Source organism: Muscardinus avellanarius (assembly GCF_963383645.1).
Source record: "Muscardinus avellanarius genome assembly, chromosome: 11".
NCBI lineage: Eukaryota > Metazoa > Chordata > Mammalia > Rodentia > Gliridae > Muscardinus > Muscardinus avellanarius.
Genome location: NC_137797.1, coordinates 9,900,254 through 9,969,843, shown reverse-complemented (window position 1 = coordinate 9,969,843; position 69,590 = coordinate 9,900,254). Strand labels below are relative to the sequence as shown.

The 69,590-nt window shown below is 53.7% G+C and overlaps 2 protein-coding genes across 3 annotated transcripts; one reads left to right on the top strand and one right to left on the bottom strand.

The window, feature by feature from the left end:
• Positions 1–14,977: 14,977 nt before the first annotated feature.
• On the bottom strand, positions 14,978–21,268 carry RPL3 (ribosomal protein L3). Its single transcript, XM_080705483.1, has 10 exons — positions 21,261–21,268; positions 19,913–20,105; positions 19,240–19,408; positions 18,538–18,673; positions 17,029–17,215; positions 16,391–16,551; positions 15,803–15,904; positions 15,389–15,484; positions 15,155–15,274; positions 14,978–15,076 (listed from the first exon to the last, which is right to left on the bottom strand). The coding sequence occupies exons 1-10, from the start codon at positions 21,261–21,263 to the stop codon at positions 15,032–15,034; spliced, it is 1,212 nt and encodes a 403-aa protein (XP_080561609.1). The 5' UTR covers positions 21,264–21,268; the 3' UTR covers positions 14,978–15,031.
• Positions 21,269–39,988: 18,720 nt separating this feature from the next.
• SYNGR1 (synaptogyrin 1) lies at positions 39,989–66,060 on the top strand (the record flags this gene model as incomplete). 2 transcript variants are annotated; one of them, XM_080705897.1, is made up of 4 exons in its annotated part: positions 39,989–40,087; positions 58,111–58,348; positions 59,675–59,820; positions 65,839–66,060. In XM_080705897.1, 4 exons carry the CDS (start codon positions 39,989–39,991, stop codon positions 66,058–66,060), a joined length of 705 nt encoding a protein of 234 aa, XP_080562023.1. The 2 variants fall into 2 exon arrangements, with proteins under 2 accessions (XP_080562023.1, XP_080562024.1); XM_080705898.1 differs by lacking the exon at positions 65,839–66,060 and adding an exon at positions 62,741–62,833.
• Positions 66,061–69,590: the final 3,530 nt, after the last annotated feature.

The window sequence follows — 69,590 nt, the reverse complement described above, 5'->3', positions numbered from 1 at the left end:
ATTTTATTTTATTTTGTTAGTGTGTGTGTGTGTGTGTGTGTGTGTGTGTGTGTATGTGTGTCTAGTGCTGAGGATTGAACCCAGGGGCATTCTACCTCTGAGCTACACCCCCAAACCAATTTTTTATTCTGTATTTTGAAACAGGATCTCACTAAGTTGCAGAGGGCCTCGCTAAGGCTGGCCGTTAACCTGTGATCCTCCTGTCTTAGCCTCCCAAGTACTGGAGTAATACTCCCAAGTATTACAAGTGTGTGCCACCATGCCCGGCTCCCTATTTTATTTTATTTATTTATTTTTCCAGTGCTGAGGATTGAACCCAGGGACATTCTACCTCCAAGCTCCACCCCCAGCCCTATTTTTTATTCTTTATTTTGAAATAGGGTCTCACTGAGTTGCAAAGGGCCTAAGTAGCTGAGAATGCCCGCAAACCGCGATGATTCTCCTGTGATCCTCCTGTCTCAGCCTCCCAAGTACTGGGATTACAACTGTGCGCCACCACGCCAGACTCCCTATTTTATTTTTATTTGGAAACTAGGTCTTGCTAGGTTAATGTGAATCTCACTTGCTGAAACTGTCCTTGAACCTGTGATCCTCCTGTCTCAGCCTCCTAAGTATGGGAATTACAGACGTGCCAGGGGCAATTAGAGAGAAGAGTAACCCACGGGGACTCCCTGGAGGAAGCAGGCCTGGTGCTGGGCCCCAGCAGCCCGGAGCAGGGTAACCCCCACCTGAAGTCACCGTCTCCCCCCAGCGGTGACATCATGAGCACAGCAGAGGGCCCCAGGGCACAGCACAGCTGGAGGACCAGGCAAGCCGAGGCAGGGCCGGGTGGGTGTTAGAAACGCATTGCTAGAGGAAAGAAAGAGAGAGAAATTCATCAGAGGCCTTGGGGCCAACCCCACCCGCGCCAAAGTGCCTATAGGTCTTAGAAAGCGGAGCGAGAGGCCAGCAGGGTGAGCAAGGCGCCTCCTCCTACAGACAGGGAAACCAAGGCCTGTGGAGGGCGGCCGACCTTTCCCAGCAAGAGAGGGGCTGATGCAGGAGGAGGTCAGCAGGTGTCCCGCACAGCCCTCTGCCCCCAGCGAGGGCAGCCCCGCACCCCACTGGGTCGGGAGGGTGGGGAGGCAGGCATGGAGGTCAAGGAGAGCAGAAGCTGTGGTCGGTGAAGGGGTGGTCAATAACCCAGGAGCTCAGCGGGGTGGAGGGGAGCACCGCATGGAACCTTCCTCCCAAGCTGCTCCTCCCAACACCTTTAATCCTAAGCGTTCAGGGATCTTGCAAACCAGCTTTTAAACACAGCCATTATTTTTATTTTTATTTGTTTTACTTTATTTATTTATTTATTTATTTATTTGCGGTACTGGGGATGGAATCCAGGGGCATTCTACTTCTGAGCTACACTCCCAGCCCTATTTTGAAACAGGGTCTCATTGAGTTGCAAAGGGCCTCACTAAGTAGCTGAGGCTGGCCAAGAACCTCAGTCCTCCTGTCTCAGCCTCCCAAATGCTGGGATTACAAGGGTGCACCATCATGCTCAGCTAAACACAGCCATTATTAAACATGCAAGCACTTATTTATGTATTTATTATTTTGTGGAACCAGGGTTTGAACTCAGGGGCATTTTACCCCTGAGGTATATCCCCAACCCCATTTTTTATTTTCTTATTTTGAAACAGGGTCTCACTAAGCGGTCGAGGGCCTCCCTGAGTTGCCGGGGCTGGCTTCAAACCCGTCATCATCCTGTCTCAGCCTCCCGAGTCCTGGGATGACAGGCGTGCAGCACCACATCCAGCTGAATGTGCAAGTATTTAAACTTACACTTCACAGATAGTTCACCACACGCCCGTTACCTGTGCTCTCCTGAGGTTACCTCAGCATCAGGACGTAGAAACGCCACTGAACTCTGTGCTTCTGTGCAGCTCCGAGCTGGGGCTTCACCTCAGGGGCTCAAAACTGATCGTGGAGGGCGACTTACCAGTAAAACCCACAAATGCTGCAGACACCGGATCCCTACCCCCCATTGTTAAACATTCACCAGCACGGCTCTGTCTGCGAATCCTCTGGGCTCTGCCCTGCTCGTCCCAGCCCGTGTCCTTTCTCAGCTGGAGCCTTGGCCTCCCTGGCTCCCCACGCCTCACTTGCCAGGCCGAAGCACAACAGCCCCGCAAGCCAGGCGTGGTGCCCGCTTGCAATCCGGCATTCGGGAGGCTGAGATCATGGTTCACGGCCAGCCTCAGCTACTTTGTGAGGCCCTTTGCAACTCATGAGACCTTCTTTCTTCCTTCTTTCCTTCTTTCCTTCTTTCCTTCCCTACTTCCTTCCTTCCTTCCATCCTTTCTTTCTTAGCCGAGGCTGTCCATGCACCGCGATCCTTCTATCTCAGTCTCCCAAATGCTGGGATTACAAGTGTGCGCCACCATGCCCAGCTTGAGACCCTGTTTCAAAATAAAGAATAAAAAATAGGTCTGGGGGTGTAGCTCGGAGGTAGAATGCCCCTGGGTTCCATCCCTAGGACCGCAAAAAAAAAAAAAAAAAGGAAAAAAGAAAGGAAAGAAAGAAAGAAGCAGTCCTGCAAATTCAGAGGATGGGTGGTGCCCTGACCCCCTCCCCACCCCAACCCAGCTTCAGGGTCTCCCTGCTCATCTGCGCCTCCTCCAGGCCAGTCCTGGCCTCGCGCCGGCTCCTGGCCTCTCCTCAGCCCTGCCTCCTCCAAGAGGCTCCAGGATCCCGCTGGACTCTGGCATGCAGGCTCTAGGCCCCAGAACCCTCTGACTACCAAGCACTCCCTGCCATTCCCTCTCCCGTGTCTGTCCCACACTGGAATGCGGCTCCTGCAGGCAGGGTTTCTCCCTGTCCCACCCATGCAGAATCCCAGCACCTAGTGCAATGCCTGAAACATAATAGGTCCTCAAGAAATACATGGAAGTCAGTCAATGGAGGCGCAGAGGGCACAGGAGGGCGCCTGAGACGATGGATTGGCCGTCCCCCACTCTGCTCCTTCCACGGCTCCCCCTCCAGCCAGTGCTCTGGCTCTTCCCCGGGGCTGGTGGGGAGCAAGAAGGAGGAATTCCTGGCCCCGAGTCAGAGGAGGTGCCCCGGCAGGCAGGCAGGCAGGAGGCGACTGCTCCAAATTCCAGCTCCCACGGCTGTGGGGAGCCCGCCAAGTGGGGCCCGGAGGGGCGGGTCGCCCCATCACCCCCATAGACGCCAGCGGGGCAGAGGCCTGGGAAGAGGCCAGGCAGGCGGCAGAGTGAGAGACTGGCAGCAAACGACCCCACTGCCCAGGTGGGCGGGTGAGGCCTCCCGGGGCCCAGGCAGCCCCGGACGCCCAGGAGCAATGTGGGGGCAAGACCAGGAGGGACCTCGGTCTGTGGCCAGAGGTCAACATCCAGGGAAAAGGGGTCAAGGGGCTGCTTAGTAACTGGGAGACCCCGGGAGCCCTGGGGGTGGGATGGCCAGGAAAGGAGCGCTCACTGCCCAAGGTGGGTTAGCAGGCTCGGCCCCTGCGAGGTCAGTGAGCTGGAGGGAGCTCCCGGGCCTGGCTTCCATCCACTCCTGTCCCCATGCCCTCTGCCCTAGGGCAAGGCCAGTGTGATGGGCGCCAGTGGTGGCCCCTGCCCAGCTATCAGCACCTGAGCTACTGCCCACTCGCACCCCAGCGCACCTGGCCTGCCTTCACCTCCGCCACCACCACCCTCCCCAGCGCCTCCTAGGGCCCCTTAGTGTGGCCTTGGAAAGGCACGGTGGCGGGACACACTTGTAATCCCAGTACTTGGGAGGCGGAGACAGGAGGATCGCGCAGGTTCGAAGCCACGCTGGCTTAAGAGACCCTGTTTCCAAAAATAAAAAAAGTATAAAATAGGTCTGCGAGTGTAGCCTGGAACTTCCAGGAGGAAGCTCCGGGCTTCCAGAAGGGCTTCCAGGAACCCCAGTACCACCAAAAAAAAGAAAAAAGAATAAAAAATAGGGCAGGGGGTGTAGCTCAAAGGTAGAAAGCCCCTGAGTTCCATCCCCAGTACTGCGAAAGAAAGAAAGAAAGAAAGAAAGAAAGAAAGAAAGAAAGAAAGAAGAAGAACCAGGCTTCCAGAACGCAGTGCCCTTGAGCTAGAACATTCTAGAACCACACGTTCCAGGACCATCAAATACTGGTGCTGGGAACAAATCCCAGGGGCATTCTGCCTCCAAGCTACAGCTCCAGCCTGATTTTATTTTATTTTTTTTAATCTTGAAACAGGGTCTCACTAAGTCACTGAGAGCCTAAGTTGCCGAGGCTGGCTATGAACCTGCGATCCTCCTGTCTCAGCCTTCCAAGTACTGAGATTACAAGTGTGCGCCACCACACCTAGTTAAATACTGAAACATTTTAAATTCTGGCCCCAAGAACTTCTAGGACCAAATAATTTTCTGGAATGCAGCATGTTGCAAACAAGGATCAGAACTATGGAAACTGGAATTTAGAGCCTTTCAAGTGCAGGGGCTCACAGGACCAGAAAATCGTGTGTGTGTGTATGTGTGTGTGTGTGTGTGTGTGTGTGTGTGTGTGTGTGTGTGTGTGTTATTAGTTGGGACTCCCAGAGTTGCTTTACCACTGAGCTACACCCCAGCCCTTTCTTATATTTTGTTTGGAAACAGGATCTAGCTAAGTTCCTTTGTCAAACCTGAGACCCTCCTGCCTCAGCCTCATGAGAACTCACAGGTGTGCGCCACACACCAGCAAGATCAGAACCCCGGGGCTTTCTGCTCTGAGCTAGACCTCCAGCCCTATGTTATTCTTTATTTTGAGACAGGGTCTCACTAAGCCGTGGAGGGCCTCACTAACTTGCTGAGGCTGGCCGAGAACCTCTGATCCTCCTGTCTCAGCCTCCCAAGTACTGGGATTCCAAGTGTGCACCACCATGCCTGGCTAAAAAATTCTTCTATGACAATAATCGTTGCAGAGGAGAGGAGCCCCCTGGCCTTCCCACCACCCAGTCTAACAGACACCCAGCGGGAGAAAAGCCAGGTGCTGGCCGGGACATCCGGACCATTTACTTAGATCCTGAGCCTCCGATGAAGAGATGGGGAGGGAGAGGCGACACCTGGCAGCGGGGAGCTGCGGGCCGCCGCGGGCCCTGGTGCTCCTTCACCTTGGCAGAGAGAGAGAAGCAGAAGAGAAAGAGGTTTGGAGCCAAGGGCTGGGCTGCGGGTGTGTGGTCACCGGGGGTGGCAGCTCTCTCCTTCCCGGGCTGCAGGAGCTTGGAATTTTCTCCTGGCAGGAAGGGCCCACCCTCCTAGGAATGGAAAACAATCCTTGGCGGCTGCCCCTGAGGCCTGCAAGGTCTCTGACAGTCAGTCATTGTTATCCTCTCTGCTCCACCCTAACCATGCAGAGGGGAAACCGAGGCAGGTGGGGGTCTCGGGCTAGATCAAGAATGGGAATAATGCCGGGCGGGGTGCCACACACTTGTAATCCCAGCATTTGGGAGGCTGAGACAAGAGGATCATGGTTCGCGGACACCCTCAACTACTTAGTGAGGCCCTCTGCAACTCAGTGAGACCCTGTTTCAAAATAAAGAATAAAAAATAGGGCTGGGGGTGTAGCTTGGAGGTAGAATGCCCCTGGGTTCCATCCCCAGTACCACAGAAAGAAAAAAGTCTTTACCACTCCACCCAGCGGCCTACTATGACTGCTTTGGCCTTGGTTTCTTGTGTTTTATTTTAAAATGTCTCCTCTCAGACAGCCCTGGTGGCGTACACTTATAATCCCAGGACTCGGGAGCCTGAGACAGGAGGACCACGGGTTAGAGGCCAGCCTCAGCAATTTAGCAAGGCCTTGTTTCGAAATAAAAAATAAAAGCTGAGCATGGTGACACACATTTGTGATCCCAGCACTTGGGAGGCTAAGATAGGAGGACCACAGGTTCAAGGCCAGCCTCAGCAACTTAGCCAGGCTCTCTGCAACTTACCCAGACCCTGTTTCAAAAGAAAAAATAAGCCGGGCATAGTGGCACATGCTTGTAATCCCCGCACTTGGGAGGCTGAGACAGGAGGATCACACAGGTTCGAAGCCAGCCTCAGCTACTTAGTGAGGCTCTCAGCAACTTAGTGAGACCCTGTTTCCACATAAAGTACAAAATAGGTCTGGGAGTATAGCCCGGAGATAGAAAGCCTTTGGGTTCCACCCCCAGTACCATAAAACAAACAAACAAACACATAAATAAATAAATAAATAAATAAATAAATAAATAATAAAATAAAGCCAGGCATGGTGGCACACCCTTGTAACCCCAGCATTTGGGAGGCTGAGACCAGAGGATCGTGATTCGTGGACAGCCTCAGCTACTTAGTGAGGCCTCTGCAACTCAGTGAGACCCGGTTTCAAAATAAATAATAAAACATAGGACAGGGAGTGTAGCTCAGAGGTCAAATGCCCCTGGGTTCCATCCCCACACCCGCAAAAAAATAAAAATAATAAATAAATAAATAAAATAAAAGTGCGGGGGGGTATAGCTTGGAGGTAGAATGGCCCTGGGTTCAATCCTCAGGATCACACAAAAAGGAAAAAGAAAGAAAGAAAGAAAAAACAAGAACAGAGATGGGGAAGCAGGCAGTAGGCAGGAGAGGGTGGTGCCATGGGTCCACAGGGCCACCCCGCCTGCTCTGCCATCTGGGGACCCTGGGCAAGACATGGAACTCCTTTCATTTCTTCTTTCTTTCTTTCTTTCTTTCTTTCTTTCTTTCCTTCTTTCTTTTTTCTTCCTCTTCCTTCCTTCCTTTCTTTCTTTCTTTCTTTCTTTCTTTCTTTCTTTCTTTCTTTCTTTCTTTCTGGTACTAGGGCCAGAACCCAGGGCCATTCTACCTCTGAAATACACTCCCAGCCCTATTTTATTCCTTTACTTATTTATTTTTTCACTACTGAGGATGGAACTTAGGGGCATTATGCCTCCGAGCTACACCCCCAGCTCTATTTTTTTTTTTATTTTTTAATTTTGAAACAGGGTCTCTCTGAGTTGCAGAGGGCTTCCCTAAGTAGCTGAGGCTGTCTGTGAACTGCGATCCTCCTATCTCAGCCTCCCGAATGCTGGGGTTACACGCGTGCACCACCACGCCCGGCTTATTCCTTTTTTTTGAAACAGGGTTTTGCTAAGTTGCTGTGCTTCCCCAAGTTGCTGAGGCTGGCTGCAAACTTTCAATCCTCCTGCCTCAGCCTCCCAAGTCCTGGGATTAGAAGTGTGGCCACCACGCCTGGCTTTTTTTTTTTCTTTTGGAGACAGTCGGTCTCACTCTCTTGCTAGGCTGGCCTTGAATTCCTGAGTCTCAAGCAGCTTCCTACCTCAGCCTCCCCAGTGTTGGGCTTCAGGTGCACATGAATACACCCAGATTACTGCTGGAAGGGTTTTTTTTTTTTTTTTTTTTTTTTTTTTTGCAGCACTGGGGATGGAACCCAGGGACATTCTGCCTCAGAGCTACACCCCCAGCCCTATTTTTTATTCTTTTTTTTTTTAGGGGGGGGGGTGTCTTGGGATGGAACGAAGGGACATTTGACCTCTGAGCTACATCCCTTTCCTTTTTTTTTTTTTTTTTTTTTTTTTGATGGTACTAGGGATGGAACCCAGGGCCCTTCTACCTCCAGGCTACACTCCCAGACCTATTTTATATTTTTTATTTGGAAACAGGGTCTCTTAAACCAGCTGAGGCTGGCTTTGAACCTGTGCAATCCTCCTGTCTCAGCCTCCCAAGCGTGGAGATTATAAACCTGTGCCACCACACCCGGCCCCTGCCCTATTTTTTATTCTTTTTTTTTTTTTTATGGGAGTACTGGGGTTCCTGGAAACTCTTCTACCTCTGGGCTAGACTCCCAGACACCTATTTTTTTTAATATTTTTCTTTGGAAACAGGGTCTCTTAAGCCAGCGAGTCTGGCTTCAAACCTGCGCGATCCTCCTGTCTCTGCCTCCCAAGCGTGAGGATTACAAGGGTGCGCCACCACGCCAGGGTCTTCTTTATTTTGAAACCGGGTCTCACTAAGTTGTGGAAGCCTCACTAAGTAGCTGAGGCTGTCTGCGAACCGTGATCCTCTGGTCTCAGCCTCCTGAATGCTGGGATTACAAGGGTGCGCCACCACACCTGGCTCTGCTGGAGGTTTTAAAGGAATTATAAAGGACTTCACACACACAAAGGACATGGGACAGAATCACCGCGTCACGGGCCTTTCCCTGTGACTTGTTCTTTTGCTCTGGACACTGGTGAGTGGCTCCGGCTCCTCGGTCTGCTCACCCGAGGCACTCGGGGAGGCCCGCGTGCCTTTACTGCCTCTCTGGCAGGTGGCCCTTGGATAGCCCCCAAGATTGTGCTATTGGTCAGGTTTTCAAAGATAAAAGCGAAGCCTGCCAACTCCTGAATTTGAAACCTTGTGTGAAACCAACTCTCCCAGGCCGGTTCCCAGGAACACCTGGTCGGCCTTCCTTGGCTCCTCTGTCCTCCTCCCCATCCCTCGCTGACCACCTACTGTGTGCAGGGCCTAGCACTCAGGGGCGCCGGCTTGGGGGTGGGTAGCGGTGCCCCCGGTGACGGGGCAGCGCTGTTACAGTGCTGGGCGGCTGTCGCCAGGTGCTCCCATCTCCAGAGAACATGGAGTTCTGTGTGAAGGCTCCCGACCTGACTTGTCAGATCAACCTAACTGTGTTTTGCAACTCTGCGGGCCACTCGAAACAGCCGTGGGGGGCTGGCCTCAGACTTCCAACTGCCACCTCTGGCTCCCTGGGTAAGGTCAAGGCAAGCGAGCTTCCTGCCAGCTGTGTGCTCTGGGCCCGGTGGCTGCCCTCTCCGAGCCTGGCCTCACCATCTGTGGCAGGAAAGTATGCTACCTTCTCTCAGGGCTGTGTAGACACCCAGCTAGTATTCACAGACCTCAAAGGGATGGAGCCGCAATGGACAATGACCGCACAAGAGGAACTGGGCGGGCCCATCAGACAAATACAGGCCCGGCACCCCGAACCTAAGCCCCAAATCAGAAACCAAAAATCAGAAGCTCCAAAATCGGAAACATTTTTTTTTTCATGTGTGGTACTGGGGGTCGAATCCAAGGGCATTGTACTTCTGAGCTACAGATTCCTACTGTGCCTAGCTATAAGCCTAGCTTTTTGTATTTTTTGTGGTACTGGGGATAGAACCCAGGGGTATTCTACCTTTGACCTACCTCAGCCCTATTTTTTTATTCTTTATTTTGATACAGGGTCTCACTGAGTTGCAAAGAGCCTCACTAAGTAGCTGAGGCTGGCCACGAACTGTGATCCTCCGGTCTCAGCCTCCTGAATGCTGGGATTACAAGCCTGCGCCACCACGCCCATTTTTTTTTTTTTTTAAACAGGGTCTAAGTTGGAGGGCCTCACAAGTGGCTAAGGCTGGCCGTGAACTTGCGATCCTCCTGTCTCAGCCTCCCAAGTATTGGGATTACAGACATGTACCACCATGTCTGGCTCTCAAAATTGAAAACTTTTGGGGCACTGATAAGACTTCAGATTTTTGGATCAGTCATGTTCAGCCAGTAAAGTTGATGCAAATATTCTGAAATCTGAAATGCTTCTGGTGCCAAGTATTTCAGATAAAGGACATACAAGGGTATATATATTTTTTTTTCTTTTTTTTCTTTTTCTTTTCTTTTTTTTTTTTTTTGGTGGTACTGGGAATGGGACCCAGGGACCTTTTACCTCCGGGCTACACTACCAGACCTATTTTTATATTTTATTTGGAAACAGGGTCTCTTAAACCAGCTGAGGCTGACTTCGAACCTGCGTGATCCTCTTGTCCCAGCCTCCCGAGCGCAGGGATTACAAGTGTGCGCCACCACTCCCGGCTCAAAAGTATATTTCATTTCATCCTCAGGAGGGCTATAGTTCTGATCCCCAGCACAGAAAATAATAACTGACAATCACTACATTCCTGAGAACGTTTTCCTGGTACGAGGAGGACACTTTTCCACACACCACATCAGAACCACGGATGGGGAAGCTGAGGCCATCAGGAGGATGAGCGCACGCCCGGGCAGGCCAGCAGTGGTGGCCCACATGGCCGAGGCACCACAGCCTGGATGAACTGGAGGGTTGACTGGGCCAAGTGTGAGGCTCCTCAGTGCCTGACGCAGAGTGGGTGGCATGTATGTGTGTGTGTGTGCTAGGTGCTAGGGGTTGAACCAGGGGCACTCTACCACTCAGCTACTTCCTGGCTCTTTTCTTTTTTCTTTTCTTTTCTTTTCGTGAGACAGCATCTTGCTAAATTGCTGAGGTGGTTCTCTAACCCGTGACCCTCCTGCCTTAGCCTCCCAAGTTACTGGGGTTATAGGCATGCATCACTGTGCCAGGCTACATACAGTAGGAGCTGAATGGATGTTGTTGACATAGAAATAAATGGATGCTCTTTGTGGAGCCCCGAGAAGCCTTTGCACCACGGTGGGCTCTTCCCTTTCACTAAATGCATATAAGAGCTGGGCGTGGTGGCGCACACCTGTCATCTCAGTACTTGGGAGGCTGAGACAGGAAAGATTGCAGGTTCAAAGCCAGCCTCAGCAGTTCAGCAAAGTCTTTGGCAATTTCACGAGACCCTGTTTTAAGCTAAAAAGTAAACGTAGGTAAAAGTAAAAAGTAAAGTAGGATTGGGGTGTGACTGGAGGTAGAATGCCTCTGGGCTCAACCTTTGCTACCTGTATACGTGCACATATGAATGCTCAGCGCCAGTGAGGCGTCGCCTCTGTACTTGCAGCAGAGTGCTGGGCCCAGGACGCTGCCCTCTAGGGGTGAGGTCGGGACTCCAGGTGGCTTGAGCCACTGGGGACCCCAGCAGGAAAAGCAGAGGCTGAGACCAGGGGTGTGCTGGAAAATGTTCGGCAATGAGCCGTCAGGAAGAAAGGCCCTGGCTTGTGGTTCTCACCAACTTCTCTGGTGTAAACCGCACACCGCGGCTGTTAGGAAGCTCCAGGGACGGACGAACAGGTGAGCGACCCTGGCGGCCCTCAGCCTGGCTGGTGCCCTCTAGTGTCCCCAGAGGCAGCGGGCCGGCCATGATGGGGACAACGATGGCAAGGCGTCCCTGTGGGCCGTGCCGCGTGCGGGCTGCTGTGTTCCTGGGAGCCCAGGCCTCTCTGCTTGGATGCCCGCCCAGGCGAGCAGCCACTCTCAGCGCCTTTCCTGCACCAGCTCGTGGGGCCCGATGTGAACAGCGTGCTGGTGACCCAAGGCTGCCGTATTCAGAGCCGAGGACAGAGGGGCTGGCTGTGCTCCTGGCCCTGCCCGCCTGCCAGCCGGCAGCCTTGAGGGAAGCACCTTGCCACCCCTGTCATGAGGAAGCGGGGCCACAGCGGGAAGGGAGCCAGGGACGGAGCCATGGCGGCTGCAGGAACCGTGACCCTCGCGGTCTCCCTAGTCTCCGTGGCCCTCGGTGAGGCCTGCAGGTGCAGCAGCTAAGCGCTCGGCTACTAGACCTGCATTTGAACCCTGGAATGATGACGGCTGAGTCTGGGTCGAGGGAATGCTGCTTACTCTCCGTGCCTCAGTCTCCTCCTGCGGGCTGCTGGGCTCATCCAGTGAGAGCCAATAATATTAGGGCGCCTGGCCAGTGTCCTAGGGCACCCAGCAGAGGCCTCATTTTCCACCTGTGAAGTGGAAATAGTGGTTGTAGAGACTGAATAAGATGACTGGATAGCACCTACAGCACACAGTAGGTGCTTGAAAATTGAAGCCGGGCATGGTGGGCACGCTTATAATCCCAGCATTTGGGAGGCCGAGACCGGAGGATCACAGTTTGTGAACAGCCTCAGCTACTTAGTGAGGCCCTCTGCAACTCAGTGAGACCCTATTTCAAAATAAAGAATAAAAAATAGGGCTGGGGATGTCACTCAGAGGTAGAATGCCCCTGGGGCCATCCCCAGTACCACAAATAAAATAATAAATAAAACTGTTCCATGTTTAAAGAAAAAAACTAGTTAAAAAAAGTCAGCCAGACATGGTAGCGCACGCTTGTAATCCCCACACTTGGGAGGCTGAGACAGGAGGATCGCACAGGTTCGAAGCCAGCCTCAGCTACTTAGTGAGGCTCTCAGGAACTTAGTGAGACCCTGTTTCTAAATAAAATAGAAAATAGGTCTGAGAGTATAGCCTATGGGTTCCACCCCCAGTACCACCAAAAAAAAAAAAAGTCCTCAGAGCCCAGCAGGGAGCAACCCCTGCCTTCCTCGCCAGCCCCTCCCACACAAGGACCAGGCTCAGGCAGTGTGAGCCTGGTCCTTGTGTGGGAGGGGCTGGCGAGGTAGGGCCTGGAAGATTCTGGAAGGTTCCTTTCTCCACTCCAGAGGAGACCTGGGGTTTAATTTTTCTGCCTCCCAGGATGTTTGAGTTGATCCCCTCCCCTCAGTGGTCTAGCCTGGGCTCCTGGGCCGCTGAAAGAAAAAGCTACCTGGCTTCCTGAGAGCTGGTGCGGCGGGCGCCCAAGTGCCAGGCTGGCCCCTGGGCTGCTGCAATGGCAGGAGGTGGGCCCAGCAGCCCAGGGGAGGGGGCAGAGGGCACAGCAGGGTCCTGGCTCACCCCTGCAAGGCTGCCTACAGGACCCGGGGCTGAGAGCACTTGAGAGTCCACAAGGTGGCAGCCAACTGGCCACAGCTCTGCCCCTGGGCATGCCCAGGTGAGCTCCGCAGACAGGGCTCTGCCGCGCCTTTTAAGGCAATGGTGGCTCCTGCCACCACCTCCCTGTTCCCACTTGCTCAGAAATTCCCAGCAAGTATTTTCTTTTTCTGATTTTCAGGAGGTTAGAATGAAGCGCCTTGTTCTGTCACCGCAGGATTCCAGCGAGGCGGGTGTGGGGTGGGGGTTGGTGGGAGGAGAGTGTGACAGGAAGCCCCCACCACTGCGGGAGACAGACATGCAGGGGCACAGGCCTGTGCCCCAGGCACCGGGCCCACCCTCCCTCGTGCCAGGCCTGGGCAGGCCAGGGGACCCTGCGATGAACAAGGAAGGCCAAGCCTGCGCGGGGTCCTCCCTCAGAGCAGAGGGTCTATCCCCCAGAGCCCCAGCCTTCTACTCGGCCTGGGGAGTTGTCCTCATAGAGCCCGCCTGACTAAATCCTTTACACCTTTGTTTCAGAGGCCTCAGGACTGTATCCCAGGGTCTCAGTACCAGTTTTGAAAACCACCTTATCAGCTGGGCGTGGCATACCCTTGTAATCCTAAACAGGAAGATTTCTTCAAGTTCTAAAACTGCCCCAGCAACTTAGTAAGGTTCTCTACAACTAAGATCCTGCTTTAAGTCAAAAAACAAAACAGTATAGCTTAGTACAATGTCCCTGCGTCCAATCCCCAGCACAAGAGGCTGTCCCTGCAACAGCTGTGAGACCTGGTGCACAGCCTGAGGCCTGCATGTGCATCTGGGGTACTGGACACTGTGCCCTCGGCCTGGACACTGCCCTAGGGGCCTGTGTTCTCAGCCATCCTGGGAACTGAACCATGCACAGGGAGACCAGCAAAGCATCCCCCATGGACTGAATGTGCAACAAGGCCCCAGGCCAGGCTGCAGCCACGGGGACAGGAAGCCCAGGGGAAACTGACCAGAGCCTCAGAAGCAGAACCCAGGCCCTGGCAGCCTTGGGGCCATAAACAGAAGGCTGACCCACAAGGGGCCACACACCACCACCCCCTGGCGGCTTTGGAGCAGAAGTGCAGCTCCTGCCAAGAACAGACCCAACTGGGATAAAACGTGAATTTTTGTGGTGCAGGACTTAAGCCAGGGGTGTTCTACCAGATAACCGTACCTATTAAACCAGGCCTTGCAATTGGCTGAGGTTGGCCTCAAACCTGACTCACCAGGGGATTACATTGCTGAGATAACTGTATCTGTGACCTTTTTGCCTATTAAAGGTGTACACCAGCCAGGAATAGTGATGCCCACTTGTCATCCCCACGCTTGGGAGGCCGAGACAGGATGATCACACAGGTTCAAAGCCAGCCTCAGCTACTTAGTGAGGCCCTTTGCAACTTGGTGAGACTGTCTCAAAATAAAAAATGGGGCTGGGCTGCACTCAGACAGAATACCCCTGGGTTCCATTCCCAGTACCACAAAAAAAAGTTTGCACCATCACATTCCTGGCCTACAGCCTTGCCCCCACCCGTAACTGAGACACACCCTCAGGACCCTGAAATGCTCCCAGGCCTCACCCACTACAAGAATCAAAGTCCAGGATTCTTGGCCTCAGCACACCTGTGGACTGTCCACACCCAGCTTTCACCCCCTAAGACCACATAGTATCAAGGAGTCCTTAGCCAAGCATGGAGGTACACACCTATAATTCCAGTACTTGAGACAGAATACAGGTTTGTGACCAGCCTCATTAGACCATTGCAAAACTGGGTGTAGCTCAGAGGCTGGAATGCCCCTGGGTTCCATCCCCAGCACAAGAGGTACCCCTAAGTGGGCTTCTCTGGTGGGTAGTCCTGCAAGAAGCAGCATCCAGCTCCATCAGGGTCTGCTCCAGACTTCAGAACAAAAGGACACTTTTTGAAGGTCCTATACAACTTCAACCTCCCTTTCTCAACTCCAGAATGTTCTGTATTTCCAGGTGCATGGTTCCAGACCTTGGTGTAGTTACAAAAGAACCTAAACAAGCCCTAACTGGAAGCCACCCTGCATGGATTAAGTTGTACTGTACACTCCGAGGCCCAGGGTCGGCGTGCCTGTGCCAGTCAGCAAAGGAACCAGGGAACATCAGGTCCTCTCCACAGCTCTGGCGTCGCACAAGCTGTGCAAACAGACTCTGTACAGCTGAGCCCGGCCGCCTCGCCCTGTGTCAAACACTGCACAAAGCACCTGCCCTCTCCCACACTGGCTCCCAGCACTCCAGGGAAACCCCGGGCACACACCCTTCTCTGCTCCAGGCACTGGGGCAATGAAGCCCTCATGGCACTGTTGGCACACAGTCCATCTGCCTGGCTCTCCTCTGAAAGCAACCAGGCAGACACATCACTGGAAAAAATTTTATTGAGATCCCACCAGCTGCACAATGTCTTCCTGGTATCAGGCTCCTTCTTCCTTGGCAATCCGGTCTTTTTTGAGTGGTCCCTGTGGACACAGTAGGCAAGGTTAGAGATGCACAAAAGCAGGCCTCCCACCGGAGGAAGGGGACGAGAGGGGGCTCACCATGAACACTTTCTTCTCCTCCATGGTCTGGAAGCGACCATGGCCAAACTTGGAGGTGGTGTCGATGAACTTCAGGTCGATCTTCTCCAGAGCGCGGCGCTTGGTCTGTACCAGCAAGGACTGCGGGCCAGGAGGAGGAGTTATGGAGACCCCGGCTTTCCTGGGCATCTCAGCTGGGGCTGTCACTCCCCACAGCACCACCTGCCAGCCTGAGCCCCTCCCACCCAGCCTCACCTTGCGGAGGGTGAGGACCCGCTTCTTGGTTCCCACCACACAGCCCTTCAGCATGACGAAGTCGTTGGTCACTTCACCGTAGTGGACAAAGCCACCCTAGGAGAAACAGGAGGCAAGACAGCCATGTTAGGAAGGGCAGCCAGCCTAGGTGACTTCCAGACCCCAGCCCCGAGCTCGGCAGGCTGTCTGTCCTCAGAAGGAAGGCAACAGGGAATAGTTCCGCAGTCTCACTCGGGCGCTGTGCCCAGCGCATATTCCAGGGTCTCATCACAGGACAGCTGGCCAGGGCCACCCCAACCACATACATGGCACACAGCCATGCCAAGGCCGGTTAATGGAGCCACTCAGCCCCAAGGGGCCTGGAGGGCCCTGCGGGACCAGGGAGCCTGGGTTGGGCGGGCTGCCGGCGCTCACCAGGGGGTTGATGCTTTTGTCAGACAGGTCGTAGTCGGTGGAGGCGTTGTTCTTGATCAGCTTGCCGTCCTTGATGAGGTAGCCCTGCCCGATCTTGTAGATCTGAACAGGGAAGGCGCTGATGAGGACCTGCCCCTGGGGAGGCAGGTGAGGCCTGGGGGCCTGCGCCCCATAGACGGGGCAGAGGCAAGACAGCAAGCCCCAGGTCCCAGCCTCGGGCCTGCACAGGACTCTAGGCAGATGCTACAGCTTGGGGCTTAGTGATGGAGTACTCCAGGCTCAGCTGGAAAGGCGGGGTCGGGTGGCTGGCTCTAATCCAATGGCTCCTGGATAGGGCTGAAGTTGCAGCCCAGGGTGGAGCAATCCTTTAGTGAGGACCAAGGCTATACCTCAGCACCGGTGCCCCCTAACCATCCCCAGAAGCAGGCAGAGCCCATACAGAGCTTAAGGTTTCCAGAACCATCTTTGAGGATGGCACCCTACAATCAGAACTGGCCAGTGAGACCTCAGTAGCTAAGTGAGTGACAGGGCCTGAGCCACTCCCCCAGTGGTCCATTCCCACCTAGGGAGCTACCCTGAAACCTGTACCTTTTTGTTGATCTCCGTGCGGTGATGGTAGCCTTTCTGCCCAGCCCTGGCCACAGAGAAAGCCACACGGGCAGGATGCCACGCTCCAATACAGGCAACCTTGCGCAGCCCTCGATGGGTCTTGCGTGGAAGCTTCTTGGTATGCCAGCGACTGGTCACCCCTGAGAACACATGGCACTCATCAGGGTGCTGCCCCATCCGCCAGCCCTCCCTGTTGCCAATGCCCCCTGGAACTCGGCTGTGGTGCTGCTCACAAAGAGCACTAGACCAGCTCACTGCCCAGTGGCCGGCACATCTGCGCAACAAGGGCTGCTAAGTTACTTCCAAGACTGCTCCACTGTGTGGTGCTGGTGACTGTGCCCAGGGACATTCTACCTCATGAAACTGGGCCTTGCTAAATTGACGTGAACCTCATACTTAATCTAGTTGCTGAGGCTGGCTTCAAGCCTGTAACCCTCCTATGCCTCCCAACAGCTGGGACTACAGGCCTGGGCCACCACTCCAGCTTTTCAAGCAGGCCACAGCTGACCACTAGGTGCCTGTCCCTCAACGAGGGCAAGGGATGGATGCAGTCTGGCCTAGATGCTGTCCCAGCCCACCCCAGGATAATCACGGACACGAATCACTGCAAAGCTCACCTTTGTAGCCTTTGCCCTTGGTCACCCCGATGACGTCGATCATCTCATCCTGCCCAAACACCTGGTTCACAGGAACCTGCTGCTCCAGCCTCTCCCGGGCCCAGTCCAATTTCTCGGCCACGGTACCCCCATTCACCTGGATCTCCATCAGGTGGGCCTTCTTCTGACGGAGAGGAAGCAGGCGCATCTAGGAGGAACGGACAGCTTAGTTCAGGCCCAGTGCTCCAAGCTCCCAAGAGTGAAGTTCGTCCTCTGGAGTAGTGTCATCTACCGTGACTCTACTAAAAGCCTTTTCTTTTTGTGTGGTACTGGGGGTGGAACCCAGAGGCTTTCTACCTCCAGGCTATAAATTCCCAGACCTATTTTCTATATTATTTGGAAACAGGGTCTCACTAAGTTGCTGAGAACCTAAGTAGCTGAGGCTGGCTTCAAACCTGTGTGATCCTCCTGCCTCAAACTCCCAAGTGTGCCACCATGCCTGGCCTTACTAAAAGCCCACTTTTAAAGCATGTTGCTCGCTTGTGATCCCAGGACTCGGGAAGCTGAGTCAGAAGGTATGCAGGATCAATAACAGCCTTCGCAAGTACTGAGGCCCAACAGTGAGACCACTTGAAAATAAAACCAAGACAGGGGACATATCCTGGAGGCAGAATGCCTCTAAATTCAATCTTTCCAAAGAAACCTTAGCTGGGAATGGTGGTACATGTACGTAACACTAGTACTTGGGAGGCTGAGACAGGAAAGCCAGCCTCAGCTATTAGGGAAACTTTTAAAATCCATACATAAGCTCTAAGGATCAGAAAAATGCATTACGGCTGAGTATGGGGACACACGGGTTCCTTCAAGGCCAGCCTCAGCCACACAGTTTCAAAATTTAAAAAGGTGCTCTTGGAGTGCAGTTTGGAGGTAAGAAGCCCTTGGGTCCAATCCCTAGTACCAAAAAAATGCATTCAGGAGTATTTCCCATTCAGGAATATTCATCCGGGTATACCCTGAATGAATGTGCTATAACCTGTGCAGACACAGCAGCCCCTTACTAAGACCCCAGGACAGCAAACAAAAGAAACCCGTCCTAACCAAGACAAAAAGGGCTCCCTTTGCTCTGATCAAGTTCAGTTCAAACTGGCAGCAGCCAGTTGTTTCACAACAGCAGTGGAGGCCAATCAACTGCAAGCGCCCTCTGCTGGCAAGGGAGAGGCCCACACTGGCAGGGAGCCCTCAAAGAGCTCAAGCCTGAAAGCAACTTCAACAACTACAACTGTGTAGTCTCCTCTCCAAGTTGTGGAACCTGAAGTGAAGGAGTTTTAATCGCCACAAATCCTCAAGCTTGGCACAGAATTCCAAGTGGGCTGTCCTTATCAATAAAGGACCCACTAGGCGCCGTACTCTTCTGGAAAGGCCTCACCGCTTCCCTGCTTGGCTAGTCTGCAGAGCCCTGGACTCAACCCTCAGCACCAGGCCCCGGCTCCGGAGGGGGGGCAGCCTCCCAGAGCGGGCTCGGGCGCTCACCTGGGTGTGGGCGATGATGCGGATGACCTGGCAGTACTTCTTCATGCTGCTGAAGTCCTTCTCCAGCTGCTTCTTGCCCATGTCGTCCTGCCACTTCTTGCAGTACTTGGTGAAGGCCTTCTTCTTAGACTTATGCCTTCAGGAGCAGAGCAGAGTTGGGGAGGGCCGGGTGCAGCCTTCATCACCCCTTGGAGGGGGAGCGGAAGGCAGTGGCACCGCATAGGGATGGGGCTCATTGCCGGCTTCTAAGGAGCCTTTTCCACCGGCAAGCGGAGCCTAGATGAGCTCATCGGGCAGAGCCGAGCGGAGCTGAGCAGAGGTCCACAAGGTTACTGTCGAGGCACAAACATCCAAAGCCCCCTCTCGCTCCAGGGTACTAAGCAGCTCCCTTTCTCTAACTTGGAGATGCCACTCTCAGCAACGGAGGGAAGGAGAGCGCAGCCGGGGCCAGAGAGGCCCTATCAGGGTGAAATCATTCTGGTCCTCCAATTTCTGGGCGAACTCAATACTTCCCAGATATTGGGGTCTCAGGCAACCTATTAGGCTTAGACTGAGTGAGGACTCAGCAGAAACCAGAGGCCACAAGGTGTCTCCAGATACTGTCCTATGGCAACCAACCCCAAGGACAGCAGCCCGCACAGCTGCGGCCTGCGCAGGGTGCTTCCAGCCCTCCAGCCCCTAGGACCGCGAGCTGCCCCTCACCAGTTCTTATAGAAGCGCCTCTTGCACTCGTCACTGATGTGCTCGGCGAAGATGGTCTTGAAGGTCCGGAGGCCTCGGGGGGTTTCCACATAGCCCACAATGCCCACGACCACCATGGGCGGCGTTTCCACGATGGTCACGGCCTCCACTACTTCCTTCTTGTTTACCTCTGTGAAAATAGCAGATCATCAAACCTGAGCGGGCTAACAACCCACCAGAGGGCAGTGCCATTTTGTAGTCAATTGTCAGAACCCGCAGAAGCCAAGAGGTCCACCTGCTTGGGGGCACAGGGACCCGGCAGACCTGGAGCCCACACCAGCAGGCTGACTCCCAGGACTGTCCTCACTGCTACCTCTCTGGCTTCAGTTCTCTTCAGACACCTATCAGAACCTCTAAAGACCAACACATTTATCTCGACAAGAGTCCTAGAAATAGCCCTAAGTCTGGCTGGAGATCTGAATAACCTATCAGTTGACCAGCTGGTGCTGTGACCTACTCAGCCACATTTCAATGCAGTTTCTACTCCAGCCTTAGCTCAAATCACCCAAGCTAACACACTACATTATGGGTTCTTAGAAAATCTGCACCAGGTTTCCTGTCTCCACAGCTGGCCTTGAACACCACTTCCACATTTAACACTGCCCCTGTTTGGGACAACTGAGCGTGCACGTACTGGATCCTGGCCTGTCGACTTCCCGCACGATGTGGGTCATGCCAGCCTTGTAGCCCAGAAAGGCTGTGAGGTGTACCGGTTTGGAGGGGTCATCCTTAGGGAAGCTCTTCACCTTCCCACGATGCCGGCTGCTGCGCTTCCGGGGCAAGAAGCCCAAGGACCCATGTCTGGGAGCAGAGAACTTCCTGTGCGACTGTAAGGAAAAGCTGCATTAGCATCCAAACCAAGACGAAGCTCTCACTTTTCTGCCTGCCAAGGTGCTCATACCAGATCCTAGCCATACATCCACGAAACCCCTATTAACAGTACTGGCTGTCTTTTTGTACTAGGTATTTAACTGCAGGCGACGCCCACAGTCCTCCCCTTATTTTATTGAGTGTCCAAGCTGCAGAGACCGACCACCTTGCAATAGTAGTCTCAGCTTCCCAAGCACCACCAGGCCCAGCTTAAGCTCGTTTTGAGATCACCCATTAGAAAGCAGTGCTCAAATTTGGTATGGTGGTGCACACCTCTAATCCCAGGACTCGGGAGGCTGAGTCGGCAGGATTGCAGGCTGAAAGACAGGCTCAGCAAGCCGTGTCTCATCACCCAGCTAGACTTCCACTACCACAAAAAAGCACTACTCAACACAAGTTTAAATACCGATTTGCATTACCCTCATTTTGCCAATTGCCAGACGACGATAAAACTCTGGCACTTAAAAAATGGAGAAACGGGTTGTTTTAAAAGACTCCTACCACACAAGGGACGTTACAGGACAATGGCTAGGTGGCCAGTGGTCGTACAGTAAGAAGCTACAGCTCCCTGGACAGGAGCCAGACTGGTACACAGGCCAGTGGAACGCCGAGCCAAATCAGAACATGACAATCAGCACAAAATCTCTGTCCGCCCGTCAATAAGTTCATCATCTGTGGCTCGTAGACAAAGACCATTAATAGTTGCACCAAGTCACTTCAAACTGCGGCTTCAACCACCCTTACCAGAGTCTCCCCTTTTATCTGTGTATTTCCCAATTTAGTAAAGATGGCATCCACATCCCGTAAGGCTTTCGGGGGCAGGCATGCGGCCTAATCGTGGCCTACGCTAAAACGGGTGAGGCAGAGACCAGAAAAGGCCCATGCTCAAGGCGTGGCGCGCGCACAGGCCTCTCGGGCACACTCGCAGGCCCAAGGCGACACGTCTGCACTACCTTCCCCAGGCCTCGCGAGTTTCCGGAAAATAGGCCTGCCTCCATTCCCCACTGGGTCCCCCGTGCTGCTAGAGTAGGATCCCGGCGCCCGCCAAGCCGAGATGGCGACGATGCGCTGCGGATTCACTCACGCCAGACCCTAGCACTAGAGACACTCACCATGGCGCCGTCAAATCCCGCCGGTAGAGGCCCGCGAGACCGCGGCGCACGCCTTATAAAGCTCCGCCTGGCCCCGCCCCTTCCGGCGTGCGGGCGCGCGCCCGCGGCGGACGTCAGGTCGGGGGCGGTTCTCACGCACGCTTTCCCACGCCTAGGATTCCACCCGAGATGGACGTCCGCTTCGGCGAACCAGATCCGAGCCCGACGGCGAGGGTTTGGGTTCAAACTTAGTGAAAAGCCGCGGAAACGCCGGGTGAGGCCGCGGCTGTGCGCCCGGCTACGGCGTTCGGCGGCAGCCAAACCTAGTGAGGATGGAGAAAAATGGCTGCGCTGCGCCGCGGCCACCGCTGGGATTGAGTAGCCACACGGTGGGCTTGTTGATGCAGTGAAGGGAACTAGTTACCCCGTTTTCGCGAGCTCTAAGTTAAAGGGAAAGACTGAAATCCTGGCTTGCCAGCTCCCAGGCAGGTAGCCGTGCCGCGATAACAAATTGACTTAATTGCCTCTTGGTTTCGGGCACGCCTCCCTCCTGACCTATCGCGGCCATTCCAGGGCCGAGCCGTACCATCGCGCTCCATTCCGAGGGTCTCAGGGGCTCGCCAACTCCCCAGACCTGAGAAATAAACCTCATCTCCATACTTCCCTTAGCCCCTGGTGTTAAGCCCCTCGGAATTAAGCATTAACTCCTGAGGCTGCCGTCCAAGGCCCTGCCCTACCTGGCTACACTCACCGGTCATCTTCGGGCCTCCGTCCCACCCTGTCAGTGTTGGTTCTGGGCCTGGGCTTTCCACCCGACGGCCTATCGATCCCTAGGAGTATTCTGCCTACGAGCTGCACCTCCGGCTCAATTTTTTATTCTTTATTTTGAAACAGGCCTAAGTAGCTGAGGCTGGCCGCGAACCGCGAACCGCGATCCTCCTGTCCCAGCCTCCCAAACGCTGAGATTACAAGTGTGCGCCGCCACACCCGGCTAGCTCTTTTGAAACAGGGATCTTGCTAGGTTGGTGAGAGTCTCACTACTTGCTGAAGCTGTCCTTGAACCAGCCATCCTCCTGTCTCAACCTCCCAAGTCCTGGGATTACATACATGCGCCACAGTGCCTGGCTTATTGATGTGTGTGTGTGTGTGTGTGTGTGTGTGTGTGTGTGTGTGTGTGTGTATGTGTGTGTGTGTGTGTGAACTCAGCGGGGCATTCAACCTCCAATCTACACCTCCGGCCCTATTTTTATTTTTTATTTGGAAACAGGGTCTTGCTGCTAGGCTGACAAGAGTCTCACTACTTACTTGTGAGGCTGTCCTCAAACCTGCGATTCTCCAGTCTCAGTCTCTCAAGTACTGGGATTACAAGCCTTGTGCCACCAGTGCGGTTTATTGATCCATTTTGTAGTACCCACTACATCTGGAAATCAGTGACTTCCAAGGTCATGCAGCAGAGGGCGCCCTCGAACCACTAACCCACTAACCTTTGTGGTCCCTACCCAGATGCCCTCTCCCCTGGCTTTCTCCTGCACCTGGGCATCATGAAGATGGAGACTGCTGAGCTCCCCGTCTCCCAGGCCAGAGCAGCCGCTGCCTGCTTGAATATAGCCTGTGAATGAAATCAGATGACCAGGCCCCTCTTAGGCTTCTCCCCTCGCACCCTGCCCCACTCATTTGCTGATCAGCAGAAACTGCCACCACCTCACTCCCCAGCCACCAAGTCCAGCCACGATCACCTCCCTGCTGAATCCCAGCACCAGCCCCCAGACACATCATCAGAGAGAATTGTTCCAGACCCCTCTGCCATCTTCTGATGGCTGCCAGCAACCTTGTCACACTCCTGCCCTGCTAAACCCACTCCCACCCCCAGACAGATCTAAGCTAAAAATCAGACCACGATGTTTTCCTGATTTAAAAAACTCAGTGATGGCTGTGGTGACCCATGCCTGTAATCACAATACTTGGGAGGCTGAGACAGACGGATCACAGGTTCAAGACCAGCCCCAGCAAGTAGTGAGACTCTCATCAATCTAGCAAGACCCTGTTTCAAAATAAAAATAAAGAAAATAGGGCTGATGTTATATCTTAGAGGTAGAATGCCCCAGTACAAAAAAACCCAAACAAACAAAAATAAAACCCTATTGACTTTCCATAGTTTGAGGCGTTTAGGGACTTGGAGTTGCACCCAGGAACATCCATCAGGCCTCCTGGCTCCTTGCTGGCCCTTTCTCCATTTCACTAGTAGCTTCTTTCTACACCAGGGCCTTTGCACCTACCTCCCTTTGACTGACTTCTACTTACTTTTTTTGTGTGTGGTCTGGAAAATTGAACCCAGAAGCATTCTACCTCTGAGCCCCCAGCCCTATTTTATTCTTTATTTTGAAATAGGGTCTCAGAAAGTTGAGGAGGGCCTCACTAAGTAGTTGAGGCTAGCTGTGAACCTGCTATCCTCCTGTCTCAACCTCCCAAATACTGGGATTACAAGCATGTACCACCACGCCCAGCTCTTATTTTTGTTTTAAAAAATACAGTGTGTGTGTGTGTGTGTGTGTGTGTGTGTATGTTACTAGGAATTGAACCTAGAGGCATTCTACCTCTGAGCTGCACTCCCAGCCCTGCCTTTTTTATTATTATTATTATTGTTATTTGTGTGTGTGTAGTTCTGGGAATTGAACCCAGGGGACTTCTACCTCTGAGCTACAACCCCAGCTCCATTTTATTTTATTTTTTATTTAATTTTATTTGGTACTGGGGTTCCTGGAAACCCTTCTACCTCCGGGCTGCACTCCCAGACCCATTTTTATACTTTTTATTTGGAAACAGGGTCTCCTATGCCAGCGCGGTTGGCTTCAAACTGGTGTGATCCTCCTGTCTCCACCTCCCAAGCTCGGGGATTACGAGCGTGCGCCACCACGCCCCGCTTTATTTTTTATTTTGAAACAGGATCTCACCAAATAGCTGAGGCTTTCAAACCTGCAATCTTATGGTCTCAGCCTCTCAAGTACTGGAATTAGAAACATATGCCACCATGCCTAGTATTATTTTTTATTTTGAAACAGGGCTTCACTAAGTTGCTGGAGCTGGCCTAGAACCTGCAATTCTCCTGTCTCAGCCTTCCAAGTGCTGAGATTACAGGTGTATGCCACCATGCTCAGTTAAAAAAGACATTTTTTTCTTCAGGTGTGGGGATGGAACCCAGGGGCATTTGACCTCTGAACTACATCCCCAGCCCTATTTTTTATTCTTTATTTTGAAATAGGATCTCACTAAGTTGCCAAGGGCCTCACTAAGTAGCTGAGGCTGTCCGCGAACCATAATCCTCTGGTCTCAGCATCCCAAATGCTGGTATTACAAGTGTGCACCACCACGCCTGGCTAAAAAGTAAATTTCAAAAGATGATAAAATTGCCTCTCATTCAGACATAAAATAACCATATGTCATTTTTTATTTTTATTTATTTAATTATTTATTTATTTTTGCGGTACTGGGGATTGAACTCAGGGGCATTCTATCTCTGAGGTACACCCTCACCCCTGTTTTATTTTGAAACAGAGTCTAAGTTGCAGAGGGCCTCATTAAGTAGCTGAGACTGGCCATGAACCTGTAACCCTCCTGTCTCAGCTTCCCTAGTACTGAGATTACAAGCCTATGACACCACGCTCAGCAATCAAAGATTTTTATTTAGCTCATTAATTAATGAGAGACGCAGGCAATTGCCACAACTAGTTCAAAGAAGAACTACATATTTATATAGAATAAGAAATGTTGAAATGAATTTACAAATGGATGTATTTGTTTTGGGGTTTTGTGTGTGTGTGTGTGTGTGTGTGTGTGTGTGTGTGTGTGTGTGTCTGGGGATAGAACCCAGAGGCATTCAACCTCCGAGCTACACCCCCTGCCCTATTTTTTATTCTTTATTTTGAAACAGGGTCTCACTGAGTTGCCGAGGGCCTCACTAAGTAGCTGAGGCTGGCCGTGAACCATGATCCTCAGGTCTCAGCCTCCCAAAAGCTGGGACTACAAGTGCGTGCCACAACACCCGGCTAGCACAAGTGGATGTAAACTGGCTTTTTCCACGGGAGGAAGATATTATTACCAGAATGGAAACTTCTGCTGCTCACCGCTCAGACGAAGCTCAGGAGACTGAGGTCAGTGGAAAAAAACAGGTTTATTCTCAGCCGGCTCTGAGGAAAATGGAGACCTTTTCTGCCTCAAATCTCCATGGGGGGAGGGAGCAGGAGGGGGAATGGCATTTATATATGTATGTATGTATGTATGTATTTATTTACTTGTGGTACTGGGTATTTAACCCAGGGATGTTCTACCTCTGAGCTACGACCTCAGCCCTTTTTATTTTATTATTTGGAAAGAGGGCTTACTAAGTTGCTGAGGCTGTTCGCGAACCATGATCCTCTAGTCTCAGCCTCCCAAATACTGGTATTACAAGCATGCACCACCATGCCCTGCTGAGAAACACCTTTTCTTTTCTTTTCTTTTCTTTTTTTTTTTTTTTTTTTTTTTTTTTGGTGGTACTAGGGATGGAACCCAGAGGCTTTCTACCTCTGAGCTATACTCCCAGACCCATTTTTTTTTTATTTTATTTGGAAACAGGGTCTCACTAAGTTGCTGAGAGCCTCACTAAGTAGCTGAGGCTGGCTTCGAACCTGCGCGATCCTCCTGTCTCAGCCTCCCAAGCGCGGGGATTACAAGCATGCGCCACCACGCCTGGCTTGAGAAACACCTTTTAAAAGAGGAAAGATCCAGCATTCGGGAGGCTGAGACCAGAGGATCACAGTTCGTGGACAGCCTCAGCTACTTAGTGAGGCCCTCTGCAACTTAGTGAGACCCTGTTTCAAAATAAAGAATTAAAAATAGGGCAGGGGGTGTAATTTAGAGGTCAAATGACTCTGGGTTCCATCCCCAGACCCACTAAATAAATAAATAAAAGATAAAATAAAATAAATGCGGAAAGAAAGCCCGGCTTGGTGGTGCATCCCCAGACCCACAATAAATAAATAAATGAAATGAAAGGGCTGGGGTTGTGACTCAAGTAGAATGGGCCTGGATTCAGTCTACCATGGGACATGTTACGATTCTAGTCTTTTTTCCTACTCTTGCTGTCACCTGCCCAGGTTCTGGGGCCAGTTCCTCAGTTTCTCTTCTCAGCATGAGGAAACTCAGTTGCAGGAAGATTATCAGGAAATTGGAGAGATTAGAGCTTTCCCCCAACACCCCGGTACTAGGAATGAACCCGGGCACTCAACCACTGAGCTGCGCCCCGCACTTTTTATTTTTATTTGAGACTCACCTCCCTAAACTGTCAAGGCTGATCCTGACTGTGTGATCCTCCTGCCTCACCCTCCTGCACTGTTGGGAGTACAGGCAGGCTCCACTGTATTTGGCTGGGGCTTTTAATTTTTTTTTTTTTTTTTTTTTTTTTTGCGGGTCTGGGGATGGAACCCAGAGGCATTTGACCTCCGAGCTACACCCCCTGCCCTATTTTTTATTCTTTATTTTGAAACCGGGTCTCACTGAGTTGCAGAGGGCCTCACTAAGTAGCTGAGGCTGTCTGCGAACCGCGATCCTCCAGGTCTCAGCCTCCCGAATGCTGGGATTACAAGCGTGCGCCACCACGCCCGGCTGGGCTTTTAATTTAATTTATTTTATTTTTAAATTTATTTATTGCTGGGCATGGTGACACACACTTGTAATCCCAGCATTTGGGAGGCTGAGACAGGAGAATCGCGGTTCGCGGACAGCCTCAGCTACTACTTAGCGAGGCCCTTTGCAATTCAGTGAGACCCTGTTTCAAAATGAATAAAAAGAGCCGGGTGTGGCGGTGCACGCTTGTAATCCCTGCACTTGGGAGGCGGAGACACGAGGATCACACAGGTTCGAAGCCAGCCGCGCTGGCTCAAGAGACCCTGTTTCCAAATAAAAATGTAAAAAATAGGTCTGGGAGCATAGCCCAGAGGTAAAAGGGTTTCCAGGAACCCCGGTACCACCAAAAAAATAAAAAAAGAATAAAAAGTAGGGCTGGGGGTGTATCTTGGAGTCAGAATGCCCCTGGCTTCCATCCTCAGTACCACAAAAAAGTATGTGTGTGTGTGTGTGTGTGTGTGTGTACATTTATTTACTTATTTATTGTGGCACTGGGAGTGGAACCCAAAGGCATTTTACCTCCGAGCCCTATTTCACTTTATTTTTTTTTAAATTTTGAAACAGGGTCTCACTAAGTTAAGTGCCTAGCTATAAAACTGCCGAGGCTGGTCTCGAACCTGCTTTCCTCCTGTCTCAATCTCCCAAGTACTGCGATTACCGGCAGGCTCCACTGCATCTGGCCGGGCTTTTAATTTTAAAGTGGCTCTGTTACATTACCCTCCCACTGGACAGAACTGATTTTTGCGTGTCTAGATAAGAACTCTTTGCGTTCCTGTCCTCTGCTGGCGATCGCAGAGCTGTGAGTAATTTCCATGCAGTGAAGAGCCTTTCCATAGAGCTGGGTAGTCCCTGGGGCTCCAGCAAGTCGTGGAAAGCAAGTCAGTAATCTCTGTTGCTTATTCAAAATCCTCTGGCTCTCCTGCCCTCTTCAGATCTTATCCCTTGGCGGCCTTCCCCAGTCACTTGATCTCTTAAGGTGTTCTCTTCCTCTGAGCGCCATTTGGTCGGGGGGTCTGGGTTTGGGTCCCCTGGGTCTCTTTAAGCTGAGTTGCGTCTATATACACATTACGTGAACACTAGTGGCCCTCCCTCCCCCCGAAGCCAGCGCTGAGTCTGTCTTGGCCTTCAGTGTCAGAACCTCCGCTTTCAGCCTCTGCTGGCCACCATGGTGCCCCCAAGGGTTTGCGAGCTTCACCAGCTGACCAAGTGGCCACCTGAGCCTTTGTTTCCTGTGGGGTAAAGTGGGGTCCATCTTGTCCCAACCAAGGGGTTATTCATTCACCTACTCAATGAATACTGTAGGCTTGCCAGTCACACACCAGATTTGAGTATTTTAATTATACACTGTTCATCATGTAATTATAATATTTACTGTCTCTGTCAATCTTCATGGTCCCCTAAAACATAGGTTCTGTGCTTCTCCTAAACTCCTAAACCTGTTTTTGTTTTTACCTTGTGGTGCCAGGGATGGAACCCAGGCCCATGCGCGTGCCGGGCAGGTGCAAAGAACTGAGCTGCATCTCCAGCTCCCATCATGCTTTTTTTTTTTTTTTTTTTTTTTTTTTTTTTTTTTTTTTTTGCAGTACTGGGGATGGAACCCAGGGACATCCACTTCTGAGCTACACCCTCAGCCCGATTTTTTTATTCTTTATTTTGAAACAGGGTTTCACTGAGTTGCAAAGGGCCTCACTAAATAGCTGAGGCTAGCCGAGAACTGAGATCCTCCTGTCTGAGCCTCTCAAATGCTGGGATTACAAACGGCTTTAATTTTTTATTTTGAACCAGGGTCTCACGGAGTTGCAGAGGGCCTCGCTAAGTGACTGCGGCTGGCCACGAGAACCAAGATCCGCTGGTCTCTACCTCCCACACGCTGGGATTAGAAGCATGTGCCACCACGCCCGGCCTCCCACTCCTATTTATTTGTTTGCTTATTTGTTATTATCTTTTGTTTTATTTATTTATTTACGGTACTGCGGATGGAACCCAGGGGCATTCTACGTCCAAGCTGCACCCAGCCCTATTTTTTTAGTCTTCATTTATTTATTCTTCATTTTAAAACAGGGTCTCACTGAGTTGCAGGTGGTCTCATTAAGTAGCTGAGGCTGTCCAAGAACTGTGATCCTCCTGTCTTAGCCTCCCAAATGCTATTTATTTATTTTTTAATTTTTTAATTTTTTGCAGTAATAGGGATGAAACCCAGGAATATTCTCTTTCGAGTGACACCCCCAGCCCTATTTTTTATTCTTTATTTTGAAACAGGGTCTCGCCGAGTTAGTTGCAAAGGGCCTCACTAAGTAGCTGAGGCTGTCTGTGAACTGAGATCCTCCTTTCTCAGCCTCCCAAATGCTGGGATTACAAGCAGGTGCCACCACACCAGGGTTCTTATTTCATTTTTAAACAGGGTCTTGCTCAATTACTGAAGCCCTCACTAAATCACTACGACTGACCTTGCAACTGTGATCCTCCCGCCTCAACCTCTGGAGTACTGGGATTGCAGAGGAGCAAGGTCTTGCTAAATAGCTGACACAGACCTTGAACCTGCTGAGCCTGTGATTGTCCTGTATCAGCCTGCCCAGGACCGGGATTACATGAATGCGCCACCAATCCTGGCCCCATTAGGCTGTGTGTGTGTGTACGCACATGCATGTGCTACTAGGGACTGAACCAAGGTGTGTTCTACCTCTGAGCCACACCTCCAGCCCGATTTTATTTTTATTTTATTTTATTTATTTAGGTGGTACTGGGGTAGAACCCAGAGGCTTTCTACCTCCGGGCCATACTCCCATACCTATTTTCATATTTTATTTGGAAACAGGGTTTCACTAAGTTGCCGAGAGCCTCACTTGCTGGGGTCCAGCCCTAGCAGGAGCCGGGGTTCGTGTGGCTGGTGAGAGGAGAGTCGAGGTCGCGAGAGAGACGCTGACACACGAGACCAGATGCAAGCTTCTCTAACTTTATTCAGGACTTGTTACGGTTTTTACCCTTCTTGGCAGGATATACAAAACCACAATCATGCAAGCAGAGAACTTCAAGGACAGAAAGAAATCTTTAACAACCTCAGGACAGGGAGCCAGACATTTAATGAATCACAGAAAGTATGTTTTGCTTCATATCATAACGTCAGCCTGAACTTAGTCTTATATGTTGGCCCAGACTTTGTCCTTGGGGAAAAGATCCTTGATGACGGAGTCTCCCACACGCCGCTGCCCATCTGTTTTAGTTATGATGCTTGTACATAAAATTCCAATTATACATTTTAATCCAAATAATTTCAAAATAATTCTTTTGAAGGGAGAGAGGCTAGTCTTTCTCACAAGGGACTCAAGCCTTTGCAAGTCCCCGCCTGAGCCTTTCTCGAGGCTTGCACGAGATGCCGTAGCACTAAATAGCTGAGTCTGGCTTTGAACCTGCGCGATCCTCCTGTCTCAGCCTCCCAAGCGCGGGGATTACAAGCGTGCACCACCACGCCCGGTTTCTTATTTTTTATTTTGAAACAGGGTCTCACTAGGTTGCACCACCATGTCCAGCTATTAGGCATGTTTAAAAAACTCTGGAAGCCGGCCATGGTGGTGCATGCCTGAAATCCCAGCATTTAGCAGGCTGAGACAAGAGGATCATAGGCTCAAGGATAGCCTCAGCAACTTAGGGAGACTTGTTAAAAAAAAAAAAAAAAAGAGCCGGGCGTGGTGCACAAGCCTGTAATTCCAAAACTTTGGAAACTGAGCAGGAGAATTGCAGGTTTGAGGACACCCTTATCCAACAGTGAGACTCTCATCAACCTAGGGAGACCCTGTTTTAAAATAAAAATAAAGCTGGGCATGGTGGCACACACTTGTAATCCCCGCGCTTGGGAGGCGGAGACAGGAGGATCGCATAGGTTCAAAGCCAGCCTCAGCTACTTAGTGAGACCCTGTTTCCAAATAAAATATAAAGTAGGTCTGGGAGTGTAGCCCGGAGGTAGAAAGCCTCTGGGTTCTACCCCCAGTACCACCAAAAAAATAAAAATAAATAAAATAAAAATAAAATAGGGCTGGAGGTATAGCTTGGAAGTAGAATGCCCCTGGACTCAATCTCCAGTACAATAAATAAATAAATAAATAAATAAATAAATAAATAACAAAACAAGCCTGCATGGTGGCTCACGCTTGTAATCCCAGTACTTGGGAGTCTGAGTCAGAACAACTGTGCTTAGTAGTCAGTCTCAGAAACTTAGCAAGGCCCTCTGCAACTTAGACTTTGTTTCAAAATAAAATAGGGCTGTGGGTGTGGTTTGGAGAGAGAGAATGCTTCCAAGTACTGGGATTTGTGCCCTGCGACCCTGTTTCAATTTTTTTTCTTTTTTTTTTTTTTCTTTTTTTCTGTACTGGGAATGGAACCCAGAGGCATCCTACCTTTGAGCTACACCCCTGGACTTAGTTTTTACTCTTTATTTTGAAACAGGGTCTCACTAAATTGCTGAGAGCCTTACTAGGTAGCTGAGGCTGGCTTCGAACCTGTGCAATCCTCCTGTCTCAGCCTCCCAACCATGGGGATTACAAGCGTGCGCTGCCATGCCTCAACAATTTAGTGAAACCTTGTTTTCAAACAAGAGAAATAAAAAGTCTAGGGGTGTGCTCCAGAGGTAGAATGCCCCTGGGTTCCATCCCGAGTATCACAAGAAAAAGAGGAGGAGGAGAGAAGGAAGAGTAGGTAGGGTTCCTTGGGTTTGCCAGGCATGGTGGTACACCCTTGTAATCCCAGCATTCAGGAGGCTGAGGACCAGAGGATCGCGGTTCCTGGGCAGCCTCATCTACTTAGCAAGGCCCTTTGCAACTCAGTGAGACCCTGTTTCAAAATTAAGACTAAAAAATAGGTCTGGGAGTGTAGCTCAGAAGTGCAATGCCCCTGGGATCCATCCCCAGTACTGCAAAGAAAAAGAATGTCCCTGAGTCCAATGCCCGCTACAGAGAAGCCATGAAAAGGTATTACTTAGCCGGGCGTGGTGGCGCACGCGTGTAATCCCAGCATTCGGAAGGCTGAGACCGGAGGATCATGGTTTGCAGACAGCCTCAGCTACTTAGGCCCTCTGCAACTTAGTGAGACCCTGTTTCAAAATAAAGAATAAAAAATAGGGCAGGGGGTGTAGCTCGGAGGTCAAATGCCTCTGGGTTCCATCCCCAAACCTGCAAAAAAAAAAAAAAAGAGAGAGAGAGAGAGAGAAAGAGAAAGAAAGAACAAGAAAAGGTATTACTTTTCAGCAAGGGGGACTGGACAGGCCACTTCCAAAGTGGAACACAGCCCCCCTGCCTGGGGGAGCTTTATTCAGTCTGGACCTCGCCGATCGGGTCATGTATTTGGGGGTCTCTCTCTCTGGAGTGTGGTTAGTGCCTCTGCACTGTTCTCCCTCAGTGCCTAAGGGAGACCGCAGGGACTGTGGGTGTCTATAGTGGCTGGCCTGTTAATAACCTAAGAGCCGCAGGCTCGTTGGCGGAGTAAGCTTAGCCTCCTACTAGCCCTGGTTCTCTACGCAGAGCTGAGGGAGGTGCCGGTTCCTCCTTTCCCAGAGTTTACCTAATTTCCCCTCAGGTCCAGCCCAATCTTACCCCATCCTGCTCATTTCTATTTCAGTGCCTAAAAATTTGTGCTGGGTAAGTCTCCAGGGGAGCTGGGGAGGGAGATCCATCTCTCAGGATGCCCAGACAGGAGTCCACCTGGGGAGGTGCTTCCAGTGTTCCCAGGGCAGCCAGGAGGTGCGCACTCCAGGAGGGTTAGGAGACCACATCCACATCATTCTCCTCATCTGCCCAAATCGCTCCTCTTCATCCAGAAAGCAGAGTAGTGCTGAGGTACAGGCTCCTTGAAAAATAATAAACGCAAGCTGGGCATGGTGGCACACAACTGTAATCCCAGTACTTGGGAGGCTGAGACAGAAATCGCAGGTCTGTCCGGGCGTGGTGGCGCATGCTTCTAATCCCAGCATTTGGGAGGCTGAGACGGGAGGATCGCGGTTCTTGGCCAGCCTCAGCTACTTAGGCCCTTTGCAACTCAGTGAGACCTGTTTCAAAATAAAGAATAAAAAACGAGGCTGGGAAGCCTGACGTGGTAGCACACCCTTTTAATCCCAGCATTTGGGAGGCTGAGATGGGAGGATGGCGGTTCAAGGACAGCCTCGGCTACTACTTAGTGAGGCCCTTTTTTTTTTTTTTGGTGGTACTGGGGTTCCTGGAAGCCCTTCTACCTCCAGGCTCCACTCCCAGACACCTATTTTGTATTTTTTTATTTGGAAACAGGGTCTCTTAAGCCAGCGCATGCGCCTGGCTTCGAACCTGCGCGATCCTCCTGTCTCTGCCTCCCAAGCGCGGGAATTACAAGCGTGCGCCACCACGCCTGGCTAGTGAGGCCCTTTGCAACTCAGTGAGACCCTGTTTCCAAATAGAGAATAAAAAATAGAGCTGGGAGCCGGGTGTGGTAGCGCACGCTTGTAATCCCCGCACTTGGGAGGCTGAGACAGGAGGATCGCACGGGTTCGAAGCCAGCCTCAGCTACTTAGTGAGGCTTTCAGAAACTTAGAGAGACCCTGTTTCCAAATAAAATATAAAAAACGTCTGGGAGTATAGCCCGGAGGTAGAAAACCTCTGTACTAGTACCACCAAAAATTTAAAAATAATAAAATATGTCTGGGAGTATAGCCTGGAGGTAGAAAGCCCCTGGGTTCCACCCCCAGTACCACTAAAAAAAAAAAAAAAAAAAGGGCTGAAAGTGTAAGTTGGAGGAAGAATGCCCCTGGGTTCCATCCCCAGTACTACAAAATAAATAAATAAATAAATAAATAAATAAATAAATAAATAAACACAATGGGGCTGGGGGTGCAGCTCAGAGGTAGAATGCACCTGGGTTCCATCCTCAGGACCCAAATCATTATCATCGTTATCATCATTATCATCTTGGCTGTAGGTCCCGAGGATAATTCCCCTGCAGTTGGCAGTATAATGCGGGCAGCTAATAGACGGCTTGCTTTAAAGCTGACATTTTCCTTCCTCGATCATCCCCCTTTCCTCCATCCCCTGCTAACCAATAACATGCTCTTATCCACTTACTGATAGAAGGGGACCTGGCACCTGATGAGTCGGGTCCCTCCTCCTTCCCCACGTGATTCACAGCGAAGGCAGGAGGCGGGGACCTGGAGGTGGAGCGTCCACTCAGCGGACTGCAGATATGGTGAGAGAAGCAGCGTTCTCACGCTTATCCCACCTCCAAGACACCCCCTTTTTTCGGTGGTACTGGGGTTCCTGGAAGCCCTTCTACCTCCGGGCTACACTCCCAGACCCATTTTTTTTATACTTTTTTATTTGGAAACAGGGTCCCGAAACAGGGTCCCCTAAGCCAGCAGGGCTGGCTTCGAACCTGCGCGATCCTCCTGTCTCCGCCTCCCAAGCGCGGGGATTACAAGCGTGCGCCACCACGCTGGACAAGACACTCCTTTTAAGAAGCTGCTTTTGCACTCTGGCCTCGGATGGGCCTGCTGGTCACGACTGGGCCAGCCCCCTTCCCCGACTGGGCCAGCCCCCTTCCCCGAGAGGACTGCACCACCCACCATTAAAAGCTGATACTACGCATACTGGACTCCTAGCGTGCTCTACCCCGCCTCTCCACGCAAAACCTAACAGCACCTGTGGATCTGAACTAAGGGAAGACTCGAACGTGAACTGTGCCCCTCTGATAGACACAGCAGCTCGAGCAGGTCCCCAGCCTTCCTGGGATCTGAATAAGAACTGATTCCACGGAGACACAAACAGAATTCTGATAAGGCACCGGAGCTCTTTTTTTTTTTTTTTTTTTTTTTTTTTTGCGGTCTGGGGATGGAACACGGCGGCATTCTACCTCCAAGCTACACCCCCAGCCCTAATTTTTTTATTCTTTATTTTGAAACAGGGTCTCACTTATGCAAAGGGCATAAGTAGCCGAGGCTGTCCACAAACTGTGATCCTCCTGTCTCAGCCTCCCAAATGCTGGGATTACAAGCGTGCGCCACCACATTAAGAAAAGTGATTCAGCAAGATGGTGGCACACGCTTGTAATCCCAGTACTTGGGAGGCTGAGACAGGAGGATCCCAATTCACAGACAGCTTCATCTACTTAGGCCCTCCACAATTCAGTGTGACACTGTTTCAGAATAAAGGATGAAAAATAGGGCTGGGGTGTAGCTCGGAGGTAGAATGCCCCTGGATTCAACCTCCAGTGCCAAACACCAAAAAGGAAAAAAAAAAAAAGATTTGATTCCTTTTTGGAGGTGACAGTTTGATTTCTCAACCCAGGAGCTCAGGATTGGCAGGGTCCTTGGCTAATATGATAGAATTTCAGAGCCAGGCACGATGGCACACGCCTGTAATCCCAGCATTCAGGAGGCTGTGACCTGAGGATTGCAGTTCGCGGACAGCCTCAGCTACTTAGTGAGGTCCTCTGCAACTCAGTGAGACCCGGTTTCAAAATAAAGAATAAAAAAATAGGTCAAGGGGTGTAGCTTGGAGGTTGAATGCCTCTGGGTTCCATTTCCAGACCCCCCCCCAAAAAAAAATTTCAGCCTGCACCAAAGGAGACTGGGCCGGGCGTGGTGACCCACACTTGTAATCCCAGTACTTGGAAGGCTGAGACTGGAGGATCGCAGGTTCTCGGCTAGCTTCAGCTACTTAGGCCCTCTGCAACTTAGTGAGACCCTGTTTCAAAATAAAGAATAAAAAATAGGGCTTGGGGTGTTGCTTGGAGATAGAATGTGCCTGGATTCCATCTCCAGTACCTCAAAAAAAAATTTTTTTTAATGGGGCTGAGGATATAGCTTGGTGGTAGAATGCCCCTGGGTTCAACCCCCAGTACCACAAAAAACAAAAACAAAGGAGACTGCGGGCCATCTCAAGAGGGAGAGAGAAGAGAGCCCCTGTGGGAGTATAGGACTTTTATTTTTATCATATTTTATTTATTTTGCGGGTCTGGAGGTGGAACCCGGGGCATTCGACCTCTGAGCTACACCCCCTGCCCTATTTTTTATTCTTTATTTTGAAACACTAAGTTGCAGAGGGCCTCACTAAGTAGCTGAGGCTGTCCGCGAACTACGATCCTCCAGTCTCAGCCTCCGGAATGCTGGGATGACAAGTGTGCGCCACCACGCCCGGCCAGGACTTTTATTTAATAGGGAACTTTCCTGAGGGGTGGGCCGGAGGCCTTGGAGGACAGCCTCATTCCCTAATCACAGGTGACTTAGGGCCTTCCTAGCCCAGACCTGCAGGGTTTTATCATCAGGTGTCCTTCTAAGCTATTCAAGGACAACTAAGGTGTGGAGATTGTGTCTCCTGTAGTGCCCAAAGACACTCCTCCTTGGTATGATCTGTTGTCTGATCTAGGGACAGACACCACCCTAAGCATGCTCCGCTGTGCTCAGGGTAAACTCCTCAGGGCAGCCGGGCAGGGTGGTGAGAACCTGTAATCCCAGCATTTGGAAGGCTGAAACAGGAAAGTCTCAGGTTGGAGGACAGCCCTCAGCAAATAGTGAGATTCTCATCGACCTAGTGAGGCCCTCTTTCAAAAAATAAAAAGTAAAATAGGGATGGGTTGTAACTTGGAGGTAGAATGCCCCTGGGCTCAATCCCCAGCACCACACACACGCTCAAAATCCTCATAGACTTTTGGGTGTAACCGGCCTTGTCACAGGCTTCTGTATTAAAGTTACGTTCTCCTCGTTCTCATTGTCCCCTGTCTACCTGTTTTTGTTTGTTTGTTTTGCGATACTGGGAAATGAACCCAGGGGCCTTCTACCTCCAAGCAACACCCCCAGCCCGATTTTTTATTCTTTATTTTGAGACAGGCTCTCACTGAGTTGCAAAAGGGCCTAAGTAGCAGAGGCTGTCCATGAACCAGGATCCTACTGTCTCAGCCTCCCAAATGCTGGGATGACAAGCGCGCACCACCACGCCTGCAAGATGGAGTGACTTTTGTTTGAGGATCTAACACCCAGAAAGTCCGTGCAGCCCATTTTCAAGATTGTACTTAACGCAGTGGCTCCATCACGCACACGGCGACGGTATCCAGGGCATCTCTCCTCCACCCAGTAAACTCCCAGGCGGCACCCACCGGAGGCCGGGCTCACGCTGCCGATGCCCAGCCGGCCTCAAGGGGGCAGGAGAGAGCGAGCGGAGGCCGGTGGCGCGCCGCACCCGCAGGAGCGCGGGCGGGACGGGGCCCAGGGCTCTGCCTGGCCTGTGTGTGTTTAAGTATATCCCCCCCCCCCCCTTTGGTACTAGGGATTGAGGCCAGGTACATTCTACCTCCAACCTACACCCCCAGCCCTATGTTTTATTCTTTCTTTTGAAAATAGGTCAGAGAGGTGAAGTCATTTGCCCGAGATCCCACAGTGAGTGGACGCAGCAGGAGTGCTCCACCATCCGGAGCAGTGCTCCCACCATCCGCCGAAGCGGCTAATTCCGAAGCGCAAGCTTTCAAACACGACCCTTTCTGATTTTTTTTTTTTTTCACTAGAGATGGAACCCAGACCCATTCTATCTACGTCCAAGCTACATCCCAGCCTGATTTTATTGATTTTTGTTTTTTGTTTTGTTTTTGGCAGTACTGGGAATGGGACCCAGGGGCAGTCTACCTTTGAGCTACATCCCCAGCCCTTCCTTCCTTCCTTCCTTCCTTCCTTCCTTCCTTCCTTCCTTCCTTTCTTCTTTCTTTCTTCTGTGGTACTGGAGATTGAACTCAGAAGCATTCTACCTTCGAGCCACACACCCCCAGCCTGATTTTATTTCTTATTTGGAAAAAGGGTCTCCCTAGGTTGATGAGACCCTGTTCTTGAACCTGTGATTCTCCTGTCTCAGCCTCCCAGATACTGAGATTACAGGCCTACGCCACCATGCCCGGCTTTTTATTCTTCATTTTGAAACAAGGTCTCACTCAGGTGCAGAGGGTCTCACTAAGTAGCTGAGGCTGGCTACAAACCTTGGCTCCTCCTGTGCTCCTCCTGTCTCAGCCTCCCAAGTACTGGGATTACAAGTGTGTACCACCACCCTGGCTCTGATTTTATTTCTTACTTGGAAACAGGGTTTCACTAGATTGCCAAGAGCCTAAGTAGCGGAGGCAGGTTGCAAACCTGCGATCCTCCTGTTTCAGCCTCCCAAGCACTGGGATTACAAGTATGCGCCGTCATGCCTGGCTCCTTTCTGAGATTTAACTCACTAACGTGATCAAATCTTAGTACCAGAAGGTTAAGGGTGATCTAAATTCTTTTATGGGCACTATGATGTATGAATACAGTGCACCAATAAAAAAAAAAAAAGAAAAAAAAAAGAAATTCTTTTATGGGGGAGGTACTGGGGATGAAACCCAGGGGCATTCTACCTCTGAGCTACACCCCCAGCCCTATTTTTTTTTAATTCTTTATTTTGAAACAGGGTCTCACTGAATTGCAAAGGGCCTCGCTAAGTAGCTGAGACTGGCTGCAAACTGAGATCTTCCTGTCTCAGCTTCCCAAATGCTGGGATTACAAGGTGCACCACCACACCCAGCTTCAGAAGTTTCTCTCTCTCTCTCTCTCTCTCTCTCTCTCTCTCTCTCTCTCTCTCTCTCTCTCTCTCTCTCTGGCTCTCTGGTGAGCTTTTGGTTTATTTTTGATTTTGGAGATTGAACCCAATAGTGCTCTACCACTGAACTACATCCGCTGGTGTTTGTTTGTTTTGTGGTATTGGGGACTGAACTCAGGGGTATTCTACCTCTGATCTATACCTCCAGCCCTATTTTATCTTCTTTCTTTCTTTCTCTTTTATTTTTAATTTTTAATTTTTTGCAGTATTGGGGCTGGAACCCAAGGGAATTTTACCTCTGAGATATACCCCCAGCCCTATTTTTTTAGTCTTTATTTTGAAACAGGGTCTCACTGAGTTGCAAAGGGCCTAAGTAGCTGAGTAACTGAGGCCGTCCGCAAACCTGTGATCCTCCTGTCTCAGCCTCTCAAATGCTGGGATTACAAGCGTGTGCCCAGCTTTTTTTTTTTTTTTTTCTTTATTTTGAAACAGGATCACACTAAATTGCGAGGCCTCACTAAGTAGCTGAGGTTGGGCACAACCTGTGATTCTCAGCCCCCTGAGCACTGGATTCCGAGTGTGAGCCACCACAACTGGCCTGTTTGTTTTTGATACCCAGTCTTGCTAAGTTACCCAGGCTGGCCTCCAACTTACTATCCTCCTACTTCAGCCTCCCAAGTAGCTTCTAGAAATTGTATATAGTCATAGTAGGTACCCCGTGAATTTTCCAGTAAACGTGGAAATGACAAGCCCTTCTTCGCACAGGCCTGGTAGAAGTAAACATTCACCGAGTGGAATCCAAGATGGGTATTTGTCTATTTACGGTTCACTGGAGCTGCCCTCAGGCCTCCAAGCTTCCTGAGCACAGAGCTGATGTACTGGCGCCACAGATGACAGGACCCCAGAGCGGCCAGACCCGTGCAGGAGGTCACGGGACCTAGGGTCTATTTATTGAGCACCTACTGTGTACCAGGCCCTTGGATAAAGCAGTGAACAAGACAGACAAAACCTGGGCACCGGAGCCCACAGTCTAGCGGGGGAGACGTGCGCAAATAATTGCATAATTACTGGATTCGGGAGAGGGGAAGGGTGCTGGGGGGAGGGCGCGGGAGGGTCCGCGGAGCATCCTTGCCGCAGTGCCCGGTCCCTCCGGGTGGGTGGGGGTGCGCGGGCGGCGCGCGTGACGTCACCGCCGTCGCGAGCGCGGGGTGGGAAGGTGGGGGTCCGGGGGGCTCGGGAGGGGTTCTCGCCCCCGGGCCATTCATTCGTCCCATGGCTGTTCCTTCGGCGCCCACGGCGTGCCGCGCCTAGCTCGGCGGAGAGGCCGGAGCCGCCGCACCCCTCGCCCTAGACTTGGGGCTCGCAGAGGGCAGAGAATGGGCCAGTGAATAGCCACGCGGTCCACCGAGGGGCGGCCGGCGGGGGGGGCGGCGACCCCCGGCCGCTCGCGGGCGCCCCCTGGCGGCGCGGGGGGAGGGCGGGCGCCGCGCACGCGCACGGCCGGCGGCGCCGAGCGGGGGGCGCCGCGCTGCAGCCGCGATGGAAGGGGGTGCGTACGGAGCGGGCAAGGCCGGGGGCGCCTTCGACCCCTACGCCCTGGCCCGGCAGCCGCACACCGTCCTGCGCGTCGTGTCCTGGGTAAGGCGGCGGGGCGGCGGGGAGGAGGGGAGGAGGGGAGGAGGGGAGGAGGGGAGGCGGGGAGGCGGGCGCCGCCGGCCATCGCCCCCGGCCCGTGCGGCCTCGGGGCCGGGCTCGGAGTCCAGCGGCCGGGCGGGCAGCGGGGTCCGAGCGCCCGGCCCGAGGACGCGGCGCGGACCGGAGCGGAGCCGGCCCCCGGCTTCCCTCGAGGACTGCGGCGTGACCTTGGGCCGGGAACCCGCCGGGAGAGGTCCACGGGGAGCGGGGGTTCAGCTCCGAGGTGGGGGAGGGCGCCACCTCTTCTGTCATGTCTCAGTTTACCTATTTTAGAGGGGGTGAGAGGAGCCTCCTTGCGGCCCCCGTGGGCTCTGGCATTTGATGAATCATAGCACCCTCCCGCCGCACACCTGGATGCCTATGGGGGATCTGGGAGGAAGGCCTCCTCCCCACAGTGAAGCCCAGAAGGACCTCATTGAGGGGCAGGACCTCCCGTGTGGAGTAGGCTCCTTTTTAGACCTGGGGAGGGGGCAGTGAGCGCGAGGGAGGGGGTTAGCACCCCGGGAAAGGAGGCCTGCTGCGGGGAGCTTGCTGCCTGGGGCTCCCTGAGACCTTGTCTCTGCAGGCTCGGAGCCCATTTTTGGTGGGCCCAGGCCATAAGGGCCTGGAGTGGGGACGCTGTCAGGGACCCTGGGCTCCTGCAGTGCCCAGGCAAGCTTAAGTGCCTCTCTGTCCTGGTTTGCGGGGCCGCTGCAGGACCCGGTGGGTGACACCTTGGCTAGCCTGGGTATTTATCGCTAACCCCCCCAGAGGAAGGCAGCTCCCTTTTTTTTGTCCAAAAAAGTTAAAACCACTTCCTGCAGCCCCAGGAAGGGATGCAGTGACCAGGTTCAAATGGCCCCTGGATGGAGAGTGCGGGGAGGGCGGGATGCCTGCTTCTGTTAGTCTGTGTGCCCTGGGACCCCCGACACACGCACAGGGTTGTGGCACTGAGCTCTCCCATCTCTGGCAGTCTCCTGGCATGCCTGGGCAAAGGCGGGAGCCCTGAGGCCGCTGTCTGGCAGGGCTCTGCTGGCCTGCCTGGGGGCCTCTGGCCTTGAGGACATAGCCACTGGCTTGTGGAGTCTTTCATCTTGGGTCATTTCTGCCTCTGCCGGCTTCATTTAGTAGAGCTTTGCGGGCCAAGGGAAGGCCGCATGACTCAGGCACAGCCCTTGTGCTCAGGGGACCCATGTCCCAGTGGGGAGGGGGCCAGAAGCAGGTGTCCCCGCCCTGGAACTGGACAGGCTGCATGAAGGAGGAGATGGCAAGCTGGACCTAGCAGCATGAGGAGGTTTACACTTGTACATGTTGGGGTAATAGGAGGATATTCCAAGTAGGAGGAGGAGAAATAACTAGGCAGATCTACTGTGTGCAGGAGCAGGCAAAGTTGCCAGCCCTTGCTTGAGGGGACTGGGCTTAGAGGTCGGTGACTGGCCCCGGGTCAGGGAGCAGGCCGCGGCGGGGGAGCATTGGAACATGAGTGCATGTCTCCGGAGTGCCGGGCTTCTCCTGGGGCAAGGAGGAGTGTGGAAGCCTGGAATTCCGGGATTGGGTTGGAGAGGACATGAGGGTTGTGGAGCGGCCCCCACCCAATGTCCAGAAATGACCCAGGATGACCCCTGGGTGCCCCAGCCCTCACCTTAACACCTGCGCTCTACCTTTGTCTGAGCTGGGGCATCTTTTACAAGCTCCATGACACCTTTAAAAAATAGATAAACAGAGCCGGGTGTGGTAGCACAAGCTCCTAATTCCAGCATTTGGGAGGCTGTGCCAGGAGGACCCGGTTTTGCAGACAGCCTCAGCCTCTCAGAGAAGCCCTTTGCCACTCAGTGAGACCCTGTTTTGCGGGGCATGGTGACAGGCGCTTGTAATCCCCGCGCTTGGGAGGCGGAGACAAGAGGATTGCGCAGGTTCAAAGCCAGCCTCACTGGCTTAAGAGACCCCGTTTCCAAATAAAATATAAAATAGGTCTGGGAGTGTAGCCCAGAGGTAGAAGGGTTCCATCCCCAGTACCACCAAAAAAAAAAAAAAAAAAAAAATAGGGCTGGGGTTGTGGCTTGGAGGTAGAGTGTCCCTGGGTTCCATCCCCAGTACCACATACACACATACAAAAAAGATAAACAACTTGGCATGGTGGTACTTGCTTGTAATCCCAATGTGAGACCCTGTTTCAAAATAAAGAATAAAAGAGGGCTGGGAGTGTAGCTGGGAGGCTACCGTAAAAACAACAACAAACAAATGAACAAATAAAATGGTGAGATTGGGGCTGGGGGCCGCTCAGTGGTACTTGCCTGGCAGGCACAAGGCGTGTAAGAGAGAAAGAGAAAGGGCAAGGATGGAAAATCTCACGGGGTATTTTACCACAATAGGGTAAACAGAGCCAGGCGTGGTAGGCCTCTGTTTGGGGGTGCACACCTGTGGTGGCGTCACCTAGGAGGGCCGCGGTTCCTGCGGGGCGCTGCCTCCTTCCCTGCTGTTTGGAAGGAGCAGGCAGTGGACGCAGCTGGGGATGTGGCCCGGCCCTCCTGTCCCCTGGACGCTGCCTGGGGCCTGGCAGGCAGCCGCTTTCCCGGGAAGCTGATGGAGCCCTAGCCCCAAGTCAGCCTGGCTTGCCAGAACTTTTCTGGTTTTAGCACTTATAGTCCAGGGTCTGGGAGCCCCTTAGTTCCAGACAGACTAGGACCATGGGTACCCCAACCAGGAAAGCCCTACTTACTACCCACATTATTTTGTAACATATGTACAAGAAAGATCTTTATCTGTTTTCTCAAAAGAGAGTTCCCCAACTGTGGCACTGCAGCCCCCAGGTCGACTGGCCGGCCTCGCAGACCCCGCATGTCTCTCTCGGCTCTTCTCGGCCACTGCCTCCCCCGGGCTGGGCGAGGCCGGGCCTCCTGTGCCGGCCCAGTTGGGGACAGCCAGGTTGGGTCCAAGGCCAGGTCCAAGGCAGCTGGGAACTGCCACCTTGACCTGGGTTTTGAGGGAGATGGGCCAGTGCTGGCTAGGGAGGCAGGAGGTTGGTTGCTGCTCCTGGCATCCCCAGGCAGCAGCGTGACCTTCCTAAGTGGCCCCTTGTCGCCCCTGCGACTCGGTCTCCCCGTCTGAATGAGGCTAGGTCGGAGGTGCCCGATCAATCGCCGCTCTGTGGCTGCAGCCTGTCAGTAGTGACTTATATCTTTGTTCTGGAGCCAGAGGGGAAGGAGTCACCGCACAGGCTGTGCTGGCTCAGGATGAAGGACCACCTTGATGTGACATTTGCATGCTCTCTTTTGGGGGAGCTTAGATGATTTATGGAGGAAGATAGCAGTGCCGGGTGATGAGAGGGCTTTGTTCTGTTGGTGTTTTTTGGTACTGAGGATTGAACCCAGGGGTGTTCTACCTCTGAACTACAACACCAGCCCTAGTTTATTTTTTTTATTATTTGTTTGTTTCTTTATTTTTGTGGTACTGGGGATAGAAATTGGGACCTTCTACCTCCACACTATACCTCCAGACCTATTTTATTTTTTACTTGAAAACAGGGTCTTGCTAAGTTGCTGAGAGCCTCACTAAGTAGCTGAGGCTGGCTGTGAATCTGCGATCCTCCTGTCTCGGCCTCCCAAGAACTAGGATTACAAGCATGCGCCACCATATCTAGCTATTTTTATTTTATTTATTTATTTTTTTCTGGTACTGGGGATGGAACTCAGAGGCATTCTACCTCCAAGCTACACTCCCAGCCCCTTCTTTTATTCTTTATTTTGAAACAGGATCTCTCTGAGTTGCAAAGGGCCTCACTAAGTAGCTGACGCTGTCTAAGAACTGCGATCCTTCTGTCTCAGCCTCCTGAATGCTGGGATTACAAGCATGTGCCACCTATTTTTAACTTTAAAACAGGAGCTCACTAATTGCTGAGGCTGACCTTGAACCTTCGATCTTCCTGTCTCAGGCTCCAGAGTACAAGGACTACAAGCATGTGCCAAAACGCCTGTCCTGACAGAATTTTGTTTAAATGGTCTATTTTGGTAAAATAAAAGGCAAAACTTGCCAGGCGTGGTGGTACACGCTTGTAATCCCAGTACTTGGGAGGCTGAGACAGGAGGATGGCAGGTTCCAGCCAGTCTTAACTACTTAGTGAGGCCCTCTGCAACTCAGGAAGACCCAATTTCAAAATAAAGAATAAAAAATAGGGCAGGGGGTGTAGCTTGGAGGTCCTATGCCCCTGGGTTCCATCCCCAGACCCGCAAAAAAAAAAAAAAAAATGGGGGGGCTGTGGATGTGTGGGTGTAGCTCAGAGGTAGAATCCCCTCAAGCCAGGCACAGTGGTGCTTATGATCCCGGTACTTGGAAGGCTGAGACAGGCAACTTTTTTTTTTTTTGGTGGTGGTACTGGGGGTGGAACCCAGGGGCTTTTCTACCTCCGGGCTATACTCCTAGACCTATCTTATACTTTATTTGGAAACAGGGTCTCACTAAGTTGCGGAGAGCCTCACTGAGTAGCTGAGGCTGGCTTCAAACCTGTGCGATGCGCCTGTCTCAGCCTTCCAAAGCTGGGATTACAAGCTGTGCTACCACGCCCGGCTCTGAGACAGGCAACTCTGAGACCCTATTTCCAAATAAAAGAATAAAATAGGTCTGGGGTTATATCTTGGATATCTTGGAGGTAAAATGACCCTGAGTTCCAACCCAAGTACCACCACCAAAAAAAAAAAAAAAAGCAAAATTTTAGAAAATTTGCCGTTTTCAGTGCATAATTTTGATTTTATTTTTTACTCTTTGTACTGGGATCAAAGCCAGAGCCTTGTGCATGCTAGGCACGCACTCGACCACTGAGCGACACCGGCAGCCCCAGGTTGATCTTTTAAGGGTTCTGTGACTGTCCTTCCGTTGTGCAGATGATTGAAGTAAGGCTTGGCCCAAGAGCTGACTCCCACTGGCTGAGCCTGGACTGCAGGGCTCCATGTTCAGCACTCTCCCCGTGGCTCCCAGTCTGGGTGGCAGTAGCGCCAAAGGGTGGCTTGAGGGGACAGCTTTCCACCCCCAGTTTTGGCAGCCCCTCCCACTGTCACAAGGGGCACTGAATTAAACAGCTGAGCCTGCTTCGCAGATGCTTCCAGATGACAGCCCTCTCCGCTCCCATCAAGTCACCCGCCAGGCCACTGCCCCAAGCATCCCGCGTAGAGATACTGGAGCCCACTGCAGCAGGAAGGTGTGCAGGGGGGAGACGGAGGCCGTGGGCAGCTCCAGTGTGGGCCGATCCATTCCACAAATGCCAAGTCCCTGCTCTGTGCCAGCCTATGTCCCACCCACAGCACTCGGTCTGGGGAGGGGAGCAGAATCGGGGCAGCACGCACCATCTAAGCGGCTCGGGTCTCTGCAGAAAGGAAGTCCGGAGGGTTTTAGGCCTCTGCCGGGAGGGTCACAGAGGGCTTCGAGGAGGTGACCCCGGAGCTGGGTTCTGGTACAGAAGGAGGGAGGGGCGCTCCACGCAGGCACCTGGAGGCCTGAGGTCTGGCTGGATTTGGAGATGATGCCGGCTGCTGGGCCCCAGGGCTTAACCAGTGGTGGTCGAGAGGCAGGAGGGGCAGGCTGTGGGGTGGCCCAGGAAGGGTCCTGGGAGAGGGACTCAAGCCTGACTTCACACGAGGGCTGTGGAAGCCGGGGTGAGGGTTTGGCAGGGAGACGTGTGTTTCTGCAGCTCCTTGAGGCTCCTCGGGAGCCTCCCAAGTGGGGGCCTGGCTTGGAGGGACCTCTGGGCAGCTCTCCTGGCTGGAAACAAGGGGTCATGTCCAGCCTGCCCTCAGCACGGGCACGGCCCGGTCACCCAGCGGGGAGGCGAGTCCATGGCCCTGACCCCTGACTTGGAAATTTCCTGGCCCGTCTCTGACTGCTCTCTCAGGCCCAGGATCGGTCACTGGCAAGGACACCTGCAGCTGCAGATGCAGCTAAGATGCTGACCGTGGCTTTCTGCCGTGTCTTGGGCATTTCCTTGGGTAGAGAAGTGGGAAGGCCACGAGAGCCGGGGCTTTAGCATCCAGACAGGTCCACTCTAGGACCTGGGAAAATCTCCACCTCTCCCAGCCTCCGTTTGTTCGGTGACGGGTTGGGGTGCTTGGGTCTGGAGGAGCCTTGGAGGTTTATGGCAGTGGTGAGCTCCTCATAGGCTCAGGTAACCTGCCCTCATTATCGTCATTATCGTTATCATCTTTTCTTGTGTGGTACTGGGGATGGAACCCAGGGGCATTCCACCTCCAAGCTACCCCCAGCCCTATTTTTTTTATTCTTTATTTTGAAGCAGGGTGTCACGGAGTTGCGAAGGGCCTCACTAAGTAGCTGAGGCTGTCCGCGAACCACAATCCTCTTGTCTTAGCCTCCCCAATGCTGGGATTGCAAGGCTGTGCCACCATGTCCGGCTTTTATCATTATTTTGCAGTAGTGGAGATTGAAACCAGGGGTGTTTTTTACCTCTGAGCTATGCCCTCGGACCTTTTTTACTCATTCATTTGCTTATTTTTGGTACTGGGGATTAAACTCGGGCAGTCTACCTCGGAGCTACACCCCCAGCCCTATTTTATATTTTATTTTGAAACATAGTCTTACTGATTTGCAGAGGACCTTGCTAAGTTGCTGAGCCTGGCCATGAACGTGATCCTCTTGTCTCAGCCTCCCAAGTACTGGGATTATAAGGGTGCACCACCACACCCGGTTTATTTATATTCTATTTTGAAACAGGGAAGTCTCATTGAATTGCTCAAGCTGGCCTTAAACTTGTAATCCTCCTGTCTCAGCCTCCCAAGTACTGGGATTGCAGACATGTGCTACTGTGCAGGGCCATGATCCCCATTTTATTTTATTTTTAAAATTTCTTTGGTACTGGGGATTGAACCCAGGGAAATTTTACCTCTAAGCTATATTCCCAGCCCGTTTTAGTTTTTTAATTTTGAAACAAGGTCTTGCTCTGAAGATCTTGCTAAGTTGTGGGGCCTGGGATCCTCCTGTCTTCGTTCTCCCAAGCTCTGGGATTACAGGCATGCTGGGCTGTTACCCCAGCTTTAGAGGGAAGCTGAGCTCCACCAGAGGTTAACTGGAGGTGCTGGGCCAAGGCCCTGCCTGAGGGAGTCCCCAGGCACATGGGGAGTCCCACATGACCCTCATGAGCCAGGCTGCCAGGCCAGCAGGAGCCTGGGGGCGAGAGAACAAAGGCTGGGAGGAAGGGCTGAGGGAAAGTCTGGAGCAGGGGAGGAGGCGGCAGAGGCAGATGGCAGGGTGGTTGGAGGAGCCCGCTTGGCGCCCAGACCGGAAGAACCAGCTGTCAGGCAAGAGGGAGGCCAGCGGGCCTGGGGAGCGCTCTGGCCCTCGTTGCTCTGTGACTTCAGCAAGAGGCCAGTGCTCCCTGCGCCTCAGTTTCCCCATCTGTCAAGGGAGAAAAGGAGCGCTGGATTGGGTTGATGGTTCCTAGCCAACCTTCCACCCTCAGAGAGCCCCCACTCCGCTCCCAGTGGGCTCCAGGGGGGGACCTGTTGGATTGGTCTATCTTTGTTTATTTACTTACTTATCTGTGGCACTGGGGATCGAACCCAGGGACATTCTACTTCTGAGCTACAACCCAATCCTTTTTTTTTTTTTTTTTTTTTTTTGGTGGTACTGGGGGTGGAACCCAGGGGCTTTTCTACTTCCGGGCTACACTCCCAGACCTATTTCATATTTTATTTGGAAACAGGGTCTTACTAAATTGCTGAGAGCCTCACTAAGTAGCTGAGGCTGGCTTCAAACCTGTGGGACCCTCCTGTTTCAGCCTCCCAAGCGCAGGGATTACAAGAGTGCGCCACCACGCCCGGCTCCAACCCAATCCTTTATTTTATTTTTATTATTTTGTTTTGAAATAGGGTCTCGCTAGGTTGCTAAGGCTGTCCTTGAACCTGCAATCTTCCTGTCTCAACCTCCCAAGTACTAGAATTAGAGTCATATATCACCATACCACCACGCCTAGCTAGTGTGTGTGTGTGTGTGTGTGTGTGTGTGTGTGTGTGTGTGTTACTGGGGATTGAACCCAGGAACATTCTACCTTCGAGCTACACCCCAACCCCCCTATTTTTTAATCTTTATTTTGAAGCAAGGTCTCACTAGGTTGATGAGAGTCTCACTACTTACTGAGGCTGCCCTCAAACCTGTGATCCTCCTGTCTCGGCCTCCCATGTACTGGGATTACAAGTCTGAGCCACTACCCTGGATTTATTCCTTATTTTCAAAAGGGCAGAGACAGCAGGGCCTAGGGTGGGAGGGGACCTGGGGTGTGGGGGGTTTCCTCTTTTTGTTTGGTGTTGGGGATTGAACCCAGAGGCATTCTACCTCTGAGCTACACCCCCAGCCCAATTTACTTTTTTAATTTTATATCAGGGTCTCACTAAGTTGCTGAGGCTGGCTTCAAACCTGCGGTCCTCCTGTCTCAGCCTCCCAAACACTAGGATCAGCTTGGGGTGTGGTTTAAGGGGGCTGGGAGCACAGGCGCCTCTGTCCTGAGCAAGGCTGGTTGCACAAGCCCTCTCTGCGTCTGCTTCCCCCTTCCTGACATGGCTCCCGTGCGCCCTGGGTTTCACAGCCACAGGAGAGCGAAGCGGGCACAGTCTGTGGGTACAGATTGGCATCTGGGCCGATCTTTGTCCCTGCCCGCTCCACCCGCACTGAAGCAGCGGGGAGATTACGGCCTAATCCCCGGCAGGTCTCTAGTAAGGGTGGGAGGGGCAGGGTGAGGCCCACTGCTAGTCCGCCTCCCCCTCACATGACCCTGAGGGGCCCTGACAGCCTGGCAGGGCTGCCTCGCCCAGGCCCAGGCCCTGGAGGCAGGATCCTCACAGGCAGAAGCCTGCAGGAAGGTGGGGCAGGAAGGTGGGGCTCGGCTTCCAGCGGGAGCAGCCCCCTCGCTAGGGAGAGCTCATAGGGACGCTGAGGAGGGAGCGGTTTCCCCTGACTTGGTTGCTGCTTGTGTCTGTGGGACTTGTTCCCACCTCCCGGGAGGCCTTTCCTGGCCCACCGTCTGGATCTGAGAAGAGACATACCCAAGGACGAGTGGCTGTGAAGAAAGTTTATAATGCTTTTACCAACAAAACCGTAGGGGCCAGGAGCGTGGAGCAGGCCTGTAATCCCAGTACTTGGGAGGCTGAGACAGGGGATCGCAGGGATTCGAAGCCAGCCTCAGCTACTGAATGAGGCTCTCAGCAATTTAGTGAGACTCTGTTTCCAAATTAAAAAAAAAATAGGTCTGGTTGGGCGTGGTGCCGCAAGCTTGTAATCCCCAGGTTTGGGAGGTGGAGACAGAAGGATCGCAAGAGACCCTGTTTCCAAATAAAAAAGTACAAAATAGGTCTGGGAGTGTAGCCTGGAGGTAGAAAAGCCCCTGGGTTCCACCCCCAGTACCACACACACAAGGCACTATTGGAGTACTGGGGACACCTTGGGTGTGGGAGGCTGGGCTGGAGGGCTTCTCAGAGGAGGTGTCTCTCACTGCGAATTGGATCTGGGGATGAGAAGGCATGTTGCTGGGAAGATGGAGGGAAAGGTAGGCATCCCAGGCAGAGGCGCATGCAAAGGCCCTGCGGCAGGAGTGTGAGGGTAGTGGTAGAAAAAGAGATTAAGGGGGAGATGGATCTGGGGCTTACCAGTGAGAGGGCTCTCACTTTTATCGCTTTTGGGGGAGACCAATCCCAGGTTTCCAGCAGAGAACAACTGGCCTGACATGGGTGTTTAGGCTGCCTGCTATGAGGGGCAACAGGAGGGGCTGCGCGGGTGGTGAGGGCGTGTGTAGAACAGGCCACTGTCATTGCCTGGAGCATAGTGACCTGGGTGGGGACCTGTAGTGACTGGAGGGGTATCTGGGAGGCTGAGGCCTCACTGCTGGGGACTCCGCGGCCACATGGGTCTCAGGCCACCCTTGTGCACAGACCTGCCCTCAGCCCCCGAAGCTGCAGACTGAGATTGCTGAGCTCTGCTGGCTGCTGCCCAGGGACTGCCTGGGGGAGTCAGGGAGGCCCGAGAAGAGGCCGTGGTGGTCTCGGGCACCTGGGCAAGGGTGGAGGCCCAGGGCAGGAGGTGGAGAGCCACTGAGCGGGCCTCCCAGCCTCCTGCGGTGCAGGACAGGAACCAGGCGGCCTCCCTGCTGCCTGGCCTGGAGACAGATGTTCTCTGCAGGCCTGAGAGCTGGTGCCATTGGGAGTGGGGGACAGGGCCATGGCACCAGAGGCCGGCTCTGCAGCGTGTCTGGGGAGAACCCAGCATCTGTCTAAAGATGTTTAAAACCAGGCCTGTGGGACGCTGCTGCTGGAGCAGTGGCTGCCGCCACCCCACCCCGGCCAGGGGCGGCTCTCCAGCAGCCCCGCCAGGCCTCGTCCCTCCTACCTTCATCATGGGGCCCAGCAGGAGACCCTCCCTGGTCTCTTGCTGATTCTGGAGTTTGGGGCCTGGAATTTGCTCCTTCCCGGGAGGCAGCTGAGCATAGAGGTTAGGGCTCTTTCGAGGACCGGGCGGCCTGACATGGACCTCCCGTCTCAGCATCCCCCTCTGTGGAATGGCCCAAGACTGCTCTGCGGATGTTTGTTTTTTTCTTTCAGGGCTTTGGTGAGGGGCAGTGGATGGCTTCTGCTGGGTGCTTCTCCCTGTGCCTGGCCCAGGGTGGCCGTGCTGGCTCAGGGCCCTTGAGGGAGATAGGCCTGTAGATAAGCCCCAGCCTGAGGGTCAGGGCAGGGAGAGTGGCTGGCGTGTGGATGCCCTCGGTGGCCATGCCCGGCCGGGCCCCACTGCTGAGAAGGTGTTCGGTGGACAGGTGGGGACGGCACGTGGCCATGCCAGCCTCTCCCTCTGGGACGGCCGAGCAGGGCCGGGGGCAGAGGCCAGCGGATCACGGAGGGCTTGCTACTTCTCAGGTTTCTCTCTGTGCCTCTAAACCTGGTAGCCCAAGATCCTGAAAATTCCATGGATCCGAGCTTCCTGCCGGTTTGTTTTTCTGCTTTGACGTAGGTCTGCACCAAGCACCATCTGGAATGTGTTTCTAAAAAGACTCGGGATAGGATTCAAAAGAGGAAGGAAAGCCATCGAGAGGCTGCTGTTGGCGTGGTGCTTTCTTTAGCTTTCTTTAGCTCGCGGGGAGGGGGAGACTTCCCTGCCGTTCTGGGCACCCGGCGGCCAGGGAGGCCGGCCCTGGCTGTCGCCCTCTGCCCTCGCCCGGAAGCCCGTTTCCGAGCCTCGGTTCCGTCTCCGCAGACCCGACTCCCTCCCCGGTCGGATCCACGTGTTGAATGAATCCCCGTGCCTCTGCAGCTGTGGCCAGCGTCGTCGAATTCCATTCTGGCTCCATATCCGGTTCTCCGGTGTCTCCGCGGGCCGCGCCGTGGGCCGCTCGGTGTCTCGCTGTCCCTGAAGACCCAGCCTTAACAAGCCACCAGGGAGACCGCCTGGCACCAGTGCTGGCTTCGGACTCAGAGGCTGAGGGTCAGGTGCTGACTCTGACCTGGGCAGGTCCCTGGACAGATGTGCATGGGCCTGAGACCAGCAGCCTGGAGGGCCACAGAGCACGTCGCTTGCCTAATATTTATTTGCTTGTTTGTTTATTATTTTGAGACAGGGTCTCTAACTTGCCAAGGCCAGCCTCAAACGTGCAGTCCTCCTGCCTCCGCCTCCTGAGTAGCTGAAACTAATGGTGTGGGCCGCAGTACCTCGCCCATCCTTACGTGGCTGGCATTTTATTCTTCACAGTACTCAGTTCAGTACTGGGTTTTGAATCCAGAGGTACTGTATCCATGTAGCTGCATCCTCACCCCCCACTTTTTTCTTTTTTGTGGTACTAGGGATGGAGCCCGGGGCCTTTCTACCTCTGGGCTACACCCCCATCCCTATTCTATCTTTTATCTGGAAATGGCCTCACTAAGTTGCAGAGGCTGGCTGAGAACCTGTGGTCCTCCTGTTTTAGCCTCCAAGTACGGGGATTACAAGTGTGTGCAACCATGCTTGGCTCGAGGCATTCTACCTCTGAGCTATACTACCAGCTCTCTTTTTTTTTTTATTGCGGGTCTGGGGATAGAACTCAGGGGCATTTGACCTCCAAACTACACCCCCTGCTCTATTTTCTATTCTTTATTTTGAAACCAGTCTCACTGAGTTACGGAGGGCCTCACTAAGTAGCTGAGGCTGTCTCTGCCTCCCAAATGCTGGGATTACAAGCATGCATCACCATGCCCAGCCCCACTGCCAGCATTTTTTATTTTTAATTTTGAAACAGGGTCTCACTAAGTTGCTGAGGCTGGCGGCCGACCTTCGATCCTTTTGGCTCAGCCTTCCAAGTACTGGAATTACACTTGTGCACCACCACTCCCAGAAGGAGGCTGTGTTCATGCTGAGGTCGCATCAGTTCACTCAGCGGCTGTAAGATCCACGGTGGCTCCTGGACTCACCCTGACCTCAGTGACTCACTTCCTCCCTGACCCCTCTTCATGCTGCGCCAGCCACACTGGCTCTGTGCTGCTGCTCGACAGCGAGCGCATTTGCACCCCAGGGCCTTTGCACCTGTGGCAGCTTCTTTCTGTAATATGGTATCTGTAGTCCTGCTTCTGCTCAGAGGCAACTTCCTGCAAGGCCCCGCGGGCCACCCAGCCCGCCCAGCCCCCGTCCTCTTATGCTCTTTGCCCTTTTTCTTGACACTCGCCAGGATTTAAGATGTATTTATCTATGAGAACAGAGACCTCGCCTGTCTCCTTCCCAGCTGTATGCCCAGCCTCCCGCACAGGCTGGTACTTACTGGTGCGCAGGACTTAGTGCTGAGTGAAGGAGCCACCGCTACCAGGCCTCAGTGTCAGGGGTCACCAGGCAGCTGCACTCACCGCCCCGGCGTGGGGCATGTTCACCGTAGCGCAGGGCACAGCCGTGCCAGGGACAGTCCAGGGGAAGACACTGAAAGGGACCTGGGAGCCAGGCATGGTGGCGCAGGCCTGTAATCACAGTCCTCGGGAGGCTGAGACCAGAGGGTCACAGGCTCTGCGGCCAGCCTCAGCAACTTAGGCCCTCAATAACTTAGTGAGACCCAGTTTCAAAATAAAATAGCTGGGTGTGGTGGGGCACGCTTGTAATCCCAGTACATGGGAGGCTGAGACAGGAGGATCACAGATTGGTGGCCAGCTTCAGCAATTTGTGAGGCCCTCTGCAACTCACTGAGACCCTGTTTCAAAATAAAGAATAAAAACTAGGCCCGGGGGTATAGCTTAGAGGTAGAATGCCCCTGGGTTTGATTCCCCAGTACGGCAAAACAAACAAACAAATAAATAAATATAGCCGAGTGTGGTGGTGCGCACTTGTAACCCCAGCACTTGGGAGGCCGAGGTTATCTTTGACAAGTAGAGACACTTTCATCAACCTAGTGAGACCCTGTTTCAAAATAAAAAGAGAGCTGGGGGTATAGCTCAGAGGTAGAATGTCCCTAGGTTCAGTCCCCAATACCACAATAAATACATAAGTAAATAAATCAAGCCCGGAGCTGGGAGGCAGAGCGGCCCCTGGGGGTGTTTTTGTCCCCCCTCCTCTTGTTTCAAGCAAGTTCCTCCTGGCCTCTCCAGGGCCTCCCTGCCGCGGTCCCTCAGGAGGGCCCCGACTTACTGGTTCCTTCTCTGCTGCCGCCTCCCTCCTGTACCCTCAGCAGAGACCTTTCCAGCCCCAGGGAGCTCCCATCGCCTAGGAAGAGGTGTTCAGGGGGTCTTCTAGGATGATTCCTTCTTTCCTGGGGCCTCTGAAGAAGGGAAGGAACCTTCACTAAGCTCTTGTGAGGCCCTGCCTGGCTCAGGGTACTAGCACAAAGTTCTCCCCAGAGGAAGGGTTCATGGAAATTTTTTTTTTTTTTTTGGTGGTACTGGGGATAGAAACCAGGGGCTTTTCTACCTCCGGGCTATACTCCCAGACCTATTTTATACTTTATTTGGAAACAGGGTCTCACTAAGTTGCTGAGAGCCTCACTCAGTAGCTGAGGCTGGCTTCAAACCTGTGCGATCCTCCTGCCTCAGCCTCCCAAGCGCGGGGATTACAAGCGTGTACCACCATGCCCGGCCTTGGAAGTTAATTTTATAGATGACCAATCTGAGGCTCAGAGAGGTCCAGTCTCTGACCGAAGGCCACACAGTGTGAGCAGGAGGCCTCAGACTTGAATCTAGCGGGTCTGTCTGACTCTTTGGTGTCTGAAATCTTTCTAATCAAGAGGCATTTCCATTCTGCTGGCTTGGTGGCATCTGGTGGCCTGCAGCGCTGGGCCTTGATTACTGATCCGCTGTTTTCTGGCAGGAGCCTGGGGCTAGTCCCGAGGCCCAGATCCGAGCTTCACTGCACCGAGTGGCAGAGGCCAGGACAGCCACCGGCTGCTCGTTGGTCTGGCAGTGTCCCGAGCCTGCCGCACCTGCCCGGGTCTTGCCGGGAGCTCAGCAGCCACCTTGACAATTGTTTTTCGGTCCTGCTCCTTGTCACTCTGCTCCTGTGTCCCTGAGCGCCGGACGGGCTGGAGCCCGCAGCCCGAGCCCGGTGCCTGGTGCTGCTTTCCGGCCTTTGTCCCGCCAGAGGTGCCTGCGTGCGGGGCGCAAGGGGACCTGGGCCATGCGGCCCAGGCTGCCGACCACAGTGCCACTTTCCCTTTCCGAGCCTCAGTTTCTCTTCTGCGTCATCTGGAGGGCCAGCACACATTGCCGTGTTGGCTTAGGGGCTGATGGGGAGGATGTGGTGCCTGTGGCGGGCGGAGCTGAGCCAGGATGCCCTTCAGAGCCCAGGGCGTTCCCAGGTCGGGACAGGCCCCTGTGTGCCTGTGGCCTCGGAATCTTTCTTCTTTTGTAAAAAGTCGCAGCTAACTTCACAGTCCGTGCCGTTAACCATTCCAGAGTGTATAATTGGGCAGTGCTGAGTGTGTTCACACTGGAGCGCGACCACCCTCGCTCTCTAGTTTGCAAACCTTTTCTTACCCCACAGGAATGCCCCAGGCCCGTAAGTAGCCACCCACCCTCGGCAGGCTCTGTCAGCCCGGCCTCTATTCGCTTCTCATGAATATAGCCCAGAAATGAAATCATGTAGCCCGTGACTGTCCACGTCTGGCCTTTGTTCCGTTTTCTTTTGATGCTGGGATGACACCTGGCGCGCGTCCCGGGCGCAGCGCAAGCCTGGCTCTTGCTTTTCTGGCCCGTGCTCTCAGGGCTTACCTGTGCCGTGGCAGTACCGGCACTTCGGTTCTCCGTCCCACTCTGGCTGTCTTGCTGTGTGGGGACGCCAGGGTCTGCCTCTCCTTTCGCCTCTCTGTGCACTTCTGGGTCAGCATCCTCCTTGACAGGCAGGGCCCCAAGACGTGTCACCATACCTTTTTTTTTTTTAATGGTACTGAGGATGGAACCCAGGGGCTTTCTACCTCCGGGCTACACTCCCAGACCTATTTTATACTTTATTTGGAAACAGGGTCTCACTAAGTTGCTGAGAGCCTCACTAAGTAGCTGAGGCTGGCTTCGAACCTGTGCGATCCTCCTGTCTGAGCCTCCCAAGTGCAGGGATTACATGTGTGCGCCACCACGCCCGGCTTGCCATACTTTTTTTGGGGGTAGGGAATACTAGGGGTTGGACCCAGGGGTGTTCTACCTCAGAGCTACACACCCAGTATTTTACTCTTTTGAAACAGGGTCTCACTAAGTTGCTGAGGGCGTAAGTTGCTGAACTTGGCCTCAAACCTGTAATCCTCCTGCCTCAGCCTCCCAAGGACTGAGCTTGCAGTGTTCACCACCACGCCCAGCTTGGTCCGTACTTTTGACTGTGTCCTCCTTTTGGAAGGAAGTTCTGTCCAACCTCCCATCAAATGTAGACATACTTGTTATGTGTATAACTGCTGCACGTATGTTTCCTGCACATTAAAAATCCTCATGAAGGATAGACGTGTGTTGCCAACAGTGGGGTGCGTCAAAGCCTTGTTAGGCGACTGCTCATTGGGCAGACGTCACAGAGCCACTGACACAGCTAAGCCGGCCGCGACGTCACCAGGGTATCTTACAGGACCACTGGAGTACGTGCCGCCCACCCCTGACCAGAACGCCTCTGCGAGCCGGGTGTGTGGCGCACGCTTGTAATCCCCGCGCTTGGGAGGCTGAGACAGGAGGATCGTGCAGGTTCGAAGCCAGCCTCAGCTACTGAGTGAGGCTCTCAGCAACTTAGTGAGACCCTGTTTCCAAATAAAATATAAAATAGGACTGGGAGTGTAGCCCAGAGGTAGAAGGCCCCTGGGTTCCATTCTAGTACAATAAACAAAACAAAACAAACACCACCACGTGGCACATGGCTGCCTAGATATCTCAAAAAGAAGAGATAAACTATAGCAGTAACAGGGTTCTCGCGTTTTCCCATCCACCCTGTAATCATTACCCACCCTGGGTATAAACTGTAGAAGAAAATGTGCCTGGCTTATTTTAAGATAATAATTGAAAATTTTACGATTGAAGTAATTATTTCAATATAAGCTGGGTGTGGTGGGGCATGCCTGTCATCTCAGGCTTGCTTGGGAGTCTGAGACAGTTTGAAGCCTGCCTCAGCAACGTAGTGAGGCCCTGTTTCAAAATAGAAAAGCAAATTAGGGCTGGGATGTCGCTCAGAGGTAGAGGGCACCGGGTTCGGGCCCTGGCACTGCACACGTGTGCACACACACGTGCGCACGCACACGAGAAATGACCGTTTCCTATTGTAGAAGAAACGAGAAGTAAAGCGGTGGACGTGGACAGTGGCCGTCCTTCCAGCTCACCGCAGACCGCGCGCCGCCAAGTCTTGAGTGTGTGTCCTCGGATCTCGGCCTCCTCTTCTGCACGAGGTTTCGGGGGGGGGGGCGAGCAGTCCCAGGAGGGACGGTGAACTTCAGAGTCGGCCCCCGCAGTTTGGGTCCAGCTCCGTCACCTGCCAGCGCGCGACTGGGCACACCTGCTAATACCTCCGCCTTAACCGCCTCACCAGCGAAGCAAGATAAATACTAATGCATTAGTTAGTTATAGCTGCATAACAAATTGCTCCAAAAGTTTGGGCTTCAAACAACAGAAGTGTCTCAGTTCTGTGGGTCAGAATTGTGCGTGGCTGGGTGCCGCTGCCACTGGTCTCTCATGGCCGAGCCACGGGGTCGACTCGACCGGGGCGGAGGTCTATGGCGGGGCCCACCGGGGTCAATCCAGCCTCAGGTTCATGTGCCTGGTGTTGGCTTGATTCGGTCCCTGGTAGGCTCCCTGCCTCGGGTGGCCGGGTTCTTCCTCGGTCCCTCGCCATGTGGGCCTCTCCCTGGGGCCGTCCAAACACAAACGCTGACTTCCAGCGCACAGGCAGGGAGGGGTGGGGCGGGGCGAGCGAGGACTTCGTGACCTACACTAGAAGGTCACAAAGAAACCTCACTTTTTTCTGCAGTTTTTCTGTTAGAAGCAAGCCACTAGGTGCAGCCGCCCTTAAGGGAAGTAGACTAGGAGCAGGGTCTCGGCGGCCATCACACCTGGCTGCCTACCCAGTCAAAATTACTGTCACCGAGGCGTGTTGAGGACCTGAGTGAGACGGCCTTGGAGCGCCTGGCGGGATTCATCATGTTCATCATCCCGTCTGCTTGCAGGGGCCTGGGTAGTCATGGCAACAGGGAAGGGTGGGCCAGCCCTCACCCCACCGAGGGAGCACAGTATGGGACTGGGCACTGCTGGTCTCACGGTGCCCCCTGGACAGGCGGGGGGTCTGCAGGTTCACCAGCCAGGAGGGCCCACGCCCTCCTTTCCAGGGGCCAGGCCAGTCCTTGGGGCAGCTTGGTGTCCGGACGCAGGCCCACTCTGGCGAGGGCATGCCCGGCGGGGCTGCACCTGCGGTCAGAATTTGCAGCGAGGAAGGAAGCCGGTGATCCTGTCCCTGCTGTGTGGGCCCGGGCAGTGCCGTCCCTCTGAAATGGCCGCCGCGTGGGGTGGTGAGAGCCTCCCCTCCCGGGCTCAAGCCTGGCCCCTCCACAGGTGTTCTCCATCGTGGTGTTTGGCTCCATCGTGAACGAGGGCTACCTCAACAGCCCCTCGGAGGGCGAGGAGTTCTGCATCTATAACCGCAACCCCAGCGCCTGCCGCTACGGTGTCACGGTGGGCGTGCTGGCCTTCCTCAGCTGCCTGCTCTACCTGGCCCTGGACGTCTACTTCCCGCAGATCAGCAGCGTCAAGGACCGCAAGAAGGCCGTGCTGTCGGACATCGGCGTCTCGGGTGAGCTGGCCTGGCGGTCCCCAGCAGGGTGTGCGGGGGCTCCATCCAGTGAGGTCACAGGTGGCCTGGGGAGGGCGGGCCAGTTAGGGCCAGAGACCCAGAGTAGCTCCCGCTCCCTGGTGGGGACGGCACGGCCGGAGCGGGCCCATCTCAGGGGTCCCTCCTACACCCCCTCCTGGGGCAGCCACCCAAGAGCTAAGTGAGGAATGGTGGGACCCCGGTGCACAGTCGGACACAGGTGCCTCCGTGTCCCCTTCTGCTGGCCCTAGGCAGCAGGAGACGGCCTGCCACCCTTTGACCCACAGAAATGGCCGCTAGTGGGCAGGCATGGTGGCACAGGCCTGTAAGCCCAGCACTTGGGAGGCTGGGACAGGAGGCCAGCTTCATCAACTTAGCAAGACCCTGTTTCAAAATAAAACATAAACCCGGGCTTGGTGGTACATACTCGTAATCCCAGTACCTGGGAGGCTGAGACAGGAGGATCACAGGTTCAAGGACAGCCTCAGCAAGTAGTGAGACTCATCATCAACCTAGCCAGACCCTGTTTCAAAACAAAAACTAGAGCCAGGCATGGTGGCGAACGCTGGAGGATCATGGTTCGAGGACAGCCTTGGCTACTTACTTAGTGAGGCCCTTTGCAACTCAATGAGACCCTGTTTAAAAAAAAAAAAAAAACACTAAAAAAGACTAAAAAATAGGACTGAGGGTATAGCTCAGAGGTAGAATGCCCCTGGGTTTCATCCCCAATACCACCAAAAATAAATAAGAGGGTGGGAGTGTAGCTCAAAGGTAGAATGCTCCTGGGTTCAATCCTAGTACCATAAAAAAAAAAAAAAAAAAAAAGCTGGGCATGATGGTGCACACCTGTAGTCCTAGCACTTGGAAGGCTGAGACAGGAGGATTGCAGGTTCGCTAACAGCCTCAGCAAATAGTAAGATTCTCATCAGCCTAGCAAGACCCTGTTTCCAAATAAACTAAAACAGTCTGGGGGTGTAGCTCAGAGGTAGAATGCCTTTGGATTCAATTCCTAGTAAAGTACAACTAAAAAAAAATTAGAGGATTGTGGCCTGACTTGACTGCCTTCTTCCTTTCTCCCCCTTTCTCTCTCTCCCCCTCTCTCCCTCTACTCCTGGCCCTGTCTGCCTGCTGGTCCTTGGCTGCCGGTGGCCTCCCTTCTGCATGGGGCTTCCCCCATCCTGGCCCTCTCTGGGCCCCTCTTGCCCCATCCACTGCCTCGCCCTCTGGGCGGAGCGGGGGAGACCCCTGACCGACCTCCCCCTGACCTACCTCTCACCCTCTGCACCTGTGCGCACCCGGGGCCCCCAGCCTTCTGGGCCTTCCTCTGGTTCGTGGGCTTCTGCTTTCTGGCCAACCAGTGGCAGGTGTCCAAGCCCGAGGATAACCCGCTGAACGAAGGGACGGACGCAGCCCGGGCCGCCATCGCCTTCTCCTTCTTCTCCATCTTCACCTGGGTGAGTACAGCGCCCACCCAGCCCACTCTCGCCCCAGTCAGGCCCCAGGCGGTGCCTTCTCTCAAGTGCCAGGGCCTTGCTCAGCCTCCGGAGCCCACGTAGCCTTGCAGCAGGGACGCCATGAGCGGGCCAAGGCCCTGGACCTGGTGTGGAGCAGCCTCTGGTTACAGGCACCCCCAGCCACTCTGGGTTGCTATTTATTACCACCTTTTACTGATAAGATAGAGGCCCAAACAGAAAGGAGCCAGGCCTGGGAGTCAGGACCCGGAGCACATCCTGGGGCTGTGCTGCTTTTCCTGGCCTCTGTCCCCCCATCTGGTAATGGGGGGAGGTGCTTCAAGCTGCCATTGCAGTGGGCAGTGGTCCAGGCCACCCAGGAGCAGGTGAACAGCCAGGAGCCACGTGCGCGCCTACCCTAAGGCACCCACTGCCGGGCAGGAATGCGGACCCGTGAGGCCAGCACTTCCGATTTTTCCAGAGAAACCAGAAATCTAAATTTTCACATGAAATCTGATCTTTATGTATTGATAAACTGTTCAGGCTTTTTAAAAAAAAATATCCTGTCAGCTGGATACACTGCTGCAGCCCTGGAATTCATGGGGGGCGTTGAGACAGGAGGATACCAGGTTCTAGGCCAGAGCACACCTTAGTGAGACCCTGTTTCAAAATAAAATAAAAAGGCCGGTCATGGTGGCGCACGCTTGTAATCCCTGTGCTTGGGAGGCAGAGACAGGAGGATCACGCAGGTTCGAAGCCAGCCGCATGCGCTGGCTTAGGAGACCCTGTTTCCAAAAAAAAAAAAAAAAAAGTAAAAATAGGTCTGGGAGTGTAGCCCGGAGGTAGAAGGGCTTCCAGGAACCCCAGTACCACCAAAAATAAAAAATAAAATAAAATAAAATAAAAAGGGCTGTGGGAGAGCCGGGTGTGGTGGCGCACGCTTGTAATCCCCGCGCTTGGGAGGCAGACAGGAGGATCGCGCAGGTTCGAAGCCAGCTGCGCGCGCTGGCTTAGTAGACCCTGTTTCCAAATATAAAATTTAAAAATAGGTCTGGGAGTGTAGCCCGGAGGTAGAAGGGCTTCCAGGAACCCCAGTACCACCAAAAAAAAAAAAAAAAAAAAAAAAAAAAAGGGCCATGGGAGCCAGGCATAGTGGCACATGCCTATAGTTCTAGTATTTAGGAGGCTGAGACAGGGGGATCATAGGTTCAAGGCCAGACTTAGCAGTTTAGCAAGGTCCTCAGCAATTTAGTGAGATCCTATTTCAAAATATAAAAATAGGGTTGGGAGCCGGGCGTGGTGGCGCACACTTGTAATCCCCACACTTTGGTGGCTGAGACAGGAGGATTGCGCAGGTTTGAAGCCAGCCGTGCTGGCTTAAGAGACCCTGTTTCCAAATAAAAAAGTATAAGAAATAGGTCTGGGAGTGTAGCCCGGAGGGGTAGAAGGGCTTCCAGGAACCCCAGTACCACCAAAAAAAAAAAAAAAAAAAAAAAACCATGAGCCACCACATGTAGCTTTAAAAAAAAAAAAAAAAATAGGGCTGGGGGAGCCGAGCATGGTGGTGCACACTTGTAATCCCAGTACTTGGGAGGCTGAGATAGGACTGTGCAGGTTCGAAGCCAGCCTCAGCAGCTTAGTGAGCCTCTCAGCAAATTAGTGAGACCCTGTTTCCAAATAAAATATAAAATAGGTCTGGAAGTAGAAGGCCCCTAGGATCTATCTCCAGTACCACCAAAAAAAAAAAAAAAAAAAGGGCTGGGGGGGGGTATAGCTCACAGTAGAACACCCTGGCACCCTGGGTTCAATCTCCAGTATCAAGGAAAAAAAATCATGAGTCCAAGAAAAGTTGCCCCAGCCTGGCGTGGTGGCGCACACTTGTAATCCCAGTACTTGGGAGGCTGAGACAGGAGGAGTGCAGGTTTGGGTTTTTTTTTTGGTTTTTTTTTTTGGTGGTACTAGGGGTGGAACTTAGAGGCTCTCTACCTCCAGGCTATATCCCAGACCTTTTTCTATTTTATTTGGAAACAGGGTCTCACTAAGTTGCTAAGAGCCTCACTAAGTAGCTGAGTCTGGCTTTGAACCTGTGTGATCCTCCTGTCTCAGCCTCCCAAGCGCGGGGATTACAAGCGTGCGCCACCACGTCCGGCTAGGATTGCAGGTTTGAGGCCAGCCTCAGCTACTTAGTAAGGCTCTTCACAACTTAATGAGATCCTGTTTCAAAATAAAGAATAAAAGATAGGGCTGGTGGTGGGACTCTGAGGTAGAATGCTCCTGGGTTCAATCCTCAGTACCACAAAAAAAAAAAAAAAAAAAAGAAAGAAAGTGAGCCCCTGACCTGCAGGCTGGAGACACTGGCCCAGCGTCTTGAGAGCCCCAGGGCACCACAGGGAGCTGCCCCTCCTCCTGCAGCTTTAGTTCTTTCCTAATCTCTGTCCGGCAGAGCTCCAGGGTCCCCTGGCTGCCAGGCCCATCTCAAAGGCTCTCCCCAACCTGGCCGCCCAGCCAGCTTTGGCCCTGTCTCCTTCCAGGCCACCTTGGGGCCTTCACAGCCAGCCAGCCTTCCCCATCTCTCCCTTCCCCAGCCTCCTTGGGCTGGCTTCTCTCTTCTAGGACCCTTGGAAAATACCTGTTGTTTTTTTTTTTCTCCGAGATGCCCAACCCCTCTGCCCCCATACAATATGGGGAGCTAGAGTTTACAGGGTGAGACTGGGAGAAGGAACTAAAGTGACCCAGGCCATCTCAGGCCAAATAAGGCACCGGAAGCAGGGCCCACCCAGCCTGCAGGGAGGAGTTGGGAGGCTCCCAGAGGCACAGCCGGGGTGGGCACCAGCACCTCCTGCTGATCTGAAGCACCTGCTGACAGGTGCCTGCTCCTGTCCGGCTCCTCCTGGCAGAGTCTCACCCCGCTCTCTCCTGGCAGAGCCTGACTGCAGCCCTGGCCGTGCACAGATTCAAGGACCTTGCCTTCCAGGAGGAGTACAGCACCCTGTTTCCCGCTTCCACGCAGCCCTAGCCCTGCGCCAGCACTGGCGAGGTTGCGGGCCAGCCCAGTGCCTGCGGGGCCCTTGATGCGAGGGCCTCGGGGAGGCCGACCCAGGGCGGTTAGGACTGGTCACACTCACTCATCCATCCGTGCCTCCTTCGTTTGTTCTCTGTGTGTTCATCCGATAAGTAAACATTTATTGAGCGGCTTATTTTGTGCCTAGTGATGAATAAGATGGGGTCGCTGACCCCAAGAGCCCACAGGCTTGGAGGGGAAGACAGATACGTCAAACCTGCCCCACAGCCAGGCATGGTGGCGCACACCTGTCATCCCAGTACTTGGGAGGCTGAGACGGGAGGATCTGGGTTCGCGGACAGCCTCAGCTACTTGGTGAGGCCCTCCGCAACTTAGTAAGACCCTATTTTAAAATTAAAAATTAGAGCCGGGCGTGGTGGCGCACGCTTGTAATCCCAGCATTCGGGAGGCTGAGACTGGAGGATCGTGGTTCGCGGACAGCCTCAGCTACTTAGTGAGGCCTCTGCCACTCAGTGAGACCCGGTTTCAAAATAAAGAATAAAAAATAGGGCAGGGGGTGTAGCTCGGAGGTCAAATGTCCCTGGGTTCCATCCCCAGACCCGCAAAACAATAAATAAATAAAAATAAAAAATAAAAATTAAATTAAATTAAAAATTTAAAAATTGGTCTAGGGGTATAGCTTTATGCCCCTGGATTCCATTCCCAGCACCACACACACACACACACACACACACACACACACACACACACACACACACACATTAATATATAAATAAAAATAAAGGGGTCCGGCCTGGTATGTCAGAACATTTTTGGCCTGTTCTGCTTTCATGCACTGTGACCCTGAGAAAGATCCCCACACCTCTCTGAACCTCAGTCCATTTCCCTGGACTGGTGGGTGACAATGAGCCAACCTCCCGAGGCTGTGCAGATGGAATACAGGCCAACGCTGAGCCGGGTGTGGTGGCACACGTCGTAATCCCGGCATTTGGGAGGCTGAGACAGGAGGATCGTGGTTCGAGGACAGCCTCGGCTACTTAGGCCCTCCGCAACTTAGACCCTGTATCAAATAAAGAATAAAAAAAAAATAATAGGGCAGGGGCGGTAGCTCGGAGGTCTAATACCCCTGGGTTCATCCCCAGACCTGCAAAAACAAAACCAAAGGCCAGCACTGGGCTTGGCACAGGGATGCTCAGTAAATGTAAGCTGTATTCGTGCATAGTTCTCTCCAGAGTCAGAGGCGTCTCCATAAACTCCTTTGGGAGAGATTCTTTTGTGGCTAATCCTGTTCTGCCAGAGGACTTGACCTCCAGCTCTGCACAGGTCCCTCCCTGGGGCACCCACCTCTCCCTCCACTCCACAGGGGTGGAGCAGCAGTGGGCAGGCCTGGAGCGGTGGCTCAGCCTTGCTGGAGCTGAACACACAGTGAGCTTTCTGGAGGCATTCAAGGGGAGTAGGTGCAGAGCGGGTGTGCTTGCCCTGAGAAAGGGCCAGGTGCGGAGCTGGACTCCAGCCTCCTGTCTGCGGTCTGGAGAGACCTTCCCCTGCTACCTGTCTTAAGGCCCCCTAACGAGGGGCCCACAGAGGTCACCTGCTCCTGCCCTCTGTGCAGGTCAGCCTGCGTAGGGAGCCAGGGAGCTGCAGCCCTGGCTCCCCGTGCTCAGCCAGGCTTGCAGCAGCTCAAGGGTGCCCCCCCCCCCGGGGTGCCTGGCTTCTCCAGGCCCAATGTCTGTGCCCCAACACTTAGGACCTCAGACCACCAGAGCAAGCCCACCCACAGGGCCACCTGGCCCTACAGCCCTGCTTCTCTGGGCCTGGTCTGCCCTTCCTGGGCCCCCCGGGTATGGCTTTAACAGCCACTTCCCAGAAAATCCTGCCCTGTGCCTGACATGGTGGTGCACACCTGTAATCCCAGTACTGGCAGGCTGAGACTGGACCGCAGCCTCAGCAACTTAGCAAGACTGTCAGCGACCTAGCGAGAGCCTGTTAAAACAGAAAATAAAATAGGCTGGGGATGTAGCCCAGGTGGCCCCTGGATTCCATCCCCAGTACCATTCAAAAGAAAGGGTTGCCCCAGAGCACCCCTTTGGGTTCCTGGGTGGCTTGGTGCTTTATCACAGGACTGGTCAAAGGGAGGGAGGTGAGGGGCCCTGGGCCTGGGACGAAGCAGGACCCCCATAACTTGGCCTCAGTCTTCCCAGCCCCCAGAAAGGGATGAGCAACATCTTTCTAGCACAGGTGGAGTCAAGCGTTTCAGCTAAAGTAAGGTTTAGCAGCAAGTGATGGAAATCCTAACCGATTTAAGCCACGCCCAAGCCGGGGAGGGCGTCCAGGCTGCGTGCTGGCTCCAGACCTCCACTGGCCCCAGCATCTTCCCTCTGGGTTTAGTGGGCTAGAGCTCCAGCCACCATACCTGCCTTCCAGGCATCAGGTCACAGAGTGAGACAAAGAACATGGCCGGTCCTCGGTGTCCAAAGCTTAGTTTAGTCACAGGACTCTGTCAAGCTGCAAGAGAGGCAGAGGATGGCTTTCAGGAGATGCCAAGAGTTCTCCGTCCTAAGGAACTTAGTGGTATGGCTCCGTCGTGGAGTGCTCACCGGCAGGCACAAAGCCCTGGGTTCAGTCCCCACCAATGGAAGAAAAAAAAGGAGAAGCTTTTGCACCATTCCCAAGACAGCCACAGAACACCATGTGAGAAGGGCGGCCCTGTGGCCATCGTAACTGCAGTGGGGACGGCGTGCGTGATGGCCTTAGTGACCTCGGCAAGAGACCTGGCCAGGGCCTGCCAGGTTCTTGGTGGCCGGAGGGAGTGGGGCGGCTGCCTGGACAGCCTCCCTTCCCACCCGACTCCTCTGCATCCTGTGTGCTCCGGGCCCACAGGTCTGTAACTCTCTTCTGTCCGTGTCCTGTCAACTAACTGCCACTAACCCAGTGCTCTTGTCTGTCTCCCCTCTAACCGTCCCCTCCCACCTGTCCTGTCCCTGCTGGCCCCTCCCCAGGCGGGCCAGGCTGTGCTGGCCTTCCAGCGGTACCAGATTGGCGCCGACTCGGCCCTCTTCTCCCAGGACTACATGGACCCCAGCCAGGACTCCAGCATGCCTTACGCCCCCTACGTGGAGCCCAGCGTCGGGCCGGACCCCGCCGGCCTGGGCGGCACCTACCAGCAGCCGGCCAACTCCTTCGACGCCGAGCCCCAGGGCTACCAGTCGCAGGGCTACTGAGCCGCAGTGACCGCCTGCCCCCACCCTGCCTGCCCTGCCCTCCATTCCCAGCCCCGAGTCCCGCCCAGCGCCTCCTCTGCCTCCTGCTGTCCCCCTGAGGCCAGGGTAGTTCAAGCAGGGCTGGGGGCCGCCAGGTGTGGAGGTGTCTATGTGTGCAAGTGTGTCTGAGGGTGGGGGCGGGGGTGGCGCTCATTCACCGTGTCCTGGGGTGTTCTGCAGGCTCTTACTGTGCTCAGCAGTAGTGGCAGGAGGCAGACTGGGGAGGTGCCGGGCAGTCTGCAGCACAGGGCTCAGGCACAGGGCACCGTGGACACCTGGGGGTGGCAAGTGGCACCCCCAGAGCCCTCAGTGCAGCAGTCCTGCAGATGGTTGGGGCTGTTCCCCAGAAACTGGGGCCAGGAAAGGACACCAGCCTGGGGTCACTCCAGCAGTTGGCTATGCAGGTGAGGCCACGCCCACACGGCCCTGATTCTGAGGGCTGCTGGCCTGCCCCCCAAGCCTAGGCCTTGGCTGTCAGTGTTACTCTCATTCTGGGGGGCCTTGGGGACCGCAGGTGTCCATGAAACACCTTATCCCGCTACAAGCAGAGGGCACGCTCCCTGTGGGTCCCTTGCCCAGCGCTGTATGTTCTGGGGAGCTTGTTCAGGGAGCTCCAGCAGGCCCCTTTGTGACCTCCTAAAGGACCGGTGACTCCCTGCCTCCAGGAGGACCCACTGGGTCCCTGCCCCGGCTGGGTGGAAAAGGAGGCCCAGACGGGTGTGGAAGGGGCCTGGTCCCAGGTCCCAGTGTGAGAAAAGCTGGTCATGCTGTCTGGTATCTTAGCCAAGTCACTCAGCAGGTGCCCAATTCCCTGCCCTTTGACCTCCTGGAACTGATCTGCCCTCCTGCCCGATCAGCCAGGCGTGGAACCCATTTTCCCTGGCCTTCCAGGGGACCTGTATGGGAGGCAGAGCAGAGGGGACAGGGCTTTGGCACCAGCAGGGCCAGCTGGCACACCGTGGCCTTGGGGCACACTGTCCCCGAGATGACGCTGGGGACAGCTGCCGGTGCAGAATGGGCACAAAGAGGGTGGTGGGGCCCCGGGGTAAAGGAGCAGGACGTGTCTGGCCAGCTTGTCTGTGCACACCAGCCAGTCCCTTGGGGAGCAGAGCCGAGGGCCCCTGTTGGCCATGGTGACGGGCGCCTCCCCACTACCATCCCACGCCCCTCACGGATCCTCCAACGGCAGCCAGTTATTAGGCACCTGTGTTGGGGATACTGAGGTGTGTGCAGAGCTTATGGTCTATTTGGAAAGATGAACCCCAAACCTGTAGAGATATGGGGTCCCCTGAGGAAGCACACCCCAGGGGTGGGCTGGAGTGGAGGGAAGGACCTCACCTCACAGAAGGGGAAGCTGAGGCTGGTGAGCATAGGTGAGTTATCAATGGCGTGTGCATCTGAGCTCAGGTCTGTCCAGGCTCCCCAAGGGCGGCCGCCATGGGACAGGACCCCAGATAGCTGAGTGGCAGCTGTTGCTGACTCCCGTTCTCCACATCTGATCTGGGTTCCATGCTACAGTGAGTGAGAGACATCCCAGGCCAGATGTGGACAAGCCCCGGGCTCCTGGCTCCACTACCGGGAGGCTCATGGGGAAGCTGCCCATTCTGTTCCTGAGGACAGCACTGGGGGGCCCCAGGTCCATGGGCTGGTGACATCCCTGTTCCCTCTCTGCTGCCCTCTACTTGCACTTGTTCCCCAACTTTCCTCGGAGGGGGGCCCCTGCAGCCTGGCCCTGTGGAGTTTGGACTCCCTCCTCCCCCTCAAGCACAAGGGAGGGCCCAGGAAACGTGGGCTTCACAGGAGAGCTACAGGAACCCTTAGGAAGATTCGGATCTGGCACAGGGGCAGCCTCCTGCCCAAGGTCAAGCACAAGGCTGGGAGCAGGGTCTCTGCCTCCTGAGTGGACAGCATCCTGTGCTCACAGGCTGTCTCCTGGGCGCTCCGGGTTCATCTGAGGGTGTAACGGTTGCGGGTTGATTCCCAGGGGACCAGCATTGGGCCCCCACTCCATTCTTCCCTTTCTTCCCTGTTGATTCTCGATCTTCAAAGACTCTTGGGCGTCCTGGGCCTCTCCCATGCAACCAAGAGCCCCCCTCCCTTGTTCTTCCTGGGGGATCCCTAACCCTGGCCCAAGACCTCTTTGATTCTCTAAGGAGTATGAAGGGGGGACCCCCTCCCAGAGTTTATGGAGGATGGACTGGTCGAGCCATCTCCCAGCACTGCCCCAACCTGACACCCTCTACCCCTGGTGCCCCCAGCCCTTGTCCAGGTGCCCTGGCCCCTCCCGCAGCGTTACTGCCTGTGTATAGTATAAATATATATATTTTCTATATATAAGATGTATAATATAAGGCTCCACAAATATATCTGTGTGTGTGTGTGCGTGTGTGAGGCGAAGGGCGGCCCCCGTCCTGGGCCCCTGCTCTCGACCCCCAGCACCTGGTTAAGTCTCAAGAGTGACCCCAGCGGCCCTGTGGCCCCTCCTTTCTGACATCCGTCCATTCGTGGTGAACCAAGTGAAGGTGGTGACTTTTGGTGACGTAATAAAGTGAAGACTCAGAACCCATGGTGCCCTGCAGGCGTGACGCGTGTGTTCTACCTGAGCAGCTTGCCGGAGTCCGTCTTCTCTGCTGGCCTGGGCCGGGTTTTGCTTATTACTGTAGTGTGGGCTGTGTGTGTGTGTGTGTGTGTGTGTGTGTGTGTGTGTGTATTACTAAGGTTTGGACCCAGGGGCATTCTATCTCCAAGCTACGCTCTCAGCCTTATTATTATTATTATTCTTTATTTTGAAACAGGTCTCAGTAAATTCCAGAGATCCTCACTAAGTGGTTGAGGCTAGCTGCAAACCTGTAATCCTCCTATCTCAGCTTCCCAAATACTGGGATTACAAGCATGCATCACCATGCCCAGCTATTTATTTATTTAGAAACGGGATCTCACCAAGTTTCTGAGACTGGTCTCAAACCTGCAATCCTCCTGTCTCGGGTTCCCAAGTGCTGGGATTACAGGCATGTGCCAGGGTGCTGGGCTTGGATAGTTTTTAGTTACATAATGAAGCTATAAATATTCTTCTTCTAAAATGTAAAATCACAGGCCTTGTGGTACATGCCTGTAGTCCCAGCATTTGGGCAGCTGAGGCAGGAGGGTCACAAGTTAGAGGCACTAGTCTCAGCAACTCCAGTGAGTTCCGCAGCAACTCACCCGGCGGCACCGCGTGGACTGGTGGATTCTAGAGTGGAGAGTGGCCGTCCAGAGGGGCGGGGGGGGGGGGGGGGGGGAGACAGGCCGAGCGCACCCGGGTCCCCCCACAGGCCCTGGGGATCTAAGGGGGCTGGTGCATTCTCGAACACTTGAAAGCCGTAGGGTGGGTGGCCAAACCGGTGTGTTGCTGGTCAGCTGACAGTCAAAGGGCTGCCGCGCACTTGCGGACAGAAGGCCACCATGCTGATGGCGGTGCGGGAGTCCACATGCATTTGGAGGAGGAGCCGACC

Excerpts from the sequence above, each read along its gene's own strand:
- RPL3 (XM_080705483.1), bottom strand. Across the intron at positions 17,216-18,537 it reads GCATCATCGCCCACACCCAG|ATGCGCCTGCTTCCTCTCCG; the intron begins GTGAGCGCCCGA and ends CGTTCCTCCTAG. Across the intron at positions 15,275-15,388 it reads GGGTCCTCACCCTCCGCAAG|TCCTTGCTGGTACAGACCAA; the intron begins GTGAGGCTGGGT and ends CCTGGCCCGCAG.